The 72,089-nt window shown below is 36.9% G+C and overlaps 2 protein-coding genes across 2 annotated transcripts; both read right to left on the bottom strand.

The window, feature by feature from the left end:
* Positions 1-17,763: 17,763 nt before the first annotated feature.
* Positions 17,764-47,138, bottom strand: LOC107201066 (collagen alpha-4(VI) chain). The gene is made up of 25 exons (XM_033519244.1): positions 47,115-47,138; positions 46,736-46,762; positions 44,227-44,271; positions 43,944-43,997; positions 43,650-43,712; positions 42,442-42,507; positions 41,313-41,366; positions 40,328-40,363; positions 35,925-35,987; positions 35,105-35,167; positions 34,364-34,426; positions 32,685-32,747; positions 32,197-32,247; positions 30,596-30,631; positions 30,407-30,469; positions 30,065-30,127; positions 27,922-27,957; positions 27,011-27,047; positions 26,438-26,449; positions 25,842-26,329; positions 23,831-23,921; positions 21,666-22,337; positions 20,742-20,835; positions 20,264-20,535; positions 17,764-18,540 (listed from the first exon to the last, which is right to left on the bottom strand). Exons 1-25 carry the CDS (start codon positions 47,136-47,138, stop codon positions 18,368-18,370), a joined length of 2,709 nt encoding a protein of 902 aa, XP_033375135.1. The 3' UTR covers positions 17,764-18,367.
* An 81-nt stretch (positions 47,139-47,219) lies between these two features.
* On the bottom strand, positions 47,220-58,618 carry LOC117245381 (collagen alpha-4(VI) chain-like). Its single transcript, XM_033519236.1, has 7 exons — positions 58,545-58,618; positions 53,124-53,467; positions 50,080-50,158; positions 49,357-49,502; positions 49,168-49,260; positions 47,777-47,830; positions 47,220-47,303 (listed from the first exon to the last, which is right to left on the bottom strand). The coding sequence occupies exons 1-7, from the start codon at positions 58,609-58,611 to the stop codon at positions 47,220-47,222; spliced, it is 867 nt and encodes a 288-aa protein (XP_033375127.1). The 5' UTR covers positions 58,612-58,618.
* Between the last annotated feature and the right edge of the window lie 13,471 nt (positions 58,619-72,089).

Genomic DNA, 72,089 nt, shown 5'->3' with positions numbered 1-72,089 from the left:
TCCCAATTCAGGTACTAGAATGAGCTTGTAGATTTAAAGAGCGCTCCTGTAGGAGCCTGTGATGGAAATAGATGGGAATAAAACATCACTCATCACTGTGGAACACTGTAGTCCCCAAGAGCAAAACATACCCCCCTTTCTCCTCTTAATATTGCATGAGAAAAGAAAAATTAAAAGTTAAAGATATGATGTTATGGAAACTGGAGAATTCATGTACTTCACTTGCAACTAATTTGATATACTCTGTTTGAAGGACCTGAAATACCTGCCTTCTGGTCTCCCTTTTCATAGACAACTGCTGAAAATTACTTACTGTCTGCAAGTTTTTAGAAGAGCCATCATCAGATCATGATTTCAGCAAGCATTGCTGATGCATTGTGAACGGACAATGAATAGCAGAAAATTGCAAGGAAAAGACATTTCATCTGTTTATGGTGCTTGCAATTTTCTTCTTATAGCAGTATCTGTGGTTGGAATTCACACCTTGGGAAAGGAATGAAAGCTAGAAAGAATTCAGAATAAAAGTTACAAAGCATGTTTTAACATTTGTTTGCAAACCCCAAAACCCATTCCCAGGAAATGCAATTCAAGAAAAAGCTAAGAATGATTTGTAGAAGAATCTTGAAGAAGATCCATTCCTCCTAGCTAAGCAGCTATTGACCATTCTGACACCTACTCTGTAGTTCAGCTTTTATTCACCTGAATCTTGGAAACAGCATGCAGCTGAAAGAAACCAAAACACAACCTTGTACTTTAAAAGGCTAGCTCTCAGCAGGTGAGTGGAAAAGCATCAGGCTTTTTGTCCCCCTTAGAGAGGATTCACTCACAAAATGGATAGAGGCTTATGTGACTCATTCACTTGCAAATAGAGAAGGAGAAAAGTAATGAAAAGAACAGCTTGAAGCAGGAGCAAAACCAAAAACTTGATTGTTACAAGTCAATAATAGTATTATTATCAGCCATAATCCGTTGTAATGTGAGCTGCTGCTAGAGAAAACTCAAAACAGGGTAACTGCAAATAAAAGATGGTGTTTCTAAACATAAGAAAATGGAAACAAGAGCTCTCAACCAGCTGTTCTACCTATTTTCCTCCAAGAGTAGGCTTTCAAAGTCTTTGGTTTTGCCCATTATTATCACCACTTTTTCTAATGCAAGAATTCAAATTCTTCTCTGGTTCATGCTAAAGCTGCCTTAGCAAGTATCTGTAAGAAGACAATGTGCCTGCCTACCTAACAGAGATCCTTCTATAAGTAGTAATGGGAACCAGGGAAATGTTAGGAACTTTCACACAGTTCTTAGCTGTACTTCAGGGAAATAACCCCAAGGACAATGGCTTGGAAATTTGATATTTCATAATGCCTTCATCTTTTTTTTTGATCAGAACTCTGGCTCTGCAGCACTTTCCAGTGTTTGTCCTAGGGGGCAGCTCTCTAGTGAATCTCTGCATTGAAAGTGAGCCCTTTGCACTTTGAATCAGTTTCAGAATCAACCAATGCCTTCGGCAGGAGAAACCACAGAACTGGCTGCACCAGTGACTATTTTCCTCAGTTTTGACTTGTTTTTTCATTCTGTTTATGCCTTTGTGTAACAACAACAACAACAAAAAAGTATCATTTTAATATTAAAATGTTATGGCACATGGGAATTTTCAGAAGGGCACAATGACTGATTTCATGTCACTGTAAAGTTGTATTTAAAACACAGAAATAACACAATGTATGTCATTAATTATGGACAACAATTTAAAACTTTTTCAAACATGGTATGACATAAATTTCTAATGTGTTTTTTATAGTCCAGTTCCACTCTTTCTCTTTGAAAATCAAGCAGAATTTTACCAATCAGACAAAAAACTTGTTGAAAAAACCTATGAAGGACAGTGCTCTGAAATAAAATCTTATCCACTATTAACCCTTAATGTCTGAATAATTATTTAATGGACTCACACAGCTCTCTTATTCTGAAGGTGGAGTCTATTGCACTTTTCCTTGGGTTCTTTTGCTGTGTAGTTGTCCTCTCCTGTTCAGAAAACAGTAATAAAATTCATTAGTTTTATGGGATTTTGATGATCTTGGCAAAGTTTTACGCTTTATCCAAGAATACCTACAAGTTAAGTGACTTCATTGATTTTATACACCTATAACAATATATACATAAATTCTATGGTGGTCAGATTCTGCACTTATCAATAGGAAAATTTGAATAAAAAACCAAAGGACCTAAATAAACTTAAATTTTGATGAATGTGAGGATTATATTTATACCTTGCTTATTTATTTCCTTAATACAGTGTTCTGACTTCTTGCTCATTGTCTTTTTATATGGTCTATATTCACAATTTAACACATTTTGTAAAGGATACAGACAATCACTAGACTGTTCTCTCGTTTGACAGGCAGAGTTTATGTTTTTACGGCAGCATTAAAATTAGGTGTTAGAACTCTGAATTCAGTCCCATTTGCATTCTACGTATTTAAAAATCCTGTATTTAAATATTCTCTGTATTTAAACTACCCTGATGATGGCCAAATTTCTTTAGCTATATGATGAATCTACAATATATGATCCCCAATATCTGACAGAACAACTTTCAGGAGTTACTCCAACAACCCTTCAGAATAAACAAAGACAATGTTTTTGACTTCACTATCATATCTACAGGGAATGTAACCAGAATATCACCTGTCTGGGACAGAACCCCTGTGAGGTTTCCAGATCATTTGGTGGCAGCTTTTTGGATCACTTATGTTCCTGCTTATGAACTTTGTCTCCAGACAACTGTTTATCCTTATGGAAAGATCTGAAACAGCAAAACTAGTGCCCTGTCTATGTCTGGTCTCACACCACTGACTCTGCTCTAGCAGATGCAGCTTGAAATTAACTTCCTCACATTTTTACAAGAAAAAGAAGACTGTTAACTGCCCAGGATGTGACACAGAGGAAGCAGCAGCAGTGATCACTGGCACCTTGTGGTGATTTTGCAAGGTAAACAAAGTTTAAAATTGTGCTGGAAGCCAGAGTAACACAAAAATTTACATAATCTTTCATTGTGGCATTTTGGTTTTAGAAAAAACTGACATCTTTTTGTATGAGGACAAAAAGTACTTTAGAAAATAAGTTAATTCCAGTGAATGAGAAAGAAGTGGCAGGTCAGATTCTGCTGAACTGGATCTCATGAGGAGGCCTATGAACAAGAACAGAGGTTTTCAGTAAGCTTCAATCTCTCGTCCTGTAACCTCTAAGCTGAGCATGACACTTGAGGAAAAGGAAGAGGTTTCCATTTCAAATAACTCATGTGCAATAGAAACCACCAGAATGGGACTAAATAATTCAGTCTTAATGAGAAACACAGTTCCCCTTTGGGGTTTTTCACACGAGTTACACTGTACCTAATAGAGTCTTTTCACAGACTATGTGTGACATGGAAGACTTTTTCCCAGATAACATTATTTAATTATGCCAGACAGAATGAAAACCTAATAGCTTAAAATAATCTCGGACATTGCTCCATGAGTTTCAACTGCATGCTAGAGAAACACCACTTAATAAATTCTTTAAAAAGCTTTTCTCTATAATATAGGGCAAGAAGGAAGAATACATCTTTTAAATTAATAAAGTCCTTCCTATGTAGCAGTATTATTATAATTTCTGCAAGATCACATAGTATTTTTGGTGAACATTGACTCTAAATCAGTAACTTAATTTTCTGACTGTAAAAATATTCCATGTCCCTCTTATAATTAGTTTTTCATATATCCTTTTACCCATTCCTAATCAGACAGAATAATAACTTACTCTCAACACAAAATTTATAGTTATTGTACATTATTTTTTACATTTTTTCATAGAAATACACCCAGATTCCACATCATGTTTTTTAATGCCAAGTATATGTTATTATACTTGGTCTTTTTCATCTAAAATTAAATTACTTTATTTACGAGGACATTTATAATAGACAGATCACATTTCCCTGTAGGGCCACTTGGCAGTATTAAATGAACCACTGCAGTTATGAACTCGTTTTTAACATTTTTTTATAGCATGTGACAACAGTATGAAGTCCTTCCAGAAACTAAACAGCAAAATAATAAAAAATAATCCATACTTTAGTGAACTTAGAGCATGCAGCAATTTATTTTAGAAGTACATTGTACCTATAGTAATTCTACAAAATGCCATATCAATATCAACATGATTACTAATAATTTTGAGTTTTATTACTTTAAATATAAGAGAAAAAAAGTATAAAACACCTCAAAAGAGGTCTGGTGTTTTCATTAGCTATGCTATGGGCGCTATTGATTTCACCTCAAACTTTACAAGAGAAACAGGTCATTGGCTTAAGGATTTTGAAGGATGATAAGGAATGTCTACCTTAAGAAAGTAACTAATGGAATTTTTACAACAATGGATAGGAGATATTTGCAATGTGAATGACAACGTCCAACTAAGTAGCCAGGCTACTCAGCTGGTCCACATCTTTCAGTTCCAAAGACTTCCTATGCTCATGCTCTTTCACAGTTTCTCTTTTGTGGAAACAATGCATGAACTGTGTCAGTCTCACTGCCTCACAGGGTGCCTTTTCTCAGTGTAGTTTCCCTGAACTCTGCTTCTAAAGCAAGATGGAGGAAGCCCAGTTATCAGCCTTTCATCCATTTTCTTTAAAATAAATGACGGAGAGTGAGAAATACAATCGCAAGAGGAAAGCACATCAGGTGGCAGAATGAGACTCATTTCTGAAAACTCATTTTGTAAAGTGAATCTGTATTCACTCATAGGCAAAAGTAGGTCAGACACATCTACATATAAGAAGATGGCTCTGCACCAGAACAGACAAGCAGAGGCATTTTGCAGTTTTTCTCATGACGCAGAAGCTCCACACCCATGCATTCTTCATGCAGTCCCTCAAAACAAGAAACTTCATAATAACTACTGGAACGACTTCTACTGCACTCATCTCCATCACAGCTCTCCATAACAGCTGGTTTAACAGAAGAAGCTGGTCCATGGCTGTAAATCTCAGCAATTTTTTTCACTTTAGCACCTTGTACAGTTCTCCTGTACAAAACACTCATGGCAACGAATCTCATCACACATCCAGTGTCCTGTTCAATGGAAGAACTCTGGTGAGAAATATTTTTTACTGCTTTGAGTATCATATTCTTGTTGTGAAACGCTGAGAAGTAGAGGAGTAGGTGAGTAGATGTGGTAACACAGTTTCAGGAAACAAAAAACATCCCCAAATTATTTTGCTCTCTTGCATCCCAGACACGGAGAGTAATACATATAAAAGCTATGTAAGACAATGATAAACTAGATCCCACACTTGATAGAAGATCAAAGAAAAATGGGGAGCTAGACAAAAATCTGCCCAATGTATATTGAAAGTGAAGCACAGAAGGGTACAGATTGTTTTTGTGAAAAGGTTTTACAAAGATGTTTGAAAAATAGCGCTAAATTCTATTAGCACTATTTACAGGTGGATAAGCTGCAGCAGAGAAAAGGATTTGCTTTTCCAACACCTCCTAAACACAGGACAACAACAGGGGTAGAAATGATCTTGGGTTTTGCCCAAGTTCTGGCAGGCTCACATTCACCTGCACTCTAAACCTCTGGTAATGCAAATCTGCTGCAGCCAGAGCCCCCTTGCTGAGTGTGCCTGCAGAGGAAGGATCTGCACTACTAAGAGTGCAGAGTGAGCCTGCAACACTCTGCATTGGGGTGTATAGCTGCACGCTGCAATTTCAGCACACAATATTCCCTTTCAAAGCTCCTCTGTGGCACAGTGTGGGCCTACACTAATTCAAGTACTGCTGTGTGGCTCAGATACTGAATTGAAGCTATTATTACTGCATTATTACTAACAGAACTGTTCAGGTTTTAAAATGAATGTGACATTTCTGTAGTAAAACACATTTCATCTGGTAATTACCCCAGCCATTACATTACATCTAAAAGCAGAAATTGTGCTGAAGAAAATAATCTGCTGCATCATGGAGAAAGATGTAATTTTAAAAATCACAGGCTACAGCAGGCAGCATAACTACAGTAACAGTAAGATCATTTATCTAGCACTCATGAAGGGAGGAGACTACTGACTCACCATTCCAGCCAAATTCAGCATAGGACAGGGGTTCCATTATAATTTCCTGTACATTACCGTTATCAAACACATTTGGGCATGGAATACACCAAATATTAAGTATAGTTAGGGAAAAAAATAAAAGCACAAAGCAAAGGAAAGGACAGCAGTATTGAAATTAGAACAAATAAAGAGGAGAAAGTTTTAAATAATGGGTGTAATAAAATTATTTGTCAGCTTAGTGTGAAGCAGTGGAGGAACTGGTGGGAGTGAAGTTAAACCGAAAAGAAGGTCAGAGAAGGGACAAGGAAGACAATCTGCAGTGCTGAAGCTGCAAGACAATTAGAATTATGAAAGGTCAGAGAAGGATAATGCAAACTGTATCTCTAAGGGAAAAGTAGAAAGAAATAATAAAAAATAATAAGCACAGGAACATAGAGAATAGGGGGGGAAATGACAAAGGAGGAACTCATACTACTTCATTATTGCCACATAATACCCTTAATACTACCCTTTTACTACTTGTCATCTGTTATTTTAATTATATATTTTTATATATAGTATATATACACACACATATACACATATATGTGTATATACATATGTTTAAATATTTGTATATATATTATCTTTATTCCATTTAGGTTGAGAAAACATTTTTTTTTTTGTTTACAAGGACCAGTCTGTAGTATGTACAGGAAGTTTTGAACATGACTGCTGCAATTCATTTCACCTTTAATCCTATTCTGAAGTTGTAAGAAATTCACAGTAAATCATCTGTGAAAGATGTACAGGGAATATACCACCTCAGCAAGAACTGCAGACTTCTTAGCAATGGTAACAATTAATGATAGGAAAATGAACCCAATCTGACTTTTATAACATGTTGGACTTGCAAAGCTGAAAGTCAAAGAGGAAAGAAATATTTCTAAAGTGAGTCTCTTTCATTTAAGACTAAAGGTACATACTGTTGAATTCCCACAACACTTCTAAAGAGTTTGTTAGAAATACATAATAGCAAAATTTACGGTGCTACTGACAACCAAAAATTACAGTAATCATTCTCTTTAGCATTAGTTAAAAGGAGAGGCTCAAAGGATGAGTCAGGTAACACTTTTCAAACATGCAAAAATCATGCATTTAGATGGTGAATTCTGAAAGTTACATTTATAGGTATACTATTAGCCACTTGCATTCAGAAGTATCTGATTTGTGCTAACATACAGATGGATTCCCTGTCTTCTTTATTTAACAAAATATTGAAGTTCACAGGGTAATACAGTCATGCAATTTACAATATATGGGCAACACATCATTGGAAGTCCTCAGAACTCTGCACAAATAACTACTACAGACCACCACAACAGGAAGAAAATACACTCATTCCTTATTTTCCCTAAAAAATGAAAAAGAACAAACATAGTTTCCAGTAATGGCAAAATATTTGGAGTCTAGGTCTGGCCCTGCATCCTGTAGATCCTCTGTCAATTCAACTGTCTTCCAGACCAGCAGGTCCTGGAATTGTTCTGTGAATAGTTACATGTTACACATGTGGCATTCAAACAACACACAGAGGCAACATAAACATTTTATTTTCTATTTGAAATTAACAGATTTCTTTCCTTCTTCCCTTATTTGCTACATGCTTAAGAGATTCTTAAGTTCCACTGAATTAATGGTAAATGAATGATAAGAAAGAAGAACATGAGGTCTGACACCATTTTCAATTACAAGATATGAACAACCTGGATGGATAACATCAAAGCACCAATTTTCTTCTAGTAGTTCAGCTCATTTTTGTTAACTGAGTTATTCATCCAATATGTTCAAAGTCCATTTAAAAATACAGTCCTTAAAATAAAATTAGCACATGCTTTGGCAGGGAGCAGCCAGCCCTTGTTGGTCCCTGTCATAGCAGAGAACATCTGAAGTTACTATTCAGCCATGAAAAAGCTTGTGAAGAAAAGAGAAAGAAACACATAAGTAGCTAGAAAAAAACAGATAAAAGAAGTTAATGGGGAATAAAAGTGATCATCTCACTTCTCTTAAACCAGCTTATTTCTTCTATAATATTTTTTTTACCAAAAAGGCAAAAAAAGGAAGATGAACTGGAACACATATAGTAGGATATTCAGAGATGGTCATTGCTTCTGTTTAGTGTGACTTACACAGGGACACAATATTAACAGCTTTTGCAAGTGAGACATAATATTTAAAAATCAATGCAAGTGTGAAATCAGCACACATAAAGGAGGAACCTATTAACAAAATCCATTAAAGAATATCAATGATGATGTACTTGTCATTCTGCCTCAATATATTTTTAGTCCATGTTCTCCTGCAAGTCCCTTGTTCCCAGCTTTACCCAAGTTAGTTGGAAAAAATGGAATTAAAATCTGACAAGAAGTTCTTCTGACAAAAAATGTAAGCTTCTCAAGAAATAACAGCATTTTCCCCTTGAAATACAAGGGTATGGAATAAAAAAATTAGTCATAGATTTGTGCAAAAATCTGAAACCAAATTTGCACAATGACCAGTCAATATTTTTTTACTGGAGAAAAGGAAAATGAGATGCAGCTATTACTTTACTGCTGCATCATAAGATAACAAAAGACTTGCAATATCTTGTTTCACACAACTGAAAGCACTCCTCCTTTTAATCTGCCACAGCTATCCTGTTGGCTGGTATTTTCTCCAAGTAATACTGTCTGTGGTAGAAGTGGGCTGCTTCCAAAGTGTGATTTATCTACTTGTTTACTGAAGCACACTGATTTCCCACGAGAACAGTGAAGAGCTGTCAGTTCAATTTATTTAACAAAACTTCTAATTGCTCCCTAATTGCTGTGTAAGCACAAATATTGGAGAAAATATTAACAGGCAATTTCTGTGCACAGAACATTGAAAATGTCCAGTGATATAAACAAGAGCAAGCCTCTGGCAGATTTTCTGCATCTATGGGGGAATTCTTGTCAGTCAGCAAACTGTGGGAACATGAAGTATTTCTTATTCTTCTTTACCCCATATACAAATGGCAGCTTACCAGGAGGCTTTGGGTCAGAGATCTGCCCACAGTGTCACCAAACCATGGTGCTCAGTAGAGCGAGCCTGCTTTTCTGTGGTAATAGCTCTGCATCCACACAGATTATAGATGTTATACAGCCTTACGGTTTGAAACCTAAAGTGTAGTACCAACTTCACAGATCAGCCCTATTTATGTAATTTTCATTGTTTTCAGAATTGATTGGGGTTTCATACTTCACATTCAGCCTGAAATAAATGTCAGTCTTTTGTCTGGCTAAATTATTCCATCAGACTGTGAAAATCAGTTTATTTACTCTATTTTTTAATTAAGTACTAAACCACAGTTATACAGAATATTTGAGAATGCCATGAAAGTTGTAGGAAGTGTGAGCATGAACAACAAAAAGGTAAATACACACCCACAAAAATTCCAACTGCTCTTGAAAGCAAATCCTTTCAAAAGACCCTATGCCACATCACTTGGAACCAGAGACATATACAGACAGGAGACCAAGGAGCAAAGGTAGAAAACCTTTTTAGGGAGGGTTTTCACTAATGAAATAACTAGAATTCCTAGAAACTAAAATTATGATAATTATTAGATTAATAACACCAATTCATGCTTGATCATTTCTGCATGACCAAATCTGTGACCTTTCATCTTGTTTTCTGTCTTATCTTACCGTAATAAAACTGGCAAGGCCTCTGTTAATAGCTTGTTACAGCAATTTATTAGGTATAATTGCAGAATTTACCACAGCCTGAAAAAAGTACTGGTGCAGGAGAAGTGCTTTACACTATCTAGGAAAGTGGCATTATTATCATTGTGATATTTTATTGGTAATAATGAAGTTTTATAAATTTTTAATTGCTTTTGTCTCTTAGCAATACGTATCTCTGGTTAAAATCATGTACTTATAAGAATTTTGAGAAATCAGTGTTATGAAAAACATTCAGACTTCAATCCTCAGCTGGTTACACGTCCAGCACCTTACAATTAAACAACATAGCATGCTTTCAGTATATTCATTATTGGAAGACTCTTACTTCCTGGTTTTTCTGACATTTTTGACCCTAAAAATCAATGTGTACAAAAAAGTGCAGTTAACACATACAAATTATTAATTCTGGGTTGGTTTTTTTTTTTATCACTTGTGAATATTAAAAATATTTACCTCAGGTCCTTTGTATCCTTTTTTCCATTGCAAGCCATTGTAACCAGGCTGTTCACAACTGATCTCTTTCTAAATGACAACAAATCTTTGTCTTGTTAAGGCTTTTTTGTGTGACCTAACAGGCAGTAATATGTTGTAATTCACTGTATCAAAAAGGTTTAACTTTTTCTTTACATCTTCTTCCTATGTGTAACATACTTCCTTGCATTTACAGATGTCAATGAAGATTCTAGAGGATCTATCTATTCAGTATGATTTCAGCACTGAACATTGCAGACACACAAAGAACTAGCAATCCACAAAGAAAAAACAATTCAAAGACAGTACTCCTGAAATTATGCAGTGGTAATGTTCTTGAAATAAAATCTTGACACTAAAAAATCATTCAATACTGTAGTCTACCAGGAAAGACTTGCTGAGCACTAGGTCTGGTGGTGGAAGCTGACACAAGTAAATGAAAGAAGAAATTTTGTATATCTAACAATACTTACATGCAAGCTATAAACACCTACAACTTGCAGTTTTATCTGTGCAATATTTGGAACATATATAGCTCTATGTATCCTTCAGCACCTCTATAAGGACAGAAAGGGTAAGAAAGTTTTATCTGAAAGTGAAGTACCAAGTAGTTATTTTAGAGAATTGCAGATGCGTTAAAGTGGTCTTCTGATAAAGACCACTATAACAATCTTGTCTGTTTTTTCCCCCTGTTCTACACTGACCTCTTCTACTGAATGTATACCCTATTTTCAAAACTATCCACTGGCTATTCATCAGTAGTTTGCTCTTTATCAGAGGAGCAAAAAGTATTTGAAGTCCTATAATATCTCTTCTGGTAGAAATTTAAACAAAAAGAAGTACAAATAACTTTGTGATACAAAGTTTTGCCTTGTGCTTAAGAGTTTATTAAAGACATTTCTCACAGGGACAGTTTCATGAAATAGCCATACTATTGTCCTTAAATCCAAACCCTGACCAATAAAAGATGACGAAATGTTAGTGATATCCAAAGTCACCCTCTCCTCCTTTCTTTCCAGGAACCCCAAGAGATCTCTTAGAGACAAAATATGGTATATTATTTCATTTTTACCACTCAGTAACTTTGAGGTCAAGGAGGTAAAAGAAAGGAAATAACGTATCTCTTCTCCTCTAATTCCATCACTCCCATCTTCCCAATTGCTCCTGAAATAATAAAAATGTGCAGGAATTTTTCACATAAACAACAAACCAATCAGAAAAGAAAAGTGGAGGAGGAGGAAGGAAAAAAAACTAAACACAGGAATTAATGCTTGCAGTTAGATTTTCCATGTGTTTCCTAGGGAAAACCATAAACTGGGCATTGCAGCAGATATCTGCACACAGCAGATATCTGCACACAGCTTAAGAAAAAGTAACATTGACTTAATACTCTATGACATCTCTGCAAAACTCTCAAAATCTTCAATTATTGCAAGAGAGAACCCTAAGGAATACTGCATTCACGCATTCAGATTGCCTAGAGTAATACTGTATCCTTTTCCCAACAAATCCTTGCATCTATGAAAAGAAAAATTATGCCAAAAGTTAGAAAAACATGTAATAAAATCACTGAATAATTACTCTAAATCACAATTAAACAGGATTTTCAGAATTTTTGTTTAATTTTTAGACCTCTTTTACCTGGATATCCCATGTTACCTTGTTTTCCTTTTGGTCCTGATGGTTCTCTCTGAGCATCTCCTCTGAGGGGGCTGAAAAGAATGTCAACAATCAGAAAGCTGAAGAAGCTGGTTTTAACCAGAGAGCCTGCTCTATTGAAGTCCAGATTCATGATGGTTTTTTTTCCCAATTTGAAGGAAAGTGGAAAACATTTAATTAGCCACTCTTAATCAAATGGTACCTACTAAACAAAAAGTGTTTTGAACAGTTATTAACCCTTAATAAATAAGCATTTTTGTGATTTCAGGAAGGTTGGATATCTTATATTGCTATACCACTATTTTCAAAAAAAGGTTTTCATATTGATTTTTAAAGTAATATGTGATTAAAATCTTTTTACAAAATACTGAGTGGTAATTTTAGTTCCACTAATTTTAGTGGAGCAAGTCTGTGCTCTGATATTTGATTTATGTAAATTTATTTTAGCTGCAAAGAATCCATTCCTATGAGTTTACTGATGACAGAACACTTGCTGCAAGAAAACATTTATTTTTCAGGATTATTAGTATACTTTTTACTAAAGATATGCATATAAAAGCATATCTATGTGTATTCAAGTCACTAAGAAACAATTGCAAAGTACTGCAATGCAATATTTCTGGACATAAAGCTTATAGCTCTTTTAAAACCTCAGCAAGGCTACAGCCAAGCACTTAACTTCCTCCCGAGCTCAGCCTCTGCTGATGGAAGGACTCTGGAAGAGTCTCCTGCACTCCATTATAGATACTAGGCACAGCTGAGATAGGGAGGCAGGACAAGAACAGGGATAAGACAATTGCAACATGGTCTTCATCTATGAGAATATCTTCTTTTTTGACAGCACTAGCAGTTCTAACTTTCAACTTCAATTTTAGTAATTATAGAGTTTGCTCTTGATGACCCTTCAGACATTTCTTGGGGCTGTGGCTGCTAGCACTGCCTTGCTTTGGGAATTCTGTGGCAGCTCAAAGATTTCTTGTCAAAGAAAGTGTAAAGATAAGAGAATCTCAGAACTTAAAGCTGTGGATTAAATTAGATGAGAAAACTAATTAAAGAAGAAGAGTTATATGGTATTTCCCCCTTAGATCCTGCTAGAGAACATTGTCCTTCACATCTCTGTTACAGTAAACCCTTGACCTCCCTTGCTGTAGATTGCAGTTAATTGGTTTTTCCTGTGTTCTCAGACATTTTCACAAGTTAGCAATAAATATCTGGAAAGATGTAATACACAGCTTCCTTCTAAAAAGTGTTTTAATTTGAAAAAGGCATCAAGAAGTCCCTGGTTTTCACAATTAAATACCATATTTCTCAGATGAAACTGATACGACCTTCCATTAGACATTTAAGAGCTAACAATAAGACTTTCATTTTTCTTATGTATTTACTTTTTTTTTTTTTTTTCAAAAAGCTGGAATGAGATTTGGAAGTAAAAAGATTTTTCCTAAGATCTTAAAAACTGCTGATACACAGTCCTAGAATATGAAACATGCACTCACCTAGAAAGCAAGCAATCTGGACAGAAAAGGGTCATACAAAATGCTTCGCTTACACTACTTGACTCAGGAAACAGTGGATATACATGGCAAAGGTGTCTGTTGTCCAGAGAAGGCGCATTCAGCTTTGATGTGAATTGGACTATTCCAGCTGCCTCTGAAGTCATTGGGATCTTTTTTTGCTTCCTGTCAGAGACACAGTGATGTACACCTGCTAACAGACTGTCCTGCAGGGTTGTTGGAGAGCAGCACTGCCAAGAGGTTGCCAAAAAACTTGCTCCAGAGTTTCAGAGACTGGACATTTTCTTCTCTCTTCTTTCATCTCCTGAGAAAGGTCAGGTCCCAAGAGACATACCATGCAGGAATGAGCACGAAGGGTACTCCATGAAGATAAAACAGTCAGGGAACATTGACCTTGACAAAACAAAGATGATACCAATGAGCAGAAGGTGTCTCCTAGTTGAATTTGCATCTGCAGAGAAGCATCCTTTGACCAAGGATTACAGAGCGGTATTACTCTGTCAAATGAGTTTCTCCATTCATGAAAACTCTTGGATTTGTCATTGATGGACAGACTGATACAACATTTAAAACACCTTGAGGCGCTTGGACGGTTCCTTCACCTGACAGAGATCTGGAATATGATTATCCAGGCATGAAATGATCAGCCTTACAAAACTCTATCAAAGACTGCTGCCAGATTTCCACAGTAACTTGAAATTTTCTCAGAGATCTGTCCTATTTCAGGGGGACAGGTGAGACAGGCAGGAATAGCTGATGACAACTATAACATAATCCATCTACTGAAGTGCAATTTTATGCAGGACTGTCAAAAGGGCACAGAAAATCTATTTGGTCTAGAAATAGACCAGAAATTTGAACATCTAGAAAGCTGGTCTCTTGGAGGGAAGAATCCACGTTGGAGCAGATTTGTTGGCAGCACTGGTGACTCTCTGTAAGGGTCCCATGCTGGAGAAGCCTCTTCCCAAATGCCTGCACCCTGTGGGACCCCACACTGGAGCAGGGAAAGAGTATGAAGAGTGGCTTGGTGGTCACCTGGTATCCAGACATGGTCAATCCACCACCTGTAGGGGTGGAGAATGTTCTGGTGTTTGTTGGCTGGGGTAAATCTGATTTTCTTCACAATAGCTGGTATGGAGGTCTGTTTTGTGTTTGTGATGAAGACAGTGTTGATAATTCAGGGATGTTTTGGCTGTTGCAGAGCAGTACTTGCAGAGAATCAAGGCAATCACCTTGCCATACCATCAAGAAAGCTGGAGAGGCACAACAAGTTGGGAGAGGACACAGCTGGGACAGCTGACCCCCACTGATTCAAGGGATATTCTAAACCTCATGGCAACATGCTCAGCATCTAAAGCTGGGAATGAACAAAATGGGAGGTGTTCAGAGTGATCATTACACATGAGGTAGCTCTGCCTTCTTAAGGATGGCTGCACTGCCTGCCCATGGGAAGTGGTGAATGAATTCCTTGTTTCACTTTCTTTGCATGCACGGCTTTTGCTTTACCTATTAAACTGCTTTAGTCCCAACCCTTGAGTTTTCTCCCTTTTACATTCCCAGTTCTCTTCCTTGGCTGTGTGGGGCATAGTTGCTGGCTGGGGTTAAACCATGGCAATTATTTCTAGCTGCAGGGACTAATGTAGAATGAGTTTGTCTTCATCTGAGGTAGGAATAACCCAGTTTTCCTCCACACATTTTTATTTGCACTACAGGAATTCTCTCCCCTTCTACAGTATGTAAATTTTTGACCGGTCAGGGCCAGTCTGATTGGCAGATTCCCTAGAATTCACTAACCAGGTGGCCTTCACCAAATACTAAATGCCAGTATTTGAAGATCCCACCACCCATTGCTCTCAGTGTAGTCTTTAGCAGTCCATTACACAGTTTGATTTTTCCAGAGGCCAGTGCATGATAGGGAATATGATACACCCACTCAAATGCCCTGTTCTTTTGGCATCTATAAGATTGTTTAGGAAATGAGTTCCAATTATTCATTTATTTCTGGAGTATTCTGTCCCATAAGACTTGCTTGTCAAGGCCAGGATGGGCTGTGGCATGAGGCACAGGGTATGTTTCCAGCCATCCGGTGGTTGCTGCCACCATTTTAAGCACAGAGCTCTTGCTGTCACAGGTTTGCAGGAGCATGATACAGTCAATTTTCTACACATCATCATACTTACATTTCAGTCTTTGTCCTCTGCACCAAAGAGGTTTTAACAGCCTGGCTTGCTTAATTGCAGTGCATTTTTCACATCCATGGATAATGTCTACAGTTAAGTCCACTCCTCAGTCATGAGCCCACCAATATGCTGCATCTCTTCCTTTATGTCCTGAGGTGTAAAGGACTGAGATAGTAATAATTCATATTTATGTTGCCAATCCAAATCCACCTGAGCCACTTCAGTCTTGGCAGCTGCTGGTTATTCTTATGTACTTCAGTGCCCTGGTTCTTGGGTACATGAGCATCTACATGACGTACCTGCACAACCAGATTCTCCACACAGGCAGCAATATTTTACCACAATGTGTCAGTCCAGATGGCCTTAGCCCTATGGTGCCAGTTATTCTACTTCCATTGCTACAGCCAGGCACACAGGATATTTGCTAACGTCCAGAAACCAGTATGAAATGTTGACCAACTTCCCTGTTCAACGGCACCTAAAGCCAACTGGATGGCTTTGACCTCTGCAAATTGACTCGATTCACCTTCTCCTTCAGTAGTTTCTGTGGCTTGTAGTCGGGGACTCCATACAGTGGCTTTCCATATCTGATGCCTTCCCGTAGGATGGCAGGACTCAGCAGTAAACAAGGCATATTGCTTCTCACATTCTGCTGATTTATTATATAGTGGGGTATTATCAGCATGTGCTCCCTCCTCTTCAGGTGACATTCCAAAGTCTTTGCCTTCTGGCCAGTCCCATGATCACATCCAAGATTCCTGGATGACTGGGGTTTCTTATTTGAACTCATTATGTGATCAGTGTGACCCACTTACTCCATGTAGCATTTGTTGCATGATGTGCAGAGGAAAGCTTCCCTTAGAACATCCAATCCAACACAGGTAATCAGGATGCCAGGAGAAGCACCTAAAAATCTGGATCTCCTGTGCAGGTCCCTTCACTATATTTTGTTTTACAGCAAAATTGTCTTTCAAAAGGATTTGGACTATTTTCTTCCCTTTCTCAAAAACTTTTTTTGCTGTGTTGTCCTATACAATGGTATCATCAGTGTAGGTGTTTGGAGCTTCACTGTGTTCCAGTGAGTGTGGATCCATCCATGGCAGTAGGACTTTGTTCCCACCCTGGGGCAATTGATTTCAGGCGTACAATCATCCCTCCAAGTGGAAGCAAAGTGTGCCACTCTGCCACCAAAGGGACTGAGGAAAAGATATTGGCTGTTTCAAGTGTGGTACAGCACTTGGCTGCCTTTGACTGCAGTCCACATGGAAGTTCAGCATGTCTGGTCCAGTGGCACTGAGCAATGGCACCAGAATGACTTCATTCATAAAATTCCCTGCTAATTTTTTCTACAAGTGGACAAGAACTTCTTTCCATAGAGTCAGTAGTATAACCAACTCTTCCATTCTGCTAGGAAGGGCTCACTGTTGTGCATGAGATTCCTCTAAATCAGAGCAAAGTCTGTATTTTCAAAGGGAAATTTAAAAGTTTATTTAAAGAAAGCTGGAACATATTGATTTATATCCAGTGGCATTCATCTTCTTGTATGGAATATATGTCATTATTTCACTTTATTTCTTCAGTAAGAAACATTTTCTGCATAATTTTTATAGCTTTTCTTCCAGTTTAGTATTTTTTCTTTTTTTTTCAAGGGAGCATATAGAAAGATACTGCTAGATTTATTCTTGTATCTTGTAAGTGAATCCAGAGAAAAAAAAAAAGCCAGGTAAGTACAGCCACCTCTGCAGAATGGCCTATGCTGACAAAGTTAAATGTACTGTGACTTCTACAGCCATAAAATGGGCAACAACAGAATTCGGGTAAGTCATCAGAGTATGAAATTTCAGCCAAACCCTACCCTTCTGTAGGGCTTTGCATTTGCTATCTTCATCAGATGTCCTCAGGATTTTTTTTCACTTAACAGCAAACATGAATATCTAATGTTCTAAAATAAAAGCACGTGTCTAACATCTGTTAACAAGGAAAGGGGACCAATGCTTATTTACAGGTGGGAAGCTACACCATGACAATACGCTTACACCTGTGTTGTGGTTTAAAACACTAGCTTTCTACTTATTTTTTTCCTAAATGCCAAACCATGATAACCTTTCAAGAACAGTTCTTGTTTCAAGAACTAACAGCAGAAGTAAAACATTTGAGAATGATTGATTTTATTCACACGTTGGATTATTAAAAAAAAAAAAACCAAACCAAGAATGATGCTATGGTAATACATCTTTTAAATCCTTTAAGTGAATTAAGTTCTAAGAATTCTGTCATTTGAGATCTAAATGCATTCTGGTATTTTCTATTAGCAGGATAAATGTAAGCAAACAAATCAAAACATTTTGATGTTAGTGTCTTGCATCTGATATTATTTTGTGTAAATCTTTGAGGCACTGCTTTGTTTTCTGCAGTATATTCAGAAAGTACACATTTTGGTGTTTATGGAAGAAAGTCAAGTTTCAATACTTTTATGCCTTTTAAACAATGCACCGCTGGATAACAAGAGTTTCTCAATAAATGTTAGAACAATGGAGAAATAGCCTAAATTTTATTTGCACAATTGCATTACCAGATAATGACTTTATAATCAAGCATTTCTTTCAACTGAAATATGGGAGCTGAGTGGGTATGTAAAGCTTCCTCTTTGAATGCCTTTTCCACATCAACCTAATAGTCTAACTGAAGAGTAAAAGCAATTAAAGTGTTTCTGCATTAGGAGGACTCCATACACAAGATTCCACATTCTTCTTGTGTTTCAAATCTATTTTTATTGCCTCCACAGCCCCCATACCAGAACTGACCACACATTTTCTGCTCTTTGTCGTAGTACCACTTCAAAATGTAATTCTGACATTCTCCACTATCTTGAACAAGGTCACATGCATCTGGAAAAGGGAAATAAGAGACAGATTTAATGAAAGAAAAATCCACCCTTCTCAGCATCGTAAATTCAGGGGAAAATAACATTCAGTACAAACTGTCAGACAAAAGGAGTAGCCAGTGTTCAAGGTCTTACAGAGATTCACTAAGTATTCATCTATAACCTCACAGTGCCCGTGTGAAGACCCTCTTTTTATGATTGCTTTAGCCAGAAGGAATGTCTGAAGCAACTAGATTTTCATTGCCATAAACAGGACTGCTGAAAGGTGTTTAGTTTTCTAACATAAAATTTTTATTAAAATGATTGTAAAATAACTATACCTAGTCCATAGGGACTTGGAAAATAAACTTTTTAATAATTCCGCTCTTCTTTATACCAACTTCTTATACTGGTATCCATCAATAAAATTTCATAAATTAGTGTAGATAGGTTGTTAAACTATCTATGGTAGTCTCTTAGCCAAATCCAAGAGCATTACAGATTTAAATTGCATAAATTAGCAAAGTAGGTGAGAGAAGCATACTTAGTAGCAATCTGGTATTCAGTAAAAACAGATCTAATCTTCTATCACCAATGTCAATTCAGAGTTATTCAAAAGGAGACAGAAAGGCAGCTCTAGACTTTGGTGTCAGTACAGCATTAAAGAGGAAGAACTGAGAAATAAAGAAATATAATGATACAACATAAAGATATAAAATTACATAACCTAATTAACTGGAAAGTAAAAGTCTCAAGCAAGAGATGAGCACAAAGTACATCTCTCAAAAGGCAAATTCTGGAACTGGGCTACATGTTTTCAGAAGTAAACTGCTGGGTCACTAATTAATACACACGATTGGGGAAGGCAGTTCATACATCTCTCATGAGTGATTTCGGTAATTTCTCACTTAAGTGCAGTGACCATGACTACATCCTCAAATGAAATATTTTATTTTATTTTATTTTATTTTATTTTATTTTATTTTATTTTATTTTATTTATAAAGTACAAACAGTAACATATCTTCCTGTTACTGATCCTCTCTATCCTGAATGAAGCTAGCAGACATTTTCAGAACCATTCTTGAGTGAAGAGGGATGAAAAACAAAGATATAACAGCTGTAGAAATGAGCTACCATGACCAAAACTACGCAGACACATTTTCATTTATTTTCACATGAATTCTCTCAAATTGTAACTTAAACAATAAAAACACTCAATAGTGTTAAAAGAACATTGGTGACAAATGATCTCATATTCAGCTTCCCATACATATATCTAATGGCAAATCTGCAATGAAAAATGTATCACTAGGAAGCACAGTTAAAAACATGAAGAATATGTATTTTGATACCTCTGCTGATGGATCTTGTTCTTCCTACAGGAACAGACTGTAGCAAAGATATATTTAGTTCCTCCATGTTGAGCTAAATTAGCAGCAGGAGTAACTTACTAATTACAGAGCAACTTGGGAATTTTAAAATTATCAGCTATTTTAGTAAGGGGGATTAGAACTTTATATGACATTATTACAAAAAAGTTATAAATCAAAACTGAAGTTTTAATGACACCTGTAGTTCAGACTTTAACTACTATATAGATTTGGACTGAATACTAGAATATGGTGACTAAAAGCTTTGGAAAAATGTAATTAGAAATCCTTCATCTTGTAAAAATATTCAGTTGAGTCCTTCAGAGTTTAGTCTTTTTAATGAATTAAAAAAGATTTTCATATTCTAGAATCATACCATAATCATTACAGGCACCACTATTTTCTACTGTTGTCTCTAAGTTTTTCTTGTTCTTCTCCTGAGCTTTTTCACACTCTTGAGGCTTTTCCCTTTTAGCATTTTCCTCTGTGAAATACTCATCTTCCTCATAATCATCTCTTATTTCTGGCATTGTAGATACAGGTTCTTTGGTGTTCTCTTTCATACTCTTCTTGATTCTACTTTCATTTTTCCCCATGTCTTCTAAAACTTGATTGGAACCACTTTCAGACATTCCAGGAAAAGGTATCCTTCCAAGGAGAGGAGGGAAAAATATTTAAGTGCCAATATGACCTTAGAAAATGCATCTGGTTCATTCCTTGTGAAATACATGAAAAAAACTTTTGACCCCAATCCCATTTCTGTCATAAATACTGTCAATGTAACAACTAACCCAAAGGGATAAATCCTACATTCTGAGTTACGGACTCAAAAAGTTAAATAGGCAATTTCCAACCTTTCATTCATGGATGCTTCCTGATGTATGTCTCCCTGATCCAAGTTTTCACACTCTTCTTGTAGCTCAGGTGAAGGATAACTGTTAATTTCTTCTGTGAGAAAGCACAGGTAGCAGGGGTGAGTTTTAAAGTCCTCAAAACAGCAGTATGGTTAAAAACCCACTACCTAGCTGTTTTTGTGAACTGGAGTTTGCATCTTTCAATTAGTAACACACTATACCCAGAGTGACTGACACTATGCCCAGAAAAATGAAAATTATTATAGAGATCAGGTAGATGAGAATGATGCCTGAACCAATATTTTATTCTTTTGTCTTGCTCTTTAATACATTAACCTATAGAAACTTCGACATCTCCAAGCATATGCTTCTGAGGAGGATTTTAACTAAGTGGCAATTTCCTTTTGGAAATTCTCTTGCTTCCATGTCAGAGCATCTAAGACCTGCTAATCTGCATTAATGTGTCTTGAAAAGTAAATTATGTCCCTGCTCTGTAGAGAGGTTAAGGTAAAATGTGCAAAATATTTACCTTGTACCTGTCCCAAAGCCTAAACAGGCATAAATACAGCTCAGTAGATCTGGACTTGCCAATGGTCTGAGGAGAAATGTGAGCCTAAATCAGGAATATGATAGTGTTCTCTTAGCTGAAGAATGGTCTGTCTTTAGTGTAAGTGGAGTACTAAAGCCACATATTAAATAAAAACTTAAGGGGAAAACACTACTTTAGACTAGAACAGAATGTTGTTCTGTCATTACTGGCACTTTTATTAATGTCCAGCATCTGAGGTAAACTAATCATGAAAGATCAGCAGCAAAGTTATGACCAGGAACTGAATGATAGCACATATATACTGACTACCTTTTTCTACACAGCATTTGTCTTTCTTTCCACAGCTGAGACAAATGCCTCTGTGTGATACTTACGTTGTAGGAGATTTAGGAATCCCCGGCTAAACCTCTGAGCATACACCATCTCCGGTGTGGAAACCCTGCCCAGTGTCAGTGAGTGCTGGTCTGTGGGGGAGCTTGACAGCTCCATCAACTGACTGTCACTCACACCGCTGCCAAGTGCAAGAGTGAACAAGGTGAATCCTTGGCACTTGGCTCCTAGTGAAATCTCTCTCAGCCTTTCTCTGTCCCACGTGCTTGTTTTGCTTCCAACTATTGTAAATATCACCCTGTGTTTTCTTTGTCTGGGGGCTTTAAAGAATGCGTTTTCAACTGTCCACTGTAGAGCAGAAGCAATGGCTGATGGTCCTTCCAGCTGGTGAACAGACTCTTGGATGTGTTTCTTCATCAAATCTTTATTGCTGTATGTGACTAGGTCAAACTCCAAGGCCACAGGTGTTTGGTTTCTGTCAGGCAGGAAGCCCCTGGGAGCCTGCTGCACCAACGCCACTCTGATGCCTCCATATGACTCATTTGGCTGTGAGGAAATGACAAATTGATCCAACATGTTGCTCACAAAGTCTTTGGCTCTCTGAAATTCTTCACTGCTAATGCTGCGAGAGCTCTCCATGATGTATGTTATATCCATATCCATCTGAAGCAGGGGAGAAAAAGGCACCTCACAGTTGGTTCTTGGGTTGCATTTATCTAGAGAGGAAGAGCCAATAGGCAGTGAACTATTTATCAATACAATAAAAGCAATGATTTATAAAAATTTCACACAGTCCTGTAGATCTGTATTAGGTTTGTATGGCCAGGTTTTGGTAGTGGGGGGCACTACAGGGGTGGCTTCTGTAAAAAGCTGATGGAAGCTTCCTCCATGTCCAGCAGAACCAATACCACCTAGCTCCAAGAAGTCTCAATGTGTGTGTGTCCCGCCAACAACTGGATGGTAAGGTACATTGAATCCTAAGTTATATTATTTCTTTACTAGCTATAACATTAATAGGTACCTTCAACCTCATGCTGTATGAGTAATTTCCCTTTTTGTCCTTCTTCCTGTGTAGTATTAGTTTAAGTCTTACGTCTGTTAGTTTTCTGTCTGTTAAGTAAATAATTCATTCTATAATAGAGTGAATCAGCCCTTATTAAAGAACTTGTCAATGAGAGTGGGTTTTGGGGTACTGGCCACCTCAATAAAGCTATTACAGAGGCCTGGGCAAAAGGCAAGGACTCTTCTAAACTCCTACTTCCACTTGTAACAGGAGCTTGAAATCTTTTTGTTCTAGTAAGGAACAATAGATGAGTCTTGCTGAAGAAGGTTTTGAGATACCACGGGAAATTATTCATGCATGAGAGCAGAAAAAAATCATAAAGTAAAATTTCATAGATAAGAGTTCCCTGGAGAAATTGTATTCTGTTGAAATCTAAACATTGTAAAGGACCCAGAATCAAAATCTATTTTTTCATCTCAGATCATTGTTCAACATTTTGACATATTATAATTTAGTAGCTTCTCCCCCTCTCACAGTGTAGAATTTACAGCAAATGAGCCTGGTTTCCAAAAATCATATTGCTATTTTAAGTGTGTTTCTGTTAAAAGGGAAATGCTAAACACAATAATTAATTTCACATGGCTGAGACAGAAATTAATTAAACAGCTTCTATGATTTTGAGATTCTAATTCTTACCATCCACTGAAGAGGAAGTTAAAATTGTAACTCCTCAGCAGTGGTATTCTGTAACCACAAAATGATCTGTCACAGAGAGCAAGAAGGCCCAGTTGCAGAAGGGTTCAACTGGCTGGAATGTCAGAGACAGAAAAATAAGTAAAGTTTCCACTGCAAACTTCCACTCTTTCCCTTGGAAATTATAAGAAACATCCACAACACTTTCTTGAAGCCATCCTGGAATAAGAACACTCAGACATGGGCCGCAGAGCTGGGCCGAGTTGCTCCACAAAACCATCCATACAGTTCTTAACACGTTTCTGCAAATTCCTTGTAGAACAATTTATGGCAGAAGGATTCTGACCAGTGCATTGTTCACTAACATTTTTCTTTTATATTTAAGCACAGACGTGTCAAAGGTGTATCATAAAAATTCCCCAGCACCACATTGCAAAAAAAAAAAGCTATAGAATTTGTTATTGAAATGGTAAATAGACCAATACAACAGATGCAATTCGTAAAATGTCTTACCAAAGCAAAGTGTACAATATGTGATGCCCTCCAAATTTTCATCCTGTTGACTTTCCCAGACAAATAATTGAAATCTTCTTGTGTCATCAATCTGTGTTTTAAAGCAGACACAAAAGGAACATTAAGAAGACATTAAGGAAAATACATGAAGACTTTATATTTTTTCCTTTTTTTTTTTTTTTTTCTGCCAGGGAAGGATTATCACTTTTTTCTTTTATTAATGGGGTGCTATTTTCCTAAACAGAAAATGGCCGGATATCTCAGCTGTTTCTGGGACAAAGAGTGAAGGTGATTTCTTGGGAGAGAAAATTCTAGCATTAGAAAGTTTTAGCTTGAAAGAAACCTATGTGTTTCCTGAGATCATCTGAAGAAAGACAATTTTTCACAGAGGAAGATTTGACCACAGAAATGCTTGAGGAACTCTGAAGATGCTCCAGCATTCTACAATTTCATTGACCACCACCCAAACCCTTCCAGATGTGATCCAATGGAAAAGCATTTATTTGTGGACTAAGATAAATAAAAATGTCTCTAAAATATCACAGCATTACAGGAAATTAACATATATGAATAAGCTATAATGGTAAGCAAAGAAATAATTACTTCTTTGCATTAAACTTTGGCTTTGTGTGTTATACACCACACAATAAATTTCTGATTAACATCTGTAAAGAATGTTACAGATAGAACTCTACAAAGGAATTAGAATTGTCAATGACTGTGTGTGGTCTCTAAACTGAAGCTCCTAAAGCAAAGTAAAGCCAGCAAGTATCTGGGGCTACAGACTGGTAGGATCATAAAGATTACACCATCTCTCAATGGCAAGGGTAGAAGTCCATCTGAAAGGAAAAGGGAAGTTGTATTTACTTCGCGGTGGTGGTGACGTTCATTGCCTTGCCATCACTGTAAATTTAAAGGAATGCTGGGCAGTGAATTTTTTGCCTTATCCCCTGCTAAGCAGATCTTTAAAATTTTTCTGCTCTGAAGACTGATTTATGTAAAGTCACCAGATATCATCACATGCATTCAGAGTTTTAATCTCATTATACTAAGTAAAGAAAATACTGATTCTTGCTCTTGTTCATCCTGTAGAACCCCCCAGGCAATAAACCATAAGTTTTCTTGTCATATATCAGCAGAATTTTTTCACTCTGCTAAATTATCATTCAGACAGAAAAAGAAACGAATCAACTAATAAATATGAGGCTGCATAAGAATAAATATAGTAAAAATAATAAAAGACTGACTTAGATGTTGCTAGATCAGAACTCAGACTCCAAGTTTTGCACTTTTTATCATGTACAAATGAGCATATTTCCTTTTAGAAGGAAAGTTTTTGAGGAAACAGCAGCTGAAAAGAATTTTCTTTTGAAAAAGTTGAAACTGAGCACAGATGACATTAAATTGAAAAGACAGAGAACATGCAATCTATATTATGAAACCTTAAATAAATGTAGAATTGCTTTCCTTTTGTACCTTGTAAAATGCACAGTTTATTTTTGTTTACTATCTTTTAGATGAAGTAACATTTTAAAACAAAATTTCATAATTTTTTCCTGTACAAATGGCAATAAAGATGCCAAAAGTGGCTTTGCTAATTTAATTTTCTTTTGAAAAAACTAGCATGCTTGAAGCGTTCTGCTAATTTTTCTAGAAACTAGGACCAGAGTTTGTTAGTTTGTTAGTTAAATAATGTCACATATCACAACTTCAGAATTATAATAGCATAGGTAAATAAGGGAAATTTACACAACATTATGGAAATTCTCTGATTTTCCCTAAAAGCACAAGTGATTAATAATTCATGTTCAGAAAAAGGTCAGATGGTGATTACTATGGTCAAGTGAATCACTGCTTCTTTGTTAAAATAGTAACCTTTAGTGTACCCCTTTCTAGTAAGGGATTGGACAATTCCTGTGAAATTTAGGCTTGAGAACTGGATTCACTCAAATCCTAGCAGATGCTCAGCAAGTGGGTGATTGACTCAGTTTTCAATAGGCTGTCTACTTACAGAGAAGGCACGTCTGACATTTGGCACTTCACTGAAGGCAATAACCACTGGAGTGATATCCAAAGCACTCAACTCAAGCACAGCAGTACTGATGGCAACATCATCCTGCGACGGACCATTGGCAAAAAATAGGGCAACTTTTCTTGTGAGGATGCCCTGACGAACACGTTTGAAGACGTTTCTTGCAACAAATCTCATGGCTGCCCCAATATTTCGTTTTCCACTGGATCTCTCTAGTGGGATTCTCTGGACTGCTTGTAGCAGCAAGCTGGTTTTTTGAAATTCAGAGAATCGAATGAGGTAGTGTATGTTGGTATTGAAAGAAATAACAGAGACACGAGCTCCTGTTGGGCAATTGCTTTCACTGATCTTAATGGTCTTCAGCAATAACATAACAATGCTCCTCATTCTTTCAAATGCAGCTGGTGTAACATCGTCAGACATATCCAAGGCAAAAACCACTTCAGTTGGATAAGCTGGGCATGTGTCTGTATATCAAAGCAGAAAAGCTGTGTGAGAACCTCTACACAACTCAAACATTGTTAGTTTTTTCAAGTCTATCAAAGAATGGATGTGCAGAGATCAGATAGGCTTACCTGATGAGCATGCTGGAAGGAAGAGAGGAAGAGCAATTAAATTATTTTAAACTCACATGCCATAAAATAGTGACATATTCACTAGCTTTCAATGAATAGCCTGGCTCAAAGTTCAGACAACTGACAGTCTGTCAGTGCAAGACCACATTCCTCTTTTACAATCACATACTCAAAACAGCTCAATTTTACTGGGTAAGAATTTTGAAATTGTCCTGGGTTCTGCTGAGCACATAACTGAGGATGAACACATCTAATATGGGGGATAGCTGATACACAAAACTGTCTTTTCTCAGAGAACTTCCCAAAGGGTGTTGGCACAATGCCAAAGTTTCATTTAATCTTTAATGAGGAAGATACATTTGTTATGATTTTTGTAATAAACAGATAGGAAAAATGAGCAAAAAGCATAAGTCTGTTTCATACACCTGCTGAAACCCCCTCACAATTAACAACTACCAGTCAAAATGAACCCAGATACAAACTACCAGTTTATAGGGTTTCCTACGAAGGCTATTCCATTTAGGAGGAGTGACTAGGTGAAATCAGAGGTAAAAGAAGATGTTCCCCACTTACGGCAGTTTTTTCGGGTGAAATTCACAAGTTCACAAGGCTGCAGGTTCAAAACAAAAAAAAAAGGAATAAATGGAAAATCCCAGACCACCCCAAACTGGGAATCTTACTGTTAGTTTGAGCTGAAGATTGTATCCCAGCTCCTAAAATAACTTTCATTACCATAAATCCAGAATCACATGGTCCAGTTCCTTTTTATAACAGATAATACAGGGACTCTGTTCCCTTGCTGCAGAAACTAGGCACATTTTTTAGACATTCTCTGTTGGCACTTAATGATGTTCTGAAGTATTAAGAAATCATTCCATTCTTTATGAATGAGTGCCATCCATTCTTTATTTTGTGAAATCAACTGATCTAAGATGTCACCAGTCAATGGGCATTCCAATAGTGACTCAGATAGGAAGTGAGAAGTCCATGAAGGAGAGGATACCCTCTGGACATATAACACACCTGCAATAGTACTGCCTGCAGGTAGTCATCCTTGCAAAAATTAACAAAACCCTTACTCAGAAGTATTCATTTTCCATGTGATTAGGATTATTATGAAATCCTGCACTTCCATTCCCAGTGAAAATAACTGTTGCTGAAGAAATGCCTTCCTTTACAAGAGGGGAAAAAGTAACCCTGCCATGAGCTGGTGTGTAAACTGATAGGAGCAAAGAAACAGATAAACGAATATTCATTGTCCAACAGTTTGTAAAAGTTTGGACATGGTGTTAATCCACATGCACAAATGTTTCTCATTCCTTGGTTGCTTGCAGAACAGAAGAACCCACTGCACACTCTGACTAGCACATGGAAAAGATACTACTTTGCAACAGCTAATTGTGCTCCTTGCTGTCAGTGATTATCAATGGATATTAAACCAGATAATTCTACACAGTATAGTTAGCTGTAAGGTGACTACTTACTTCCATTAAAATGGTGCCCACTGGTCCCTTGGCACCCTGTAACAAATTAAACACAGGTCCAAAAAATCCCCGATTTTGTATTTCCATGTATTACTCTGTAGCCCAAAGAAAATGCAGGCAAACAGTGTTTCCCAGCAGTAATTTATGAATTTGTGAGGAGACAGCAGTTCCCAGCATAGATATCTCTGGACCTGCTCAGAGTTGCAGACTACTCATCAGATTTATTTCTCTGTCCATTTTCCTTAATGGGTTTTAAATGGTCAATACTTGTTGCCCTTGAGAAGGAGTATAATTCAGAATTGGGTTCCTTTATAAACAGCAGTTTCTGTCCTATGGTTCTGCTATTTATTTGCACTTCACACACTTTCCAACATCTGGTGTGTGACAAGCTTTCCCTCTCCTCTTGCACAGTACAATCCCCACAGTTCTACCTTGAAAGATCCTGCAGACCACACACATATCATGACACCTTTGCCTACTCTGCAACTTTTTCCTTGGGAGCTATGGAAAAAAACAACATTCCAAGCATCTTTTTTTTTTTCAAAATAAAACTATCGCTTAATCTTTATAACAGGAATGAAATACAGCAAGGATAACTAATTTTCAAGGGAGCTTGAGTATCCATCATGTGTGTATTTCAGATGCATAAGAAGACTACTTAAAATTTTCCCCTACTCCCAGGGAGCTACAGTGTGATACACCAGAAAAACTTGAACTTGAACATCCCACTTATTTTCCTCACACTCTCTCTACCATAACACTACAGTTTACCAAAATTATATACTTCCTTATGTTCTCCAAATTACAGCCCTGTCTCCATATTTATTCTTTCCCATTTCAGTTAACCTTCCATTCTTCTATCTGCCTGAGCTACCTTCCTCACCTCCTCTGCTGTCTTGTTACTAGCACCATCATTGCCATTCCATGCTTGCTTTCTTCTTATGTTTCCTAGAAGGTCCATGTTCTTCTTTGGTACTGTTCAGCAAGTTAATTTTGAATTGCCTGGGTCCTAAAGAATGCTACCTACAGCAGCTGAGCAGTGGTGACTGAGCTGTGCAGACTTGACACATGGATAATCAAATCACCAAGGATGGGTAAAACAAGCCTGTTTTGACTGGCCTTGCCTACTACCCCTCCTGCATTCCTATTTTCATTCTCTTCCACTTCTTACAGGGTTCCCACTTTCTCACTTCACTGATGCACTTCTACAGCAATAATCCCTCCAAGCCCATACACCTCAAGCTCTGCTTTCACTTGAAGAGGAGATCTTGAACTTGAAATACCTCTGAAGACTTCCTGGACCATGGACTGACAAGGCCTACAGCTGTGGCTCATCAACTCACAAGAGCAATCTATAAATTTTGTGAGTGGCCAAGCAGCAGAAAGGGAAATGTACTGCAGCTGGCACTCTTACCATTCTTTTGCCCAGCATAATAGAAGAAATTAGGATGGGTACATTCATTAACCAATACAATGTAATGAGAAGAGAAAAAATGCTTCCTAAGTTGCACACATCCAGAAAATTTCTGACAGTAGGGATTGTTTCTGGTCACTAGGGAGCTAATTTTCAGAATTACCACAGGATAGACACACATGGGAATTCTCCTAGCTACCTAAAGGGTTAGTCCTAAATCCTATTGAAATCCACAATTCTTGAAGAAAACATTTTGTTGTATAAAATGCAGAACACTGGAAATGTACATCAAGACATCTACTTATATTATGGATTAACGGGTTATAGTCAATTTAAGCTTTAAATAAGTGTCTGTCACTGCAAGTTTGATTTTAAATGGCTTTTCTTCTTAAATTAAAAAAAGTCATTGGCTTTCAGCAGATCTATTAAGTTCTATATTTCAGTATTCTCTGTTCTTTTCGTTAGATATGCATGCAGCCTAAAGACCATACCAAATACTGTGGAAGAAATTCTGACTGGCATTGTATTGTTGAAGTTCCATTTCCAGTAGCAGGTGCTCCTGCCCATACACATCTACAGGGAAGACATAGCTCTGTGCAGTTGCCAGGCTGATTAAGCATAGTTTATGATGCAAAACACTTTTAGATATTCCATCAATTTAATAGTAATTTGAAGAACAATTTAGGGTGATTTTTTAAAAATAAAGATTTTATTTAAAAAAGAAATTACCATAGGTCCTGATGGTCCTTGGTCACCTGGATCTCCCAGGGAACCTGGTGTTCCAGAATTACCCTAAAAATAGAAATACAAGTTTTATTCTTTATAGTTGCATTCACTGGTACCAAATTTCATCAGGGAAAAAACTGTGAAGATACTTTGAGTTGGATCTGTATTTCAGCATCTAACACTTCTGAAGATTTAGACCTGCACTTTCTCAAGACTTATTTCCCAAATTATGGCTATAAAAGATCAGAGTGGCAACCAGTTTGAAAACTTTTGATAAGAAACACTTTGGGTGTAAGGGTTTTACTTTTAGAATTCTCACAGAGTTAGCAGATTTATCATTCTTACTCTTCTACCCCAAATTCCTTTGGGTCCTTCCCCTCCTGGAATGCCCTGATCTCCTTCTTCTCCCTGAAAATAAATGAAATCCAGAATTTATTGGAAAGAAGAAGACAGACAGAAACACGGGTAACATCTTCCAAATAAGAATAATGTAAAACAAGACAAAAAAAAGTGATCATGCCCATTTAGTCATACCTCTGGACCAGGATATCCTATGAATCCAGATTCTCCCTATGAAAAGAAAGGACAAAGACTTCATAAGAATCTAGAACTTTGCGATCTGCTTAGTGGTGGATGTCTTAAAACCAAAAACAATTTCAAAATTTTTCTGAGCTTTACAACTCATTCGAGCAACTGGCAATTACTGGCAAGTAGCTGCTAGTAGTGTCTGCTACTCTTGTCTCAAATGACACCACTTTAGATTAATACCTTACTCATGTAAAGGAAGAGCATTTTAAGAATTTCCATCAGTTTCTAAATTTTCAAGAATATTCCATTTCTCAAGTAAGTGTTTTATCAAAACTTATTCATGCCTCCTAATAACACACAGAGGAATTCCCATGTAGCATGTGAATTCAGATTCAGAACTCAGTGTTTGAATGTAGTTACAAAATTTTACACCACCCAGACTAAACAATAATACAATATATTTTCTTGGCTTATTAGAGGTCAATTCATCAACTGTTTTCAGTTACTTCCATTTTTAGTGTGTTCTTTGTTTACCCACGGGAAATATGGAAACTCTCACAAAAACCAATCAGAAATGTTCTTTCCTAAATATTGGAATTCACTCTACTTATATATGTCCTTGTCCTCTTGCATATAACATATGTGTAACCTGTGAAAATCTGCAATTGAAGAAAATTGTTAGAGCTAAGAAGTTAAGAAAAGACATTGGGAAATAAGAAGTATCAGGAGCCATTTTACAAAAAAGCTATTTAAGAAAAAGGAGTTCATCTATAGGAATGGCTCCTTGAAAGCCTTTCATAGCTTTTCTGCAGCTTTCTGCAGCACTCTGGTTCTCCTACAGAAAGGGAGAGTGAAACAGATGGGCTTATCAGTGAGATTCACTGGACCCTTTCTGTTTCACAAGCAACAAGAAAGGACTAGTGTGGCAATACTGCGCAAACTCTGAAAGGAGAACTGAAGCTGTTTCCAATATTCTGACCACTTTACTCATGGGCTGATTCACTGGTACCATGATTTTGACCTCATACTTTCTGTATACTTTTTATTTTAGCTGAATTTTTGCACAATTTTAGAGAAGAAGGCATTTCATTACTGGTTTTTTCAGCATTGTGAAGGGAATGATAAGAACTTCTTAGCAATCCAGAGGTTAATCCTCAGATCTTACTGCTGACTGTAGGAGTACAAGAAAAAATATTTCACATGAGAACAGTGAGGATGTTTGGAGAGTATTACCCCCACATTAGTAGCTAGGGAATCTCTCCTCTGAAACAAGAAAAATTAAAAGAGCCCATAGTGGCTAGCCCACCAGTACCTGCCAATAACAATGTTCAGTCAGTGGGCTGAAGTGGGAAGAAAGCGTTCTGTATTACAAGAACAATACACCACATGTATATACACGCATCAGGGAAAGAGTAAGACTGAGTGGTCCTAAAAAGAGTATCCTATGGAAGGATGTCTCACAAGGATTGTGGTAGGCCTGAGCCTCTAACTGAACCTTAGAAATGCACTTTGTATGTCTTACATTTCTTTTTAATCTAATATGGATGGTCATGATTGATAACACAGTAGAATGGAGTCTGAGAGTCTCTCTGACATGAAGCACATACCTTTGCTCCTTTGCTTCCTTCAGGACCATAGGCGTCTCTGCCATCCATGCCCTGTGTAGGTTAAATATACTGTGAGTTGGCTTTTAATAGAGGATATGGGTTATATCAATTTCATTTTGGAATAAAGATGTCCCATTACAATGAGGTGCCCAAGCTATTGAGACTGATGAAGTTGGACAAGTTATCAAAACACAATCTAAAACCACTAGCAAACTATGGCAAATACTGTAGAGGAAAAACAAGGATAGAGGTCACAGTTCCTTTCTACTGTGTGCCCTACCTTTATCATACTTTCTCTCTTCTAGAGAATTTGAGGGGAAAGATATTCCCTCTGACTCACAAAAAATCAGGTGTCCATAAGGAAACTGAGAACCAAAGGTGAAATTATTTTAATTGTATGAAATAGAGAAAATATAAGGGAATGAACATTACTGATTCAGATGGATAGGTATTAAAATACAGGGGTCCTGAATTAGGGCAGGACTCACAGGAATGCCTCTCTGTCCAGGTGGTCCAGCTAAGCCCTTCTCTCCAGGGTCACCAGGTTCACCCTGTTACAATTGAAACACAAAAGCCTTAAGTTTGCTCATTCAGGAGAATTCTTCTTTCTGAAATGCAAACCTGTCTGTTAAACTGAAGTATGCCTATACATTTTAAGACTACTTACATTAAAGTCTTAGATTAAAGTCTTATATACATTAAGACTACTTAGTGCTGGGCAAAAGCATTCCATTATACACCATGCTTCATGGACTGTTCCTGGTGGTAGAACTGGAAAGGACTTGGCAAATCAGAATATGCTGAGCATTCATGCAGCTGAACCCCAAAGGCTTTGTTCAATAAAACTCACATTGTAATAAAGAATTACAAGTGAAAAAAAAAAGTGTGGGCTTCGTTAAAAATTGTATTAGTGGTATAAACACATATTCTGGAGAAAATGATATTTCTCAGGCAGGCTGTCTGTGCTGTGCTCTTAGCCCTCCTGCAAGGTTTTTTTCCTCAGTTCCATTTTTATTTTCACTATCTAACTAAACATTCTTCTAACAAAGACCGTAATATTAAACAGCACAAAACCAGACTGACAATATGGACTGTATGATGGATATTCCTATAAATCTTCCCAATTTTTGTCACTGCTTTACACAGTGATTCTTTTCACGGCAGCACTTTGACCTTGTGATACCTCTCTGTCACTAAAGCTTACAACCCTTCAAAGAGACAGAAAGGCTTAGCTGGCTGGTATTATTTGTGATTTTTAGATTCAAAGATGCAACAGCATCTAAACTTAGTTATTTTTATTAAATAAAATCTCACATACCAATACACATAAATAAAAGTCAAGTAAGGATAACATTTATTATAAGTAAGTGAACTCTAATGTGAACAACCTGTTAGTATAAGCCTTTGTTTGACTTCATGTTTATTCAGTTCTTCTCAACATGTGCATTCCTCCAAAATAGACATCATAGCAGTCAAGGTTCCTTGGAATGGTTTGGAATCTTTAGAAAAACAAGGTTAAAATAAGCAGCTATGCTTCTTTGAACTAAGGAGGTCAGATTGGATATTAGGAAAAAGTTCTTCACCTAAGGGTGAAGTCACTGATCAAGTGTTGGTCACTGTAACAGGCTCCCCAGAAAAGAGGTCACAGCACAAAACCTGTCAGACTTCAAGCAGCATCTGAATGATGCTCTTCATGGTTTAGTTTTAAGTAGTCCTGCAAGAAGCAGGGAATTGGACTTGATGATCCTCGTGGATCCCTTCCAAGATGAGATATTCTGTGATTCACTGGTGAGTATTTTCAATGGGCTGGACAGACTCTAGAATCTTAAAATAAACTCAAGGGTTGGCACTGCCTTATTTCTGCTCCGTTTTGTGAGAAGCCAGGTCCCATTCAGAACCATTACCACAAGAGCAATTACAATAATGGTCATGGCAACTCTAAGCACTTCTTAGTATAGTTCTGATATGTGTAAGATTACCTCTTAAGGTAATCACTTGTAAGACATCACTTGTCTTGCCACTTGCAAGCTAAAAATATCTTAAAAACCTAACATTCTACATATGTTTCACAGCACAGAACTAACTCTGTTAGTCCATGCTTCTTTGGTCAGTCTTAAATGAATGACACTGTTAGATTGCTGTAATTAGATACTCTGAAAATCTTTACCTTTGCTCCTCTTGCACCTAACTTTCCAACAGAGCCAGGTGAACCAGGTGTCCCCATACTACCCTGCAATATGAAGTATCAATTAAAAGGTGTACAATGAAAAAATCGAGGTCTCACTGCACTCAAAGCTTCACTGCCATTTGAAATTACTACAGAACTGGTAAAAATATCAGGTTTTTGAGGACCATGAGTAAGAGCTACCAGTCAAACTATCATTCTACTTATCTCCTGTCATCTGTACAACTGCCATAAAATTCTCAAAATGTTATCAAGTATGACATAAATGTTATTTTCTATCTACATAGATACCTAGTGAATACATGCATATGTGCACAAAAATATTAGTGTACATATATAATTGGTTATGTAAGCATGAGCATCATTACTTGAAAGAGATGACCAAGGCTGACAGCATAGGACATTCCAGTCCTGAGTTACAATGGTGTCATTTCAGAACAAGAATCCCCAAAATCAACAGCATCACAAAAGTGAGAAGTTCAGCAGACAGGTCTCAGTAGTTACAACCTCATCACACCCTAGCACTTTTTATTCATGCACCTAGATTTATTTTCAAGGCTATTATTTCATCATACAAGACTACAAATCAGTTTTCTAAATATTACACCAAAAAGCCTTAAATTTCTAGTTTTTAAGCTTTTTTTTATTAATATAAGAACAACATCAACACTGAGAATGAAAAGCCCTCATGGGTTCAGCTGGAATATATTATTTAAAGCTAACCAGAGGTCCTGGCATGCCTTGTGGTCCTGGAGGTCCTCTGATCCCTTGTTGTCCCCTTGGGCCCTGATGTAGAGAAACCATTGAAACAAAAAGTCAATTCAATGTTGACAGCTTTTCAATGACAATCATGTTGCTGCAATGACCAGAAACCCAGTTCCTGTTTCACAAGCCTTATTTTACAGGTAAAACTTCTGGCTGCTTTGTTATAAGGATTTCCCTGTGTGAAACACCTGAGATGGTCACTGCCTGCCAGCCTGATTCAGAGACCCACTGAGGTGTCGAAGATAACAAGGGAGCCATAAGCAGCCTGCTATAAACTAGGCACACTGTCTCCATCCTAAAATGCAAAGTTAAAAGCATCTTTAGAGTATCTAAGAGCATCTTTAAACTAGAAGCAACTGTAAGAAGTCTACATGATAATTCTCTTCAAATTACTCCACCTAGATATTTTTTTAAACACAGAGCTTTTCCCATTGCTTTTATCTATGCAATAGATTTTATGTATTTATTGATAACAATTTCTAATGAATTAATTTTGAAGATTTCTGTTGGATAATATCCTGTAAGTTGGAGGTGTGTTGACTAAATTACTTACTTTTGCTACTCATGTTCCTCTTTTAATTTCACTAGAAGTTGCACCCATATAACTTGTCACATTTAATTCCTCAGGGTTACAGAAAAAAATTTCCAAGGAGTCTTACTCATAATAATCACTACTTGAAATTAACAAAGCTTTCCAAAATACAAACAAAACATCAAGGCTGACAATTCCTTTTCAACATAACTAACATAAAATCAACTCAGAAGTTCTATTAGTTACCTGTGGGCCTGGAAGACCAGTTTCTCCTGTGTAACCTGTTTCTCCCAGATGTCCTTGCTCACCCTGCCAGAACAAAACCCAAGAAAACAACAACGAACACAAACAAATTAGTATTTCTCATTTGTACATCAAAAGATAATAATTTTATATTTGTACGGAGTATCAGTTAATAGAATGCTTTTCAATGCACTCAGTTTTCAAACAGCTTCAAATTCCTGTTGAAGAAAACTCAAAATCAGAAGAGTAGCTTTTCTTTGGTTTTCTAGGGTGTGGGATGAATATAAAAGCTGCAGCAGAAGAGGTCAGTTTTGTTTTGCTGAATACTTCTTACTCCATGTCTCAGCCATATTTGTGCTTTACCCTTGCTCTCTGTGAAGACCAGAAGTCATAAAGTCAGGTCACAAGGGCAGGTCCTCTTTCCCCTTTTCCATGGGTAATGGCTCTGAGGGGGAATAATGACTTCACAATGGCACTAGAATTAGAATCCTTTTTACTCCCCATCTTTCACTCTGGTTATTCAGTGAAGCAAATCAAATCTGCCTTGATGATGGAAAAAAAAAAAGAATTCCAGCTCCCATTTCCATAAAGCTGCTATCTGAGGATGAGTCAGTTTAGTTGATGTCCACAAGAAATACTCACTGCCTTCTGGATTGAGTAAAACGGTGACAATTAGCATCAAGGTATTACAGGCCTTGCAGACCCCCTTTCACTGGAGAAATCATAAATATATGTCTGAAGATTCTTGGGAAACAGATGGTTCTGGAAAGAATCTTCTGAGGAAAAATGAATTTAAAAGGTTGAACTTTCATTCTGCACCATATGAGTTAAACAAAAGATAACAACAGAAAAAGAAAAAAAAAGCCAAAAGAAAACACAATGTTAATTTATAGCCAGAGTAAGAACACTGTAAAATGGTACATCAGTAAGTATATGATATTGCAAGATGTAAAAAAAATCAAATAGAAATAGATTTCCACAAAAATAATTTTGGCTATAATAAAAATGTAATTTCTTAGGCACACCCTACTAAAATCTAAATCCAATTTAAAGTTTTCAGCTACTTACATTTACTTTGAATCAAAATCCAGAAAATTGGCTGTCCTTTTTTCTCTCCTGCCTTTTCCTCTCTCTCTTGCCTTCCTTTAAGTTAGTCTCCTTTCCCTCTTCACTATTTTGCTTTATTTCCAGCACATAGATTGAAGTGTTGTTCTTGTCTGTGACAAACACCTCTCTGATACCACACCTTCTATTCCTTCTGCCTGCTGACTACTTCTGACTGTTAAGAATGGCTAACTGTGCTTCTTTATGTTGTTTTAACTATTTGAAAAAATCAGTCTCCTTTTATCACAGAAAGTCACAGACAATTGGAACTGCAAGTCTTGGGAGGAGTCATTTTTAGGATATGGTGAACAGCAGTGTGTTCATGGGAAGTTAATGACTTTGTTGATAAGGGTGTTATTTCAGTGCCTTTTATTAACAGCTAAACCTGAAACAAGTCCTTTTGTGTTAGGTGGATGAAGTCTGGCTCACTGTCTCTAATTTGATAATTTGTCTCTGAGTACATTACTAACAATATCCCTCTTATCAGCCTGAAAGAGGGATTCTTCTTTATCCCTTTTCAGCACAAAGCCTTCCTCCTCCAGAGGGATTGGCCATATCCTATTCATCACATCCTATTTCCTTACAAAGCAGGATACTGTGGTCCATAGAAGGACCCTTGAAGGAGGACCCCACAAACATCAGGGCTAAATAGATCTGCTTCCTGGCCCAGGGACATCAGGAGAGCTTCACAGTAAAGATCTCATAAATTCTGCTGATAGAAATATGCCCTGTGGCAGCTTTGTAACACCCTGCCACGCAAGAGATCTCAGTGGAAGGACACAACACCCACAATCTCACCCAACGATGGATGCCACTGTTGTATTGCAGGGTTTTCTATTCCATCTTGTTTCACCAGGGGATGTGGAAGACAGTTTTCAGTTACAATTCTCTTTGCCATTCACTTTTTACACCTTTTCAGTGAAGGATATCTACATTACCTGTGTTTGATCACTGATTGGTACCTACCTTTCAATGCTCATTGACCCAGACAAATTTTTTTATATGCTTCTAGAAGTCAAAGCTGATCATCAAGTACTTGAATGAAAACAGTTTGAAAGTTCTCTGTTGCTGTGAGTTTCAGTCATTTCTCTTGTTCCCTGCCATTTTACAAAAGGGTGGCCTCATCACTGGCTGAGGGGGGTCTCCATGGACATAAAGAGGGCTGTCTCAACTAAGGTTCAATTAGTTGAAAAGGTTCAACTAACTTTGTACTCTGTGAATTTACTAAACAAGTTGAACATTCTTATTTTCTAACCACATAAGAGTTCTTGTGCTTGTTAGTACAAACAAGATACAGTACAGATCCATTTCCACGGACTTCAGTTTTGGTCCTGTTACCACCACAAAGACCATAGCTTAGCTGGATTATTTCTTAGTGTTGGTACCTGACAGAATAATGCAAACATTCATGAGATAACAGCTGCAATCCAACAGGGAAAAGAAAAAAAAAAAGCACAAAGTTTCATAATCATCTAAGAAATTAATTTCCAATCAAGTGATTATCACACAAGGATTGGAATAATTAAGTTGAAAACTTGATGAATATTCTTCAATATTTTAATCTAAAATATCTTCATAAACCTTATAAAGAATTTCTGAGATAGAAATAGGAAACAGTTGCAAAATGCTCATATTCTTTCAAGTTATGCTGATCCTGGCAATAGCCAAAGCATGGTGCTTTCTCCCTGCTGGCAGATAGTATCAAAACCTTCCAGTATATTCCTATCTGCAATGCCTCAGTGAAAATTTTTGATTCTCAAAGTGAAATCCAAATTGGGGCTTTCAGAAACTAGGTGGGAACAGGGATTTTGGCACACAGTATACATGTATATTGCAAAAACCTGGGAAGTGACCAGACTAGTTTAGGGAACTTGCAGAATTCTCACTTCTGATTGACATTTCCTAGTGAAATAATAATTTGAATCATTCTAAATGCAAAAAATCTGTGTTACCTGGCTGTCACACAATAAAGGTATAGCAAAACCTCTCAACAGGAGAGGGACAGGAAGCTCAGAAATCAAACAGAGTGCTGCTGAAGAAATACTGCTGCCATAAAAGGCAATCTTTTTCCTTCACTGAAATTTATGTTCTATATTGCATCACTATGGTTATTCTTGCTATCATTTATTAACATTTTACACTTGGCCTACTCAAAATGCTGGTTGGCACTTTTATTCAGAAGCTACAACTCTGCCCATTCCCCAGACTCAACACACAGCAGGACTTCAAGATATATTCCACTCTGTTGGTACTGACAATGTTTACACAAAACTGTATTCTTTCCTTGGGTTTATATGCTAAGGTAAAGGGGGAAATGCTGTATCATGGCATATATCATCTTTCTTATCTGTGTTAGAAACTTGGCAGAGAGTTTGGATTAAATGTGAACCACTTGTCCTAAGAAAGGTTTTCTAGAATGATTATGTAACCTCTACCTGAGAATACCTAGAATTTAATTTTTACTTGTACTAGAATATAGCTGCTTTTAGATTTGCTTTGATAACAGTATTTTGTAATTCAAACCCTGGGACAAACAAGTTTTCTTTTCCAAGAACATTATCTGAATGATCATTAAAGAGAATTGCAATGATGTCTTTACTAAGTACATCTCAGGAAAGTCTTTGTCCATTGTGACTGTGCAGTATAAGTTTAGGTAAAGCAGGGCTACCACCCAACAGTGAGAGAGATTTTGTCATCTCTCAACAACATAAGAGATTTTTCTACCATAGGCTGTTCCTAGAATGATCGGTCAGCATGCAGTGGGTTTGACATATTCTGTACATCCTATATTCTTCTTGATATTGACTTGGGAAATTATTTCCAAAATCTTGGCCAATTCTCAGAGCTGCAATTAACAGTGTTTATTTTGAGCAAAGCATCGTGTAGAACTTGCCCTAATTTTATCTGTGCTGCATGTGTGTATCCACTCATATCTTTGTGTGCATGACACATATCTCTGTGTGCATGCAGCAAAGGAGGAATAAACTGTCAGACTTTGCAGCCCGACTACTCATTCCTGTCATCTTTAGTGACAGTCTTTTCTCTAGATACGTTCCCATACTTGCACTAATAGCAAAATTAACTGTCCTTTTATTTTGATGAAAACTCCCAATTCTAAATCTTTCAAGTCAGGAGGGTCTCTATTACATCCACCTGAGATTCAAAGGCTGCCTTGTCTTGAAATAGATTTTGATTGTTAAATACTTGTGTCTTGGCTCACAATGAAGTTTTCCCTTAAGAGGAGCAAACACTCAGGCTGGACATGTAGCTGCATATCAATAGCAGCAGTGTCAGCCACTCACCTTTATACCTGGAGGGCCTCTTCGACCTGCTGCACCCTAGGAAGGAATGGCATGAGAGATTACATCCAGAATACTGAGAAATATGTGAAACAGCAGTTTATCATAAAACACATTATACATACAATAAAACCAAATGCAGCTTGAAGAAAGCTGGGATAATTTCCACAGAAAGATTTAAGGTAAAAAAACGAGAAAAAGGTGGATTTGGGACAGAAATTCTTACACATGTAAGTCTTTCCAAAAAGAAAATATATTTTGGATCTTTAATGAGTGCAGAGAGAAGACATTTCAACAAAATGCTGGAAAACATCTTCCCAGTCAGCTGCCCTTGGGCTAAACTAAAGAGAAGAAGTGCCCTCCTCTCCCTGTAAGCCCAGAGGTTTGCAACACTTCCTGCTGCACACTGTGCAGCAGCTCTAGTCAATGTTACTGCTAAACCTCACATCACCAGAGGCCTTTAGGATGTTTTTGCAGCATGACTGAGAAGTGATCATGCCACAGTTTGGCATTAGGCACCATTCTGACAGACTAGAAGAGGGGCCTTCACAATTTCCAGTCTCCAGTGAACTAAAAAAGAGCAGCTCAGCTGCCAGTGAGCTTATCTATATGCTTGAACAGACATGGCAAACTTGTAGTTACAGGCAGAAACAAGAGATAGATTCCTCTGGGGTAGAATTGTGAAGCAATTAAGGCTCACTGAAAACAGAAATTGAGTTTAAGGCTTGTGACTTCATATGAATCAGATCTGAATTTAACAGGAATGCAAATTCCTGATTTTAAAGAAAACACATTGCAATATATATAAGCTACTAAATTTAAGCCAAATATGTTTCACTATGAAAACTTTAGAAGACTTTTGTTCCTTCTCCTTGCAGGAGTTTGAAGGGTGGTATAACAGGAAGAACACAAAAATCAGTTTTCCCAGAGGGAGCCCCGCTGCATGTTTTATCAGCTATTTGAACCCCATATTGATTGCTATTCTTACATCTAGGCCAGCATAACCCTGCTCTCCTTGGAGTCCACATGGGCCTGGGTCTCCCTGAAAAACAAAGTAATGACCATGCTCTTTAAACACTCTTTCCTTTTTCTAGTACATGCACATTCTCTTTCACACATTTCACACATTCTTTCTTTGTTTCTTCTTCTAAGTATTTTCACTGCAATTGTGTCATACTAATGTTGATTCTTGTTTTCTGTAAATCATTTATATTCAAAAATTATGAACCAGATAGATCACGTCCGCTTTGGATTTCAATAACTAACAGCCAATACTAAGTAAAGGCTTCTGTGAAATCATTCTTATTGATTTCAGCCTTTCATTTGGACTACTTAAGATGATATTTGCTTCCAAAGAGTAATCAAAACCTAATTATTCTCCAAAAAGTAACTCTCAGAGTTTTTCTACTGCTTTAAGAAGTCTACAGAGACATACATCTATGCATACAACCCTACTTGTTCAGAGAGAATCAGACTTCTAAAACAGTGAATTTTTCTCGCATGTTTGCCACCCTCTTAAACTTTCATTCACCATCATTTCTGTACTGCCCAATTACTTGTCAGTTTTGCTTATTTTTTCCCAAAAAAAATGTAATGGTAATGCAAGTTGCTATGCTTCTTTCCTTGCAGTTTTGCTAAAACACCTGTGAAAAACTCAAACCTCACTATACAAGCACATATCCAAACTCTTATATTCTATTTACAGATCAAAATGGAGTTTACCCACCACGCCGAGCCAATAGCAGTCCCATAACATACTGAATACAGCCTGTTGATACCCTGTGCATTTTTCCCAGCATGATTTTTAACAGTATTATTACAATCCATTACTGGAAGCCTTTCAGGCTACTAATGTAAATTTGTGGTAGAATAATACATTTACACTAAATCCATATTTTCCATTAATCCTATATTATGAGAATATTTCTGTAGTCTTTGTAAATATTTTAACTTTTATTTTCTTTTTCCTCCTGTATCAAGCAGTTCCTAAAGCTTTCTGTGTTGGAGACAAACACTAAAGGCAAAATGCAAACAAAAACCTCCTTGGTCACTGGACAGCCAATAGAAATTAGCAATTAGGCAAATCCTCTCTTCACAAAATAGAACAACTTGCTTACCTGTGGTGCTAGGTCTCCCTTTTCACCCTTAGGGCCAGTAATATTATTGTTAGCCCCAGGATCTCCCTGAAAAAGATCAATGGAAAGCTCAGTATTTCCCATTACAATACCTTTATTACTTTGACTACTGCAGAAGGATACAGAAATAGAATTAATTAGATTTGTAATTGCAGACAGCAAAGAAAGAAAAAGGCTGTTTTAAATGAAGATACTTGTAAGAACATGATATAAGAAGTTCTGCAAAGTCCACAAAATTCTTTTCCACAGAGCTTAAAAGCAAAATTACCAATGGACAGCAAATTAAACTGAAAATGTGAAACTGTTCTGGTTGATTTGATATAGTTAATTGAGTTAAGATCATAATGCATGAGTTTCAGATGATGGGTTACACTAGAATGGAGTTCCATTTCACCACTTAATGCTAGATCAGGTGAAATTCTGATCTTTCAAAGAGGCAAATTACTATGACACTTGAGCATTTTTTTATTCAATTTAAGCTTTAAAGACAGAAATCAGCACAATATATGACTGCTTGGAACAAAGTCTTTGAAATTTATGTGAAAAGACAAAGTTATATCTTTTCAAGACAAGGATTGTGTCTGCACTGGAATTTTAGTCCTCAGGCAGTGCATTTATGCAGGTCTCTGGAGCATGCAAGGAAAAAATGTGAACATGAAGAAGTAACTTTCCTTTGCCTCATTATAAATGACTAACCAAGAGTCAGGGTTTTTAAGTGATCCAGAATTCCTCTGTAGGGTGGGAACCAACAGGGAAGACTGACCTAGTCCATCTGGTCTTTTCACCAGACCATCTGGTCTAGTGTGAGGCATCCCTGCCCATGGCAAGGGATGTGGAACTAACTAGTTGATCTTTAAGGTCCCTGTCAGCCCAAGGCATTCTATGATTCTATGATAAGTATCTCCAAAAGGAGATATATTTCCTACAGTGAAAACAAACAAACCAACCAAAAAATCATAAACAAGCAGGAAACCTGACACTTACGCACCTGCTTCCAAGCAACACATCAAAGCACATCAGTCCATCTACATCTAAAGAGTTCAGGACTCCTAGAATATGCCATTTTTCTTGCAGAGTACTGCATTTTCTAGAACTGTGAAAAACTCTTCAAATCACATATATTTCGGACATCTCCATCACAAAATCAAGGTGCAAATCAGTGAAATAAAATAAAAATAAAGATCACTTACATGATCTCCTCTTAGACCAGATTCTCCTTGTTCACCTGGTTCTCCTCTGGGGCCTTTTCTGCCCTAAATTCATAAAAAGAGCACAAACAATTCAGGTCCAAGTATAAATATTATCTGTGGCAGCAGAGGGTCAGATCTGTTGAAGTCAGTGGAGCTACACTGATTTGGAGCAAGAGTGACAGGATATTAGAGAACAGGCAGCTATTAAAAACAACTCACATGCATTACAGACACCATTACACTTTGGAAAGGTGTTTCCATAAAATCTAAATATTACTGTAAGGGGTACTTCACCCATTTCCCTCTGCTGCCTTTCTCTCCAGAAGGTCCAGGAAATCCACGTTCTCCCTAGACTCAGAAAGGGGAAAGAATAAAAAAAATAATGTTTGTTCTTTCTGCTAAATCAGGTTCTCAAGTTTTTTCTGGCAGAATCAAGCTTCAATCAGATATACAATTCTAAAAACCCAACAACAGAACTTTTGTTCAGCATTAAAGCCCATTCAAGGTACAATATCTGTACCTTTGAACCCTGAGGTTGGTGTCTTTAACAGCACTGCACATTTAAAGTAATGTTTACCTGCTCTCCATTAGTGCCATCAAATCCACTCTCACCATGTTCACCCTGTAGCAATAACGAAAAATATAGCCAATTAGCATTAGTTCACTTGTCTTTGAGCAAAGAAAGAAGTGTTCCCCCTGCATTTGGAAACTTGAATAAGTTCTGTGGTTCTAATGATTAGCAAGAATAATTAAGAATAATAACTATAAATTTTAATTACTAATTAATATTTTAATGAATTTCATTAATTAATGTCTAAAACAACTGTTAATTAATTAACACTTAGTAAGAAAAACAGCTATTTAAATTATAGAGTTCCATCAGGATTTAAATTCTGCTTTTTCTTTCTTTTAGCTTTCAAATATTTTCCCAGCTGCAGGACCTTCAAAATCCAAATATATTCCAAAATAAATTACTAGTATTTGATCTATCATGCTGATAACCTTGTAATTCTGATTTCAACCATCATATGTGTTTGTACTGTGCTTTGCTTTTTTACATAGTTTTATAACATGAACAGTGGATTGAAAAAAACAGAAAGAATAATCATTATTAAAAAATAATTACACAAGATTGATCTTAAACTTTAGGATTTTTAAACAAACTTCATAACTCCTTCAGGAAGAGTACATAAATACCAATGCTACATAAATGTCAGTCACCTTCCTTTTCAAATCTACATTGCTTTTCTCTTCCCTTTGCCTGCAAAAATGATACAGCACACTGCAAAAATTTATGGAAGTCATTTTCCCATCCCAGACTTAAGGAGTTTGCAGTGTTAACTTGTGTGAGGCATCTAAATTAATTTGCAACTGTTATTTAATGTATGTATGCTTCACAATGTTTCAGACCCAGCCAAATAACACACTCAAATTTTACAGGATATTTTGAAACCTCTTCCATCTTATTTTACTAGGATAAAAATGAAGGGATAACTGTGGTGGTTTAATTTGTAGAAAGAAATTAAATTAGCAGAGAGAACTAATCAGAAAGATGAAATTATATTCAACAGACTCATGAAAGTGTCACAAGAAAAAAGAAAGTGGCACAAGAACAAGTTAAAATCAGCAGCCTAGCTCTGGTAGAGACCATAGATACAATTGCTTTGGAGGTTTTGATGCTGAATTTACTTTGTAAAACCACCTAGTTAAAATTCCTGAGGAAGAAAAACTTTCATTTAAAGTAGTTCTGTATCTACTACAAGGAAAAACAGCTGACTGTACATTTTGATTAAATTAATACATCACAAACAAGTATTTCTTGAATAAGCATTCCAGAAAAAAATTTGAGCACTAAGTAATCGTGATTTTTATTGAAGTGTTATTTTTTTCCATCAGTCATTTCCTGCCTCAGAAAACCTTAGCCAAACTTCATTCTATTAAATATTCAGTATTTCCTTTTATTCAAATAGCTATAATAAAATGCCTTGCAGACTTCAATAACTTCAATAAACTGCTTCAACCTTACTAAGTTGGCACAATTTAATCACATTTTTTATGTGCTGAAAGTTTCATATTTTTATTTAAAATAAAATCTGTGGATGTAATGACACAACATAATGAAGGTATTCACATATTTACTGGATTTCAGTAGGGTTTGTGCAACTAGTAAGACCTATTGCACTATTTAACTTTTACAAATCAAAATCACCAGCAAGTACTCTCCCTCTTCTACAATCAGAGGTTTTGGATATTTGAAGGAGGACAACTTACTTCAGAGAACAGAGCAGAAAATGGAAAAGAAAAGAGAAGCACATGAGAACATTAAAAAGTTAGCACAGAGCAATACTTTAAATAAAGCTGAGGTTTCAGAAACACTCTCTGAAACACTTCTCCCAGCTACTCAGTTACATCAAACATCTTCTGAATCTTTGAGGCTCACAAGTCATTTTTAGAAGTGGTTTTGTATCAAAGCTTTCAATACAAGTTAATTATTTTTAATCACTGTAGCATGGAAACAATTACCATTATAGATCATGGTCTTCCAGGCCTCACATTTATTACTGAATTATTGACCATATCCCCTTCATGAGCAGGTATGATTAAAAAGGTTAAAAAGCAGACTTGAAATATTAGCAGATGAGATGACAAACACAGATTGAAGAGAAGTTTGGATATTGAAGACGTATCAATAATGATCTAGTGAAAATGCTGTCCAAACACCCAATAAATATTAGTTATAACCTTTTTTCCCCTCTGCTCCTCTTCACAATTAGAATGAGATTCAGATGACCAAAATCACCACCTTAACAGATTATCAAATTAGTCAGTAAACAAATCCTTTTCCCATCAGTTAGACTAAATCAACTATGACTACAATCATAAAAACACCGTTATGACTGCTGATTTTGATTAATGTGATAGGTATCTTGAATCCATCCTTATAGAACCATAGCAAAAGTACATTAAATACTGAGAAGTTTTTACACTATTTTCCTTCCTTATTGATAATTTCATTTTACAGGGTAACAAGAAAGGAAGCTGAACTCTGTTCTCAAAGAAAATTGATCACACATGAAAACACATACCTGACTTCCTCTATAGCCTCTGGCCCCCTGAAATTGAAAATAAATATAGATGAAATTTGGTAAAAGTATTTTTATTGAGCTTGAAAAGCAGGGCACAATAGCTTGCTATGTAGAGGTATGCTGAGATCAGTATTGGTAGTCCCTACTGTAAAACTTTCTACTTCCACGTATGGAATTTCCTCCTTTCTAGGAACACAGGTTTAATTTTCATTCCCACTCCATAAAGCTATACAGCTTTAACTAAGGTCAGTCTGGAGTTGGTGGTGAAGAAGTCATCATGAAATTGCTTAGTCAGCAAAATCCTGAGCCATTCAACCATGCTTGGGCTGCACAAAATAACTCTCAAAATGAGACAGCAAACACTGTCTGCCATTCCTACAGCTGGATCTTGATGTTCATCCATGCTTCAGGAAGACAGCACAAGGATTTGTTCCCAGTACAGAAAACAGGTTTGTGGAAAACAAAATCAGGAAACGTTTCAAGGTTACATACTTGCCTTATGGCCTCTGGCACCTGGACATCCCCTGTCTCCTTGAGTCCCACTGAAACCAGCTGGGCCTCTCTCCCCCTAAGAAACAAAAGAAAATGTTCAATCTCACCCATAAAATTACTTCTTAATGCATCACATAAGATTAAAGCAAGACAGAGCTACATCACCATTCATTGCACTAAGGACACAAAAGAAAGTCACCTGGAAATTTTCATATGGGCCATTATTAACACTAATTAATAATTTGAGATGCACCTGGTTCTTTGCTCTCATTATCATGCCATGTTTATAGTGCATTACCTATCTCCAACTGAAATGTCTGTACTTGAAGGTGGGCTGTTTTATTTAACTGAATAACTAAAGCATTTTTGGTGAGTTGGTTTTTTTCACTATCTATGGTGAGATGCAAAGGCACAGAGAAACAGATCTGTGTATCTACCTATTCCTTTAACATATTTTGGGTTAACACTGATAGGTACTCAGTGAGTAAGTGCAGAGAGGTTCAGGCACCAAATAACAATATCATAGCAGGAAGATAAATGTTTACTTACAATCCCACCTTCCTCACCAGGATGGCCAGGAGACCCTCTGTTACCTGTACTTCCCTGAAAAATTACAATTTAAAAGATAAGTAACAATGTTATCCAAGCACACCAGGTTCATCTCTATCAGATTATTCTGCACACAGAGATAGAAAACATTTCCTGAAAATTAGATCTGGTTATGCTGAGGACAACAGGCTCCTCACATTTACACAGTCACTCTGTACAGTCCCATGTGTTTGACATGGCTGTGAAATAAACCCCAAACACAACCCCAAGAAAATACCAATGGCTATTGCAAAATTTCAGTTGGTGTTTTCACAATACTCTCTGATAAAAAAGCTCATTGGAGTACTTGGTCAAATCAAACAACTTTCCAGTGATTCGGAAAAGAAAGTATTATACAGTAATGAAATTCTAAGGTGAAATGAAAAATATAAGGAGTTGGAAATTTTTTAGGATGAAGTTATTGCAATGCCTTGAAAACCCATAGGAATGTTTCAACTTTGTATTGGAAATCATGTAAATATCATACCCTTAGGGCAAAAACTTGAGCAGAGAGAAACTGGAACAAAGGGAATTTTTAGTAGCCAAACAACCTTGTTTACATTCTCAACACTGTCTTAGCACCTTAATTTAGCCTTTTAGTAAAATAGAAAGGTGTAAGAAAATCAACAAGAGTAATGGAAGATATCAGTAAATTGATTTATGAAAAAGTATTAGAAGACTATACTTTTGTTAAGAGATAACGAAAAATTCATTAACTACAACCACATAACTGAATTGCAGATATCATTTATTTCACATGCTACTGGAATGAGTAGAAATAATGGAATGAATAGTAGTCTAATGGAGACTACATATATCTAAAACCTTAATAATTACTTCTGCAAGTATGCTATAGAACTAGTGATATCTATAATATTCAAAAAGGCTTAAAACAAACAATTTAAAATCTTAAAATAAGTAATCTTTTTGGATCAAAACAGACTTATAGAAGAGGATATTTGGAATAACGAGTCACAAAAGGATAAGGCACGTACTTAGTGAAATAGGATTATTTTCCAGTCTCAGCTTGTCATTTGGAAATTTCTCATTCCCAATAGATAATAAGTTACTTGATTAATCAGACTTAATTTTTTAATCCCTCTCCATATTCTGCTGAATTGGTGCAGGAGAGTGCTTAATGATTTTTATATGTACAAATAATTTCAATTACAAAAATACTTTTACATAGGAGCACGAAGCAGAGAAAAGATCATATTCAGTGTTTCTCCTTCATCTGTCCTAACATAAAATATCATGGGGACATGCATGCGTGCTCTCAAATACTACAAAAACCAGAAACACTTTGAAAAATAAAGCTGTTCTTATTTAATGTTCTATCTTAGACCTCCTACCTTCCTTCCAGGATTTCCCCGGACACCATGATCACCACTTTCTCCAAGACACTTACAAATAACCTTACAGCATTTTCTTTCTGCAACAGTATCCTGAAAAATTACAAGAAACATTTCATTTACATATATTAATCATAAAACAAAGACTGATTTTTCCCCTCCTTTTGTTTGTATCATAAAAGGACTTACAAGGTTTCTCTGCAAGATGTTTGCAATATCTTCAAACCCAACACTCAGAGGTTCATTGTATCCAAACCCTCTGCCAAACTCTATTTCCCAAAATTCAGTCAAGTTCTGTGTATTGTCCAGGCCAACTAATAGAAGTGCATCAAGACCTTCAACATAAGCACAGACTTAAATTAGTGAATTTAACCACTATTAAAAAACATACTATTTAACCAACAATATAAACTTTAATAACAGCAATTCCCTGCAAGACTTACATTTCATGGCTTCAACACAGAATGCTAAAAGAAATCAAGCTATTGAGAAAAATGTGTAAGAGGAAAATTGAGACCAGTAATTTTCCAGTTGATTTCTCTCCCTATCTGTCAGACCAGATTGTTATTCAGATGCCCAAACACAAGTTCAAGCCTGTTTTTTTCCTAGACAAGTCAGAGTTGTACCTAACCTGTGATGAGAGTTCATCCTGAATTGCTTCAGGTGTTGGAGCTAAACTCCAGAAACAAGAACCTCTGCACCCCTAGGCATGTCTCTGGCATCATCCGCCATATAGTGATAAGTCATTACATATACTCCTTCACATGAAGAAGTAAATACTCTCCCAGGGACTCCTGGGCAATGCCACATGAGCATGGAGAGGCAGTGTTACATGGAAAAGTTGCAATGGGGGAGCTGTACATCAGGCCTGTGGTAGTAGGAGGCTGGAACATCCATGTGGTACTGTAATACCTTTAAAGCGAAGGGAATCTGCTGCTTTCTTCAGGTCTTCCAGTGAATCATCCAGTCCATCTGAAAATACTAACAGAACCTGTCAGGAAAGGGAGTAATGACAAGTCAATTGCAAAGGGACTGAAAATTCAGTCTTTGTAAAAAGTACAGTTCACATTGAGAAATGGCTCTGAAATAGTCAAATTGCATTAGACTCTGGTAGATCTGAAATGTGTGCTGGAAAATGGTAGTGAGGAAAAACAAGAACAGAACACAAAAGCTTCTCTTCCTTGGTAGCACTTCTATTTGAGGGATTTTTCTTGCTGATTATGGCATGGCTATTATATCTGTTATCTTAGCAGGCAAGGTAGGAGACAAATTCTTTTTTAACTTACCCACTGAAAAACTTTCTCTGATGTCTGAAGCATTCTCTTATATGTGAACATGGAGAATCATTTAAAGCAAACAAATATTCCCATTTCTCCAATAGCAGTTCCTGTTGGCTGTCAACTGGGCCACACCAGTAAGAGCATCCTTTTTGGTTCTAGTCCTCTCCCCATGCAGATAGGCATGTTATCACCCTGCTCTGTTCTCTGCCCTGTGTTTCCTTCCTAAGACATCAGGCTTAGCTCACCTCAGGATGTTAATAATTTATATTTGCTACATTTCCATTTTTTCAGGCCAAAGAGTTATAGTTAAGTCCTCTTCCAGGAAAGCACAATTTCTTACAGTTCTCCCTCAAGCTATCAGTCCCTTCCCATTTTTCTCCTCCAATTCCCTCTTCAAACCAATAGAAGATCAGATTCCACTCACTCAGTGGATTTGCCTAGAAAGAAGCTGCACAAGTAAATTGTGTCCTTTCCCCAATGGTAATGACTTAAATCCTCCTAAACTCTCTGACCAACAAGTAGGCAAGCACAGCTAGAGCTTCTTTCCTCCTACCTTCATATTTTTCATTTCCTATGCAAGGCATGGCTTTGACCAATGCAAACAGCATTACTTCTGTTAAATTTACTTCTGTTTAAAGTAATTTTTTCCACAAATGACAAAAGCAAATGAAGTGACTGCCACACCAATAAAAGCTAGAGCTAACTGGTAAGTTACCAAATACACAACATGGAGGCACTGGTACAAATTCTATGCTTACTTAAGCACCATGTGATACAGCAGAGAGCTGGACCATGGATGGGTAAACTCATCACAGATTGTTAAAGACAACACTGTAGGCCCAATTTTGGTTGTTTTTAATATGATCTTTCCATTTTAAAAACATGGGGAACAGGAAATGTGGTGTGGTATCGTGGGCTTTATATGTAAATATATGTAAAGATAATATTTTTACAAAGCATCTGTTTATATCAAGCTCTTGTTGGAACACATCCATTGTTGAAAATGCTGGAATTAGGTACAACTTTTTTTGCTGCTAAGCAAACAAATAACAAAGAAAAGAAGAAATTCAACCAACAGAGAATCATAGTCCCTGATGAGTTTTATAATGAATAATCTTTACAGAACAAGCATGTTATTGCTCAGGATCCTAGGAAGATTAAATTAAGATTTCATGCACATTCTAAATTCTTGTATTTTCAATTTGTATATAAACAGTGTCAGAGAAGAATATCAATCCACTGGTAAAGTGCTGAGATATGTAGCATATTTATTTATAATAATAATGCCTAAGCAGAAAGAAGCCTTGCTTGACGCTGATCTCCAGAACTGGCAATTAGGAGGAAAAAAGCACTGCTTTTACTTTTATGTCAAACAAGTTCTTTCTCTGAGACTCAGAACAAACAAAATCTTATGTGGTCATGTTCCCTGTTCAGACATTTTAAGAAATCTTTGGAAAAAACCCATTAAATATGCAAATTGGTAAGTAAATTAATTACTTAAATTGATAAGTCACACACACACTTATGTGAATGCTGTAAAAAATAGAATGCAGACTTTCACCAGAAAGAGGAGGAATTTGTAATATGGCTTCCTCACTCCATGACAGATTAAAATTGGTGTTTTATAAAAATGAAAATAAAGTTGGATGAGGAAACCTCCTATGTATTTGGCAATAACTAACCAATCCTTCCTTAGTAGGAAGGTCTTCCTGCATGGAGACCTTAGTAAGTGCTAATATTCAATTACTACAGGACATGCTCAGTGCTTTAGAGTCAGTGCCTTATAAAGAATAAATTGTTAAGGCATTGACCCTGCAACAGTCCAATGAGATCTGAATTTCTTGAACCCAAGTTGAAAGAATCCCCATTCATTTCAGAAGAGATTAGATGAAGCTTTATGCTTCTCCCTTCACCTCACTTCAAGATGGATGAATTAACTGCAGCATCTTAGCAGATTTTCCTGATCATCAGTTATCTGCAAGTAGAACCCAGCTTTGTTACTTGAAATTATTTGACAAGTTAATGACACGAACAAACTTCTGTAAACAAATTTTTCAGATGACCTTTTTCTGTAACTTCTGCTTCGAGCTGCCACTATTCTGGACAAAGACACAGAATCATGAATTAAAATGTAGTTTCCTTTTAAGAATAAGAGTTCCTGAAAGAAAACCACTTTCCACTGCCCAAAGTACAATCATTCCATGGTATATATAAGAAGGTTGTTTGTATGAATACTCATCATCACATGTATTAACCAAATGTTCTAGGTACCATCTCACTACAGGGGTGCCTAAGGAATTGGAATTGATATATCAAGTTATATCAGATCCATGAAAAAACAGGAGGCTCTATATAAACTTAAGAAAATATGAGGGTGACTGAGACTGCTTCAGGCACAGCTTGCCTGGAAACATTGAGAAGTCTCCATTGAAGATACACAAAAGCCATCAGGACACAGCCCTGGACAGCCAGCTCTAGTTGTTCCTCATTGGGCACAGGGATTGAAGAAGGTGACTTCCAGGGATTCCTTCTAATCTCTACCATTCTGTGATTCTGCATATTAGCATCATCTATTACCAAACTACTTTTTTGTCTTCCTGGAGTACTCAGCATCAGAGTCTGTAAATATCAAAATGCCTAATTTTTCCAAGATGTATTTTCATACCACTAAGTTACCTTAACTTTAGCAGAGGTCGCATTAAAGAAGCTCTCCTCAAGTGCCTGCAAAAAGTCTGCATTCATGTAGGTGTCCACAGTGCTCTGTGTATCTAAGAACTTCTGGATGATCTCTTCATTATAGTCTTCAAAACCAGAGTCAAAGATTAATTTTTTGTTCTGTGCCAATACTTGGAACTTAAACCCAATGTCAACTGGAGCATTACAGCTGGTATTTGGCAGTGATTTCAACTGGAGTAGAAGTCTGGGGAGGAACGCTTGCAGTCTCTGTTTCAGAAGCATTGTGGATGATGGCTGCATGCTCCTTGAAATATCAATTGCTATAGAAAGATCTATGATGCATTCTGAAAAAAAAAATAATTAGGGAACAGGGAATTATAAACATGCATTCATTGTGATCTTGTTCTCTACCAGAATCATGGAACAAAATTCGACATGATTGATTTAAAGCCAGAAGTAAGAATCAGTGAGATAGCTTTTCCATAAATATAAAGCACCATCAGCCCCACAGGCTTCAGTGTGGCCATATGAACTTGCAAATACAAAGAACTAAATAACCTGACACCTGCACATACCCAAACTGCAAATTGTATCTGTTCTCCAGCTGCCCAGAGTCCTCAAAGGGCCGAATCATGAAAATGTCTCCATGAGCTTTGCTACCAACCAAGAATGTTCAACACAAATTCCAGCTGTGAAGGGAACCTTGATGACTGACTGTGCTCTGTCACAAGACCAGGTGAAACATGCAAATGTAGAAAAACAGGCCAAAGAAACAAACATGAGAGAGAGAGAGAGGCAGCATTGCCTACATGAAATGTCATAACCATTGTGAAAAACAGCTGCTCTAAGGTGATGGCTACCTCAGTTATGGAATTGCTTTCATTGCTGCTTATAATAACAACCAATAGTGTGAGATGGTTAATTCCTCCCCCACCCCAACCCTCTTGCCATCTTCAGCTAAACCCCATGTTTTTTTTTCTTCTCTACCTTGATTTTTTCTCATGTTGAATATTATTCTGAGATCCCAGATGCATTATTATTCATTGTTGTACCTCTGCAAGGAAGTCAGAGGCATGCAATTTTAGCTGTAAAACAGAACTCTACCTAAATTTATTCTCTTTTCACTCATTGACTCTGAAACACTTAGCAATCACAAGATTGCTTTCTGTGTTTGCTAGTTTGGGCTTGTTCCTATTATTCCACATAAGTTTTCTGAGTTTTCCCTCTCTCATGAAAAAGATAAATGTGTTCAGTTCTTTAACCAAATACTTCTAGAAATAATTTCATCTCAGAGGGACCATCATTGTTTCAATATTTTCACTTGTGGTACAAACTGCCCCCTAGAGGATATGATCTCCTGGAAAGCGGTGTCAAAATCTTTGACTGTAAAAGGTCACATTGAACACGATTTTATGGCTAAAAAATCTGACATTCAGACCTCAGAGCAACATCAAAAACCTATGTCTCATCTTCTTAGGTCACAACAAAACAATCAGCTAAATATATCTATACCTGCACACCTGTCTACACACATACGTGAACACAAAATCTAATGGATATTTCTTCCAGTATGTGTTCTTGTACAGAACACAGATTATGTGTTCACAAGGAGAATCTTCTAAGACCTGGGTCTTTTTAGTCACATAGTTTGGGGGCAGTGTGAAGGGTAATCATGAACTCAGCAACTTTGCCCTGACAATTGGTCACCCACACTGCTCAGCTCTTAAAACGTTCTCTGTCAAGTCTTCAGTGTACGAGCAAGAATAACAAAACAGCAGTAAATAGTTCACTTTTTGTGCTACTGTGTTGTGCATGAGAATGTGTAAAACATCTGGTAGGTATTCTATACCTTGTTGGTAATCTCTATTTATTTGCAGGAGTAAACAGCTGTGTGTTGCCACACTCTTTTTCTCACCACCTGCTCTCCTAGGAACATCCACATTGTTAAACTGCCCTGTCTTACTGCTGCAAAGGTATCTTTTTTCTCCTGACAACATGCTGTCCCTGAAATTCAATTCTTGAAATTGACAAATCTGTCAGTTTAAAAGAAGGTGACTGGAGAAAAGGGAATTAATAGATTTATTACAGGAAAGAAGGTCAGTGAACATATTAAAACAGATGACAGGACAAGCTGAAACAGGCTTCACAGAAAGTTGATCTTCATTTTATGAGAAAAATTTATGCAGATCTCAGCAATAAATATATGCATCACTGAGGTGAAACCCAACATGCTTTCCTTAACTTCTCTCTCTCTAAACAAGTGTCCCTGTATATATATATAAAAAGTTTACTGCTGTATCTCCCATTAAATCTCCCTGTTCCCTGCCATGAAACACCAGGAGGTGCTACTGTGTCAGCCATAGTCATGCTTCTCCACGGCAGCATATTCCACTTCCACAGCAGCCCTCTCTCTGCTTGCAGGAGTCAGGGAATGCTTTTTCATCTGGGAGTCTGCTCAGCTCTTGATGGGAAAAAGAGTGGGTGGTAGTGCAGAGCTCATACTGAATCAGGCCCAGCTGTTCTCTCTGCAAACCACCTGAGCAGATTTAACTCACACAAGTTACTTCTGTCTTTAGGAAGAAAGGTTCAGCCCTTCATTTTGGCCTCCAACACCCCAGCAAACACCAGACAGTTTTGGGTTGTTCAAGATCTCAGTAGCCTAGGATGCATGGGAGGTCCAGCTGTTGTTTCAAAATGCCTTAGACAAGCGGTGTGGTCATCCCAGTGTTCCTTTCTCAGTAAGTTTCTGATCACAAAGGGAATGAAACCTGGAGAACTGGGTTGGATCAATGTTAGGGCATAAAAAGGAGAACAAAAAGCATACATCCAACACATGTAAAATATCACCTCTATGTGAACATAACACACAGGAAGACAATAAGGAGCCTTAAAGGACAGTCACAGTCCTTACAATGATGAGCAAAAAGAGAAGAAAGGCTCCAGAACTGTCTCTTCTTCAATCAATATCATGTGCTTATGCCACAGTCTGAAGAGATCAGCTTTTTGATTTGTCATGCACTCCATTTTTCTTTTTTTCAACTTAACAAACACATCTATGATATTATCAAACTACATAGCCAGTATGAATATGTAATGTTAAAGAGCAACTGTGTATGTTCTGTACTTCAGTGTTCCCACATGATAAGGTACCTGGTAATACAGCACCAAATCAGAATAAACTCAGACTCAAAACCAGCATGTGACATTTGATAAAAGTCGATGTTAACTAAAGGCATTACCTAACATTTATTTTCTTTGGGGATGGCAGACTCTCAGGCTGTATGGCATTCAAGCTACTGTTGCCATCTAAAAAATGTAGTAAGAGATACCACTTTCTGTTTCTCATCTAGGAAAAGCTTTTGGGTAGCACCTCAGAATTACCATGGATTTGCTGTTCACATCTTGCCAATACCTCCCACATATCCAAGGATGGATTTCCTCACACTCCCTCTGCACAGTGCCTCTGAGACTTCAGTGTTGCTGACAGAAAGTGGCTGCTGACAGACCCACTGAAGCAGTATGGTCAGCTGGAGACGGCAAAGTTATGTTTCTATGAGGTTCTTTTTAAAATATCACTGAATTGTCTGTTTCCCTCTTTTTATTAAGATACCTGCTGGAAGTATCTGCTCTGGCTCCTTTCAGACACTGAGGAACTACGAATATGAAGGCTTAATGTGAAGCACTGTCTTACTTCAGAAGCTGTTTGCCATACCAAGGAGTGTAGTGGCTCTTGACTGAAGCCAAGTACAAGCTGTGAGTTGCAGACACGGGCAGTATTCTTTGGTAAAACAATTGCACTGCTGTGCAGCTAGCTCAGGTGCATTTCTCAGGGACTGCAGAAAGCTGTGTGGATTTTTGTCATTGTACACACAACAAAAGTTTTGTTCCTTACCCTGACCAGGGAGATGTTTGCATTAATAGACCCGATGGACATTATTTTTGATGGTTTTCAGTGCCTCAAGATTTTCCACTGTGAAATCTCCTTGCATCATCAGCTATTAAAAACAGCTCTCAAGGGGGATTTTATCATCCCTATGTCAGCTTCAAAAACATAGATCCCATTCCTCCTCAAAGCCATTGCTGCATCCTCTGCCCTGTCAGCAGAGTACTCATTGAAAAAGGCTCTGCACAAGCCTCTTTTTGGCTACCAGCACTTACTATGAAGTGATTCTCTAGCACTGGAGGCTCTGCCCTGTTTTGGTGCCTCCTTCTTTGTAATGTAACTTTTGTATCTTCTATAAAGAATAATTCTTGTTATATAAAGTGTTCAACAAGAATTTGTTGTATGCCACATCACTGTGCTCAATCACATCAACACAGATTTTGTCTTGCCATTGATCATTGTGTATGATCTTGAAGTTCTTTGCCCCCTAGATACTCCAGGATCCATCTACCAGGAAAATGATGCCTGTAATGGAAACTTTCTTGCAGAATGAAGAAATATGTTGTAACTTTCCTCTTTCCCTAAAGGTTGTGTAATCTAATAAAAGAAGTAATTTTGAATCCTAATTGCTTTTCAGAATCCAAGACTGGATTAGCCTTTTGCAGAAAAACCGTTCCATCTATCCTGCTAAATTGCCATCACCCACTAGTTCCTTCTTTTCCCCTGTTTATCATGCAGAGGGTCAGAAGATACATCTTTCTGCAACACCATTAGTAGAAGAAGGAGAGATGCTGAAATCCACAACACAATTTTAATTCGCAGTCTGCCCAGAACTTATCTGTAGTAGATGCATATTAAACAGTTCCGTAAACATAACCATAAGAATTGTTGGCCTGCTCTCAAGAGAGCAAAGGAAAAGTTAGTCATGCACTTTGAGCTCCATTCTATATGCATATATTAATAATTAATATTTATTTTCTGAAGGGGAAAAAAATTAGTTCACACCAACTTAAAGAGTACTAACCACATTTCTTTGTAGTAAGTATTAAACTCACGTGTCTCTGCAAATTCCAGAAGCATATAACACTAGCAGAGCATGGATGGAACAGTTTTCCAAATCAATTCCTCAAATCAACAGTCATGCAGGAAATATTGTTCAACTGGGCAGAACAGTTCTCAAACAGATCTTCCAGAAAACCTGACTACCAAAATGGAGCTGCTAAATACTGTGACTTACCTTGCTTATGGCAGTCTTGCAACTGTAAGAGCTTTACATTGCTTTTGCAAATATGAAACCACAGCATGCATGAACAAACTCAAAATTTAATGAGATGCTGCATTAAATTTTGCTTTACTTTTTTAGGAAAACTCTCTTATTGCAGTTATAAGTTTTATAAAAAACATACCACATTATCCCTAATAGAATTCATAGTTAGAAAAAAAAATTCATCAATTGTTTATCCCTCTCTAACATGGGGTATAAATGTAAAAAAACAATTTTGCTATCAACTTGAAGAGCCATTTCTTAAGTGTATTACCAGTTTCCTCTGACTCTGCAGAGAAGGTGAAAATGTAGAGAAGAAGAAGTGGTTTCCAGGCATCCATTCTGAAAACCTTCCTAGGGAAAAAAAATTCAGAATCAAAGACAAAGGAACACAGAGCATAATTCCCTAAAAAACAGACTTTTAATTGTGGAGGATCTGGGTAAGTGTATTTTATTAACAACATGCAGGCTTTCTACCTGTATGCAAATTAAAGTAGCACTTCATATTTTTTTCCCCTCAGTTTTTAACATACAGGCTTTGAACACAGCACTGTAAGAGTCTGACAATGATGTACAGCATATAACCAGCAGGAACTGTTCAATGCTTTGCTCTCACAATCATGCTTTGTTCTGATTCACACAGCTATATTTACCATGATCTAAATCTCAACTAAAAGCAAGCTATTCATAGTGTAAGATTAATGGGAGTTATGCCTTTAAGATTCCCTTCTAGCCTTGAAATTTCCCACCCCCACATCAATTAATGGAAAGCTCGGTGGCGTTAGCTATATATGATACACATAAATAAGAACAAGCATTCATTTACAAATGAAATACACCAGTGGGCCAGTAATAAAGACAATTGTCATAGAGAAATGGAAATACAGTATAAAAATTTCCCAAAAGCCAAAATTCAGTGCTGTGGATAATGGGAATGAAATCTCTCAGGAAGTACAAAATAAAGTCATGTTGAGCTTAAGCACACTAAACAAATGGCAACAAAACAGTTTTGAATAACTTTCTATTCTAGGATAAAACCACACTTGATTCTGCCTTTAACAACCCATTAAACTGTTTGTTCTGTATCTTGGATCTGCAAAGACAACTTAGTAGAAGGACTACAGCTGATCTAACATTATAGCACATTAGGGTAACAGCATGTAATATTACCCTAGGTCTTGCAAATAACAAAAGGCAATGAACAGAAATTATCTGATTGAATCTATATTCTAACCTCAGGCAAGAGCAAAACTTCATTTCCAAGTATCACTACACCAAGCTGCACTGAAGCTCTTGAAGAGTTCTTTGGAACCTTTGGGGAAAAAAGCACCACATTTCTTGTATTTCAAGACATTTAATAGATGCAGCAACTTTTTACTTTTATTACAACTGCAGTGGCACAGAAATTCCAGCTGCAACTGAGGTCCCTAGGCAACCAAAGAGGTGCCAGGTATTATGTAGTCTTCAACAGGAGCAGAAAGAAATGCTGGGGTTGGTGCATTGAGGAAACCTCCTTCATGCCTCTGCACATCACAATTTTCTTTAATAAGCATTACTAACATAAAGAAAACTGGTTTGCAACCATTTTGCATGCCATCTTTATAATTAATTTTTTTCTTGGATTTGACTAAGTTTTCTGCATATATTCCTGAGAGTTAATGACTGTCTTAAGAGTTCCCCTTGATCACTTTGACAGAGATTTAATCCTGTTATCTATTTTCACTACTACACCTAATTATAAGAGTCTATTTTTTAGTTGTTAATAAGCTAAAACTTTATTCTGACAGACAATTAAATATTTTAATGGTAGCCCCAAAAAAATAAGGCTTACTAATTTTCATTACTGTGTTACACAGTTCCTGCTTGGATTGCACAGTTATTATGCCAGAGCAGCATTAATATCTTGAACTCTCTTGCTTGAATAAATTGCAACAGATTTATAGACCCAGCTAGACACGTACATATTCGAGGGCAGGTAAATAAATTGCTGCCAGTATTTCCAAAGCCTCCAATTAGTGTTTTGCTCTAGAAATTTCCATGACTATGAGTATGTGAAAAACTCAAGAGAACCAAATAGCAGCAAGCTTCAAGGGTATATATGGCTGCTCACTTAGATGAATAAAATACAGTTGGTGTTTTAGCAAGGGGCTAGACTTTCCTCAATTATCTAAATATTCAGATTTTATATCAAAATCTAACTCTTACTGTTCTAATATACAAAATAATCTGTGACTGTTTATCTGTGCATCTATTTCCATGCCTCCTAACAGCTATGGTGTTTGTTTGCCTCCTTCACCTTCTTTCAGCCCCATGACTCCAGAATGTTCCCTAAGAATGCTCCCTGTTCTTTGGGTCAGATACCCTAGTGCTGAAAAATCTCTCCCACTCTTCCTAAACAGTGAGTGCTGGATGGGAACACATTTACCACTTGCTTTGGTTTTCCCTTAATTAGTCCCTACTGACATCAGGCAGCTTCTTTAAATACACAGAAACACTGCAATTTAGAAACATGTGTAGACTAATTTTCCTACTTGTACTATTTATTTTGCCTTATCTTCACATACAAAATTCAAATCATGCACTACAAGCTGCATAGATAGAGATGCTTTAGGCCTTCTATGTGTATTCCTCATTACTTACTAACGCAAAATGAGAAATAATTTAATGGAAAATTCACATCATACAGCTTATAGATACCATGGATCAAAGCCTAAATAAACTCACTCAGAAACATGCAGTGCTACAGTAGCAATTACAGTAGTAATATCTTAATTCTAAAAATTATTTGAATGTAAAATAGTATATACAAGGTCTTAGCATAAAGTACTTATATTTGCATATCTGTAGTTGCTTATATAAATATATATATAAGCATAATTATGCAAGGTGCTAAGGCAGCAATTCACCAAAATCTAAGACATCTTTCCACTTCAATTCTATTTTAGGAGACAAGAGCTGAAAATTATTGGAAGTCCTTAGAAAACAGTATAAAATAGTACATATTTTAAAGCCCATTTTACTGCCAGCATTTTTACTTATTTGTTCTCAGAGATACACAAATATGTATATAAATCTCAAAGGAAGAAAAAGATCAACAGTATTCCTGAATACTTTAAATGCTTTGCAAAGATTACTTGCCAATATATTTTGTTTTCCTTTTTTAACCAACTAATTTCCCAGTCTTATCTTCAGTTGCTTCAAAGTTTTAGGCAGGTAAAAAAGTTATTCTGTAGATTTTTGTTGCCAGAGCAAAATGAACTCTCAAATGATAATATGCTTCTTAAGCACACTGTGAAAATGAGATCATGGAGATTATGAAGCAACATCTCTTTTTCACCTATGATTTATAAGCATCTTGCACACAGGATCTCCCTGCACACCTGACTGAGGACATTTTCCCTCTTGTGCTGGTATATACTAACAATAGGAACACAATCTTTCTTGTCTTAACTTAAAATCCCCTCTCTACCAGTGCAAACAAATGTGATCACATAATTTTCTCCTACCTACAGAAGTACTCCAGTTAGATTACTTTAACTTCTACATGCTGACATTATTCCTTCTGAAGTCTTTGAAATAAGCTCATGTCCTAGAATACAGCAGACAGAAAGCTTCAGCTTACATGCCCCAGTTAGTTATTCCTCTCCTCCACCATCCCCTTTTCTCTCACTAAAGCTAATTTAAAGCCCATTTTTCCACTGTGGAATTTCCTAGTTTTACCTAACAGTAAAACAGGAGAAGTCTATCCCACCCTCCCACCTTACCACTCCCCTCATACATCCATGTATTGAACTTTAAATACTGAGAAATCATTGTACCATAAGAAAGATAAATGTTGCTGTAAAAATAATACAAAATACTTTCCAGCTGTCAGCTCTTTATGTAAAAGATGAAATAGTTTTGTTAGTTATCTCCTCTCTACAGGCACATATTTTTTTCCTACAAGTACATTATCTTGTTAGCGCTGAAATGTCTCGGGAAGAAAGTTGCTGCAGGTTTCCTGGAGAAAAAGGAGTTTCCTAATGATACCAGGTGGAATCACAGGACCAGGCATCAATTCAAGCAAAGAGACCCTAGGTGACTTACCTGACTTAAGAAGTCAATGTGAACAACATGAGGTTCAATATGTTTCAAGGGGTGGTTTTGTTTAGAAGGGCACGCAGACAGAGCTGGAAAGGATGTGGCCACCAGGATAGGAACACCCCCACAGACAGACATAAGTACAGATAAGCACACAACCAACCATGAGGAGTTTACACCCAGTCTTACAATGAAAAACTGACTGACACTTAAAATCAGTTTCATTTACAGTTAAAATCAGTGTCTGCCTGTCTCTGAGCAAATGGGATGGATGTTTACTTGCTGACTTCATCTTAGAAACTGAAGAAATGTAATGATTTTCCATTTTGGTATTTGGTGCACCTTTTATAAACCTTTTACCTATTTTCCCATTTCTCAGTAAAGCTTAAAAATTATCACATTATGATCCTGTAAGTAGATATTCCTTATAATTCATACTTCTATCTTCCCGATGGTTTAAACAGAACAAATCACAATAAGTACACATTAACAACATTTTATAAATAGACCTTCGTATCCTGGCAGCCTCAAACATTTCTTAACCTACCATGAAATTAAAAATAAAATTACAGTTTCTCTCTTCAGTCCAGAAGATCCCTCAAAAACAAATCTATCAGAAAGCCCAACTATTTATGATATCTCCGTATCTGTAACCATATCCTTTTAGTGTCCCCCGAAGGCAAATGTGTTCAATGTATCAAGTACATATGTATATTCCCTTAGGATTAGGAAAATTCCCTCAGAAGTCCTGAGATCCTCTAAAAATCTTTCTCTATTTTACACACCTTCCCTTAGCTCAGCATGAGCAACCTGTGACTCCCATAACATATGATAGCGAGACAAGCAGAGCTGTCCTTGCTGCCTGCCAGTGCCAGATGTAAAAATTCTGTAAGACTCAGATAACAAATTTTCTGACACTGCTATGTTGCCTGCCCCAACTCCCAATACTTTGCTTTAGGGAAATCTTCACTGAAAAGTCTGCGCTTTTTTCCTCATAAAGCTATTTTTTAACACAGAATAAAAAAAACCCACAAATGGCTGATAACCTCATTAGTTAAAAATTAATTCTAACCAGCATACTTACAACATCTACCTAAAACCACAGTTAGCTCTTCTGAGAGTCTGATAAGCTTTCACTTCTTCACTTTGCACATTCTGTAATTAGCTGTTTACTAATCACACCCTAATTTAAATTGCTATACTCAGGTAAAACTAATTAAAGCTTGCCTCTAAGCGTATGAATTCAACTAGACTATCCCAAATTGTCATTAAATATGAATGTTGCATCCCACCTCACATATGAACATAACTATGACCATTACTATGGCTTTAGACTTTACTCTTGCCTTAGTTTCCTTAAGAAAGAAGTCAAGCTGAAAGGTTACATCTCACCTTTCATCCCAGATGGGGGAAAAAAAATTAAAACCAAACCCAGTAAATGGAGCTGTGAAACTTAAGAGTCTTTAAACCTTGTTAAATGAGTTTTACCTAGCAATGACTCATCTTGACCCAGAGTAAGTTCACTTTCAAACTCCTAAACACTCTTTTTCTTTGGCCTCAATTAAAGAAGAGCAGAAGGGGCCTCCTATGACAATTTGGGACTGTAACCAATAACCTGTATATATGTATTTCACATGAAGGTGAATGTATCTCCTACTAAGGGAGTTGTTAAAAGGGGTAAAGGAGGCCAGAAGAATAGCTCCTTCATATGGAGGAGTAGTTTTCCCACATCAGAAAGTTCTTATGGAACTAGAGATACATTTGTTATTGTTCCTCTCTCTCTTTCCTATCTGTTCTGGCCTTAGACTTACTTTGCTGTAGTATCATGCCAGTGCCACAGATCAAGTTTGTTTACATACAGGAAAGAGTATAAAAGCAATCAATAGAAAGCATTAAAGCAGGAAATCAAAACCATTTCACAGACCTTGTAAAATGGGCCAGCTAAACCCAGAGGATGATACAAGTAATTTTTCATATCCTTGCTAGTCCCTTTGACTGGAAAGTAGACAACTGTCAACAGCATAAAGGCTAAACCTTACCCACATGTGCTTCACTGACTCATTTAATAAAGGATATTAAGTGAACTAAGCACAAACATTTCATTCATGAAAGCAGCTTCTCAAAGCCAAAAGTTCTTAAGAAAACCAGCAGATGTGACTCTCCTACTTCCAGGAATATTGAGTGGGAAGGCATCTTATCCACAGGAGTAAGTACTCCAACTCATCTGGAAAAAATTAATTTTATAAAAAGTCTTTTTCTAGAATAAAAAATAGTCTAAGTCACCTCATGTTGAGCCACCACAAAGTGGGGAATTTAAAATTGAGGACAACAGTTTGTATGCAGTGTTACACAATTTTTAAACCATCAATTATTCACTAACATATGCTAGATGTACCTTTGAGATAGGATTCTAAAAATATGAGCTTACTGGTGGTGGCAAGATGCAGATTCTTGCTTTATAAAAACTTAATGTTAAAAAAATCTTACCTTGCAATAGTCGATAGAAGTAAAACTTCTGCCAACATACTTGCTTAAACAACCCCACCTAACTATCCTCTCATTTCTAGCGGTGAAAATCATGAATCTTTACCAGAATCTATCACTTTTGAGTGCAGGAAAATAAGAAGCTAGGAAAAATCAAGATTTTTGCTTGTGAATATCCTCACAAGACTACATTGCCCATAATTAGTTCTAGGCTCATGTTGTCTCATCAAATAAAACATCTTTGTAAAATGAACAAAGCAAAGAGACATACACATTTCTGAAGCATCCTGATATTATTACTAGGTGCATATTTTACTTTGAATCATTAGAAATACATTTTGTTTATCCAAAGGCTCTTTTCTTATTCATTGACATGAAGGAGAACTGTTTGGCTGAATGATACTGTATTTGGATTTGAATATGTGGAAGAATTATGTAAATGATTGTGTACAGGCCAATTACAGCTGAGTAACTTTGTGACAATCATCTTTACAACTGCAGCTGTTGTGAAACTAACGAAAATTAAACAGCATGTTTTATATATTGCCACACTGGGAGAGGAACCCATAATAAATTCTGGAAAGTAAGTGTGGAAATCTGACACTTTCTTAGGTGTCTGCATGCCTATGCTGGTAACATAGAAAATGCATTTTGTGACAGTCGCTATGCACTGAAGTCAAAATGCACCAGATAAAATACAACTTAATCCACATGCAAATGTTCATTGATAATCCTTAGAAATGGCATCTCACTACAGCAGATCTTGAAAAACAGTTTTGTGAGGAGCTAAGAAACTTTAAAATGTAGCTTTATACAAAACCAAAATAATACAAAAATTCAAATTTTTCCCTGAAGGTAAATTAATTTGAATACAATCTGGCACCTCTCAAGTGCTTCATTTTCTCAAAAAAATCAGTGTTCTCTGATTTATTTTTTTTTAAATACTATAATACCAAGGTTTTAAACACTGAAATGAGCTAGATCACACTTGCAAAAAGAGGGTTTTGTCATACATGGTTAGTCAATATTACATAAGACTATCTTGGCAGATGAAAGAACATAATTTGACTCTCCAGACTGCTGCTGAAGATGTTGGGTCCTGTTCCTTCAAAGCCTTGTCCCTGATGTTCCAAACCAGCAAGAATTGTGCACATAAATTCTTTCACCATATTTTTATATTGACAATGCCCACTGAAATTCACTGCATACACACTGAATAACCTATGTAAAAAATGTATTTTGAGATAATATTCAATTAATAATAGTCATGGAATTTGGCTTTTACAACATCATCTAGAAAAAGAACACTCTGTTTCCCTAGGACCACACAAAAGAAAACAAGTATATCAATGTTTTTTCCCTGAGCACTAATAACATTTCCTGGACAATGTTTCAGTTCAAGACTACCATATGCCTCTAATTATTTACTGATTAGAATTCTTGCATGAGCCATAATGTTTCCACAATCTAATTTTACATTAGAAGGTTGTAGGTTCAGTTCAGATGTAAAAGCGCTTCTAAACAAATGCTTTTACTTTGTCTGGTGTCAGGAAAGCTAAAAAGAAGTAGAATCTTGCACAACATAGTGACATACATATAATTTAACTACATTCAGCCCCTTTTTAAAAACATGCTAATTACTTCCAAACACTGCAAGCAGGGCTTCTGGGATCCTCTGAAAGCTGAGAAGTGGGTTGAACTACCACCCAGAGACACTGGCCTCAACAGACAGTAAATTTCCCTTCAGTGAAAGGAAGACAGCAACCACTATGTTACCAAATTTATCTGGAGCCATTGTAGGTAAGAAAAATGCTTCTTCATGCTACAGAAATGTTTGAGATGCCACAAATTTAAATGGGGAAAAAAAATTCTAAAAGCTCAATTGCCCACATTCAAGGCTTTGAGTTTTCTGTTCCCTTCAGAAGGGAGTCACCCATCTTTTTTTTTGTATGGAAGCAGTTTTGATGCAGGTAGTAGAGCAACTTAACCTCAGGGACACCCCCATGCAAGATGAATCATCATCCTTGTAATTGTTCACTTCCACTTGTAGAGCCTCCCACCTATTGTGCAAGGGAATCTGGAAAGCGGGGAACAGAAGGCAAGGACACCTGGAAAAGACGGGATTTGTGCACAGTCAGGTTCCTTAGCTGGTCTTAAACCTGATCCTTTCTTAAGGAGCATTTAAGTGGGCATTTTCCCAGTCCCTACTTTTGGACCTTGGAAATGGGTGACATGACTGCAGCACTTACTGGTGAAGACCAAAGCAAAAAAATGCAAAATCTCAGTTTTGTATGTATCAGGCATAGACAGGTCCCCTGTTTCCCACTGATCAGGCAGGGTGCAGTTTCTTTCTCTTCCTTTTTTTGTCCTAAGAATCTGAAGAAAACCTGTTTGTTATTTTTCATTTCCCTAGCCGGTTCAGTTCCAGATGTGTCTTGGCTTGCCTGATTGCCTCCACGCACCCTGACTTTTTCTCTTCAGTATTTAATTTTATTTTTAATTTGCTTTAACCTACAGCTGTGTCATCCTTTTTTGCTGCTGTTGTTGTTTCCCCAGGAAACATCTTTTATGTATCCTACAGTCTCAAAACCCACACCATTTGTTCTGCTTTATAGCAATCAAGTGTATCAAGAAAGACAGGGAGCAACTTTGTTTTTCTTTCAATTTATTTCCTATTCAACATATCCCTTGGGATACAAATCAGCAATGAACCACAGACTTCAATAGCACAGTTTGCAGTAGATAAGGATCTGGTGTACAGATGGGGCTTTCATTCCAACCTCTCCAGTAATGTCTTTCCTTAGAAGGAAAAGGAAAAGCTATTGCACTTAGACTGCCTGGCACAGGCAATGACCAGTTATTGTAACAGTGACTTTATAGGTCACACTGTGTCAAGATAAGAGAGAGATATTTTGCTTTATTTCCAGTGAAAGTGAGATTCAGTAGGAAAGTCCATCCCTTCTGAACACAGTAACTGAGAAAGATGTAAAAGCTAAAAGCAGGATGAGATAATAGCATGGTAAGCAAGGCTAATGCTGGAACAGAGATCACGTGAGTAAACGATTTCTGTAGATCTATCCCTGCTCCAGTTACAAGGAGCTCTACACAGTATGGATGACCACACCAACTAATGGGGCAATGGCACTGTTTGGGGTGGTTTTAGGGATGTAGTGGCTTTAATTCTATTTTGTTGAACTTTTTACTGAAAAACTGATTTCAGGCATCAAATACTGTAATGTTTTGATAGACTCTCCTGCATCTGGGGGTAGGGAACACACTGGTCAGAATATGAGACGGACACTGCTGGATGTTTGCCTGATCCAGCATTCAAACTAAACCTACTTGCAGAATATCTGAAAAAGTTTCTGGATCATCCTGATCCTGTAGGACATTCACATGATGACAGTACACAGGTAGTGTACTTAATCCTGTACAGATAAAAAGGCCTCACTCCCTAGGAAGGTGAGAATTCTTCATAAAAACACATTTTAAAAACCTGACTTTTTAAACTTCTTACAAATATCTTGGGCTCGGTTTACAACACTGCAGTGACATCTCATGGCTCCATAATAGTTCCAGCAGTAAACACATGCTGTCAAAGAACACAGACAAAACTGAAGAACTCAAATATCTGCATGTAGAAAAGGTAGCTGGCACTGCTATGGGATAATCTAACCCCATTAGGTGGTAACAGCAGACTCATTTATCCTCCCAAATAAAGCTAATACAAAATGCTGCCTGTTACAGGGTACTTATATCTGTTTGTACACAAGCTTGCATCCCATGTCAAGGATGCCAGTTTTAAATAAAAGGATGGAATGGATGTAGAGAATAAAATTACAAGGAACTAGGCAGGGGTTAGTGAAGTTAAGGAGCAAGGTCAGAGGAGCAGCAGTAACTGCTGGAAAAATTGATTCCTACCCTTCCTAACACAGACAAGCTACCATGCCAAGACATTGATGCCTTAAGTAGCCACCTGTTTCAAGTAAAAAAAAAGGAGGAAAAAAAAACCAACAAAAAAACCCAAAACAAAACCAAAAAACAGTCTCTTAATTTAAGAAGCCTGAATCATCATATGAATATCATTACAGGGAGTTTTATACCTGCATTGCAGAACCCAGCAAGAGGGGGATAATTAATGTATTAATAAAGTTGAAATTTTCTTAGAAAAAGTATCAAAATGCTCAGTCAAAACTGAGGACTAAACCCATTCCAGTCTAGTCAATCACTGCATCTGTATACCTTTTCAAAATTTAATGCAAGATCAGTCTTTATTCCATATTAAAACTCAAGCACAAGATCATTTTCCAAGTCAAAAGAAAGCTACTATATAATTTATTTTCTTATGATGAATTGCAGTTCTTAACTAGGTCTCTTGGTAACCTGTTTTGGGGCTTTTTTGCATTACTAGGATCATTAAGGTACTTCATAAAAGGAAGCAAACTGAGGAGATGGAGGGAAAGGAAGCAGGCTTATATTGCTGTAGCTGAGAGTAGTTTTTTTCGCACAATACAGTTTTTGTGTGATTATTTTTAAAGGGTTCAAGCTCAGGCTTATGGTGAAAATTCTGCTGTCCCAGTATGCCACCATTGCATCATTAATTTTTTACTCCAGTGGCTTAAATCTTCATCATGTCTTCAGGGTTTTGATCTGAATGTGGGTGCACTGTCTAGAGAATGAGTATGCACTATCTAGAAGAACACACAATGAGCTCTAAATAAGCTCTACTTCCATTTGATTAATTTTGTGTCCTACTACAGATATTGAAAAGTCTGAGTATTTCAAAACAGGAATCACAAAAAGTAAAACCTGTAAATCTTTAACACTCAAAAGAAATAATATAAACTTTAAGGCTATAGAGTCTGCATTATCTCTACCCTCCTGGCTTTGACACAGGTCATTAATGGAGTCGAATCTTGCTGTGGCAATTTTGGTATTTAGTGAAAATTACTTGGATTTCAATCAGAGGACACATAAAGAAAATCCTCAAAGACACACTCACCTTCTACGGAAATATGTTTTCCTCCTCTGGCAGTCACCAGTTCTCATACAAAAGAAAGGAAATTAGAACATCTGGCAAAGTGAACTCTGCTATTTTCCTAAGAATGGAGGGTTCATTGAGCTCTATTATAAACTGGAATAGTTCCCACTTGGCTGATACATAAAGATGAGATCAAGTTAATAAATAATAAAGCATGCACAATTGCACACTTTTAGTACTTTTCTTGATTTCCCTTTATTACTTCATAAAACATATCACTCTCACCTAAACATTTGTTTTGTTTGGGTTTTACTTCTGTTCTTGTGACATACTGTTTGGTTTTGAAGATCCTGATCTATTGAAGAGCCTAACTTCATTGCAGCCTGTCATATGAGGTACAGACAGGAGCATCAATGTTTGCATTTGACTGGACAACACAGACCCTTCAACCGCATGTGTTCCTTTTCCTGCTCTTTTTCTCTCTCATATGATCAAACAACCATGTCTCCATTGAAGTAATAGTGATTTCAGAGATCAGCAGTAACTCTGCAGATTCATCCAAGCACAAAGCAGGGGAAAAAGAATAAATTTTAAGTCTGGAAAGACATCTAAGCATAAACTGACTATTCAGACTACTGCAAAAAGATAGATGACTGAGTAAAGATGCAGTGGGTGTTTACAAAGCCATGAACAACTTGTATTTGTGTGCTCTTCACAAAAGAAGTGGTTCTTCAACAAAGGACAGGATATCAACTGAAGCCAGGTGCTTGCAGATCCACTGCTAGCAAAATGGAGGCTCAAGTGTTGGGTGCTTAAGTTGTGGAATGCTTTGCAGCAGTGTGTTGGGACTGCTAATACATCAGATAGGCACAAAGAGCCATGAATTACAACAATGAATTGAAAGCAAATAAATCAGAGGGCATTAAAAATCCACCTTTTAGCTCTAGAAGTCTCTGATCCTAGAGCATTACTACATTTCTTCTGGGTTCTTTTATTCTTCTCTCACACAGATTTTCAGGGAGGTAGGAAAAATTACTTGAAAAAAATTTGATTAACCAAGGATTGGCTCATTTTTTTGATGAAAAATTTATCTACCATACAGAACACAAGGATTCCTCTTGGGACTCAAGTTTAAGATCATTACAGAGAGCCTGAAGTTAAGCTCTAGCAAGAGGATCCACTTTAAAAAAGTGTCTGCACATATCACTTGTAAAACAGCAGAAAGACAATTTCCTGCAAGATACACTGGGGATTTTTGCCCAAAACAGCTATAACTTCCAGGCTGCTCCAGTTCCAGTTCTAAACTGCTTCTTTGTTTCTAAGCAGCAAAAGAGTCAAAGAAATGTTCATCCACCAGTACTGGTGGAGGCTCCAGCTCTGTTTTCCAGACCATGTTCACTGCCAACTTCCTTGCCGGCAGTACTTTAAAAATAAACAAAGCATAGGAATTTGTCTTAGCTCTGATGGATGTTTTCATATCATCATGCTGCTCACGTGTCTGAGGCAGACACAATTTTGTTGAAAAAGAAATACCTTATTACCTTTTAAAACCTTCGATGTATAAGTGAAAACATACCAAAAATGAGACTCTACAGGTCACATTACCGTGTGGAAAGCTTATGGAACATGATAGCCAGATCGGAAGTGACATTTCCAGGTCATGGTTTTCTGTCCTTAATTCCTTCTGATTGTACTCAACCATTTTATTTTGGTAGCTCAGAGCAGACATGCTGCAACAATACAGATTATAAAATCCACTACATACTACACTTTATTCAGTGTTGTTTTATCACAGAGGTAAATACTGCAAAATGGTCCCACAGGACTAAAGGGAGACTCTGGTTACATGCAGAAGGAAAAAATAATAGTTGGGTTTTCATTTGAAAATAGACTCAATATTTTTGGCATGCTATTTTTTTATTAATAGCTGAAGAGTTATGGTCAGGTTAAGGGATTCAAATGTAGTGGATCTATAATCTTGTTCCAGCTGTACAAACACTTATGCCCATGAACAACTTAATACTAGTGAAATTTTCAAAGGTAAAGTAAAAGTTTAGGATATGCAATATCCTAACAAGGTCCACCATTACATACACATTGGTGTCCTCAGGACTTCAATGTCATTATTTTTTTTCTGCTGCACTCCTATGCAATAGAAATGGCATTATTTTACCACTCATAATGGAATCTGCCTGATGCCTCCCTACTTACTGCTTATAACATGTCTGGTCTCTTTCAAACAAATAATGTAATTTGATGAAAGATGAAATCATG

The sequence above is a fragment of the Parus major genome, chromosome 2 (genome assembly GCF_001522545.3).
Source record: "Parus major isolate Abel chromosome 2, Parus_major1.1, whole genome shotgun sequence".
Lineage (NCBI taxonomy): Eukaryota > Metazoa > Chordata > Aves > Passeriformes > Paridae > Parus > Parus major.
Note: the sequence above shows the minus strand (reverse complement) of the source record. Positions and strands in the feature narration are given on the sequence as shown.

Bases quoted from the DNA above. Each gene is read 5' to 3' on its own strand.
- LOC107201066 (XM_033519244.1), bottom strand. From the start codon at position 47,138: ATGGATGAACATCAAGATCCAGCT. The intron at 32,748-34,363 runs GTAAAGATTTTC...CAATTGTAACAG, and splicing joins TAGGTGCAAGAGGAGCAAAG to GGTGAACCTGGTGACCCTGG. The intron at 18,541-20,263 runs GTATGATTCTAG...TCCCTTTTCCAG, and splicing joins TGGTGCCTGTAATGATTATG to ATGCATGTGACCTTGTTCAA.
- LOC117245381 (XM_033519236.1), bottom strand. From the start codon at position 58,611: ATGGATGCCTGGAAACCACTTCTTCTTCTCTACATTTTCACCTTCTCT. The intron at 53,468-58,544 runs GTAATACACTTA...TTTTTTTTTCAG, and splicing joins TGCAGAGTCAGAGGAAACTG to AATGCATCATAGATCTTTCT. The intron at 47,831-49,167 runs GTAGGAGGTCTA...GTAATTTTTCAG, and splicing joins GGGGAAATCCTGGAAGGAAG to GGAAGTACAGGTAACAGAGG.